This window comes from Erpetoichthys calabaricus, chromosome 12 (genome assembly GCF_900747795.2).
Source record: "Erpetoichthys calabaricus chromosome 12, fErpCal1.3, whole genome shotgun sequence".
Taxonomy (NCBI): domain Eukaryota; kingdom Metazoa; phylum Chordata; class Cladistia; order Polypteriformes; family Polypteridae; genus Erpetoichthys; species Erpetoichthys calabaricus.
In genome coordinates, this window is record NC_041405.2 from 75,941,447 (window position 1) to 76,013,535 (window position 72,089).

Consider the following 72,089-nt stretch of genomic DNA (forward strand, 5'->3'; position numbering starts at 1 on the left):
CACATTGTCCTTCCACTCATCCATTTTATGAACCCAACTTTCTATTTCAGGGTTACAGCGAGGCACAATTTAGGCTGGCAGCATTAGGCCGAAAGGAGTAAGCAGCCTCAGTCTATTACTTACTCACATCAAAGAAGAATAAATTTCTCTTATGCACACAACTACACTTTAAAGATGCCAGTTAATCTAATGCAAACATCTTTGTGATGTAGTATTAAACAAGTGTACCAGATACAGCTCATGTAGAAAGACAGGAACATGCAGTTCCACACAGAAACTTTCATTTCAAACCCAGGGTTTTGCACTTGTGAAACAGCTAGCTTGGTCAATGTACCACTGTCCCTCCCAGTTCTTATTTTAAATGGTGAAATAGTGTGGCAATACCTTCGAATATTCATCTTGTTACCTTTCCTGTACTTATATTTTGTTAAAGAAATGTACATACATGATATTGTATGTTTTTATTTGCATATAGAATGACTTATCAATTTTATTAATACGTCTTTTGATCTCCCTTTCAAAATGTGTTTGCTTTGTTTTTGATCTATGTTTGTAAACAGTAAAGAGCTCTGAGCTGAATATGGTTCCCGTTCTAATAAACTTTTTGCTCATTTCTCTTAAACATAACTATGTTGTGATAATAAAAATGATAAAGAGGCAAATTAAGAAAGATACATATACATTAGTGTCATTCAGCAGCTGGTTGTTGGAGAGATTTCATAGAATGCATGTAGAACGCAAAGCCAAGAGGGACACATAGCCAGCTGTAACTTGGCACCCAAAAAGTGGCAGATGCTTTTTAGAATGACCAAGAACACTTGCACATAATGCTGTAGTTTTGTGTCTAAATGGAGCTTTAATAATAGTGTATCTATGGTGTCAGGTTGTGCAGTAGTAAGACTGCAATGGAGGAATGAATTTATTATTGTGTTTAGAGAGAAGTAGCAGTCCATGAGCGAATGCATTATCTATATATATATATGTATGTATAATGCAAAGCTGACTGACTCATTCATTCACTCACCAAAAAAACGCTACTTCCCACTTACTTAAAGAGTTCAGATTTGGTAGAATGGTACATCTACAGCTATAGATATCCATTAAGAAAGGGCATTTCAATACATCATTATGTAGGAGTTAAATCCCTCCTACAGTAGAAGAATTAAATGCTCCAAAAGCTTGAAAACAATTTATTTGAAACTTGGTGAAATTATAGAAAAAAGAAAATTAGCCAACCTTGTGTTCTTTAATTTGTTGATATTTATTGGTAATAATGTTATAGCAAGTGAGTTATTCTTAGGCTCCACATCTTTTTTTCCATGATAGCCCAGAGGAATATGGCTTACAGTTCATGCAAATAAATGCCATAAGCACAATAGTGCCACTGACCAGGTTGAGGCTGTTATTGTGCAGCGGGACTGCCGCTTTACTCAAATGAATGCCTCTACCAGAAGCAAAGCGGAATGAAGAAAATATGGTCAAGCTCAAAGAAGAAATGCTTAGCAAGCTGCATCATTGGGTACACACAGTACTTCCTGTTCTGATGGCTTCTTCTTACTCCTCTTGCTGTGATATAAAATACAGGTACATATAAATTTGGAATTAGAGGGTTGTCCCACGTGGATTGTTTAGTGTGCTTATATATATTTACCTCAAATGGATGCCAGGCCCTTGGTGGTGAAATATATGCAATATTGAAAAGAACTGTGGTGTCCCATTGGAAATCAGACCATAATGTGCTGCTATGCTCCGGTTAACAAAGCAGAGTAACCCAGACAACCACTATATACAACAGTGGTGAACAGAAAAGTATCTTAGAATGCATCTAGAGGTGGATGGGCTACAATAGCAGAAAAACTCATCGGGTTCCACTCCTCTCAGCCAAGAACAGAAAGCTGAAGCTGCAGTAGGCACAGGCTTACCAAATATAGGACAATTGAAAACTGGAAAAATTTCCTGGTTTAATGATTCACAATTTCATTTTATGCACACAGAGGATAGGTTCAGAATTTGGTGCCAATGGCATGAATCCATGAACCAAACCCGCTTTGTGTCAATGGTCCAGGCTAATGGTGGTGGTGTAATGGTGTAGGGAATGTTTTCCTGGCACATTTTTGGTCCATTAACATCAATCAGTCATTTCTTGAATTTCATGGTCTGTTTGAATATTGTTGCCATCCCTTCATGGCCGCAGTTTACCCATTTTCTAATTGCTTCTTCAATTCCTTTGACTTCATGCTTGGTTTGTGCTCTGACATGAACTGTCAACTGTGGGACCTTATATAGACAGGTGTGTGCCTTTCCAAATCATGTCCAATCAACTGAATTTACCACAGGCGGACTCCAATTAAGCTGCAGACACATCTCAAGGATGATCAGGGGAAACAGGATGCACCTGAGCTCAATTCTGAGCTTCATGGCAAAGGCTGTGAATACTTATGTACATGTGCTTTCTCAATTTTTTTTATTTTTAATAAATTTGCAAAAATATCAAGTAAACTTTTTTAATGTTGTCATTATGGGGTGGTGTGTGTAGAATTCTGAGGAAAAGAATGAATTTGATCCATTTTGGAATAAGGCTGTAACATAACAAAATGTGGAAAAAGTGATGCGCTGTGAATACTTTCCGAATGCACTGTAAATGTGAAATCCATTGTGGAAAAGTGTTTTCTTTTTTTTACCGTGGTTGTCAATAATATAAGAAAACCAATCAATCAATCTTTGTCTCTCTATTTTATAAAAAAATCCTGCGACAAGAGGAGACATTTTGGAAGATTTTTTCAAGTTCTGTGAGTTGAGACCTTGGCCATTACATTTTTTCAAGTCACACCCTCCTCTCATACATTTTTAACCTCGCACAGGGTAAACTCACCTCTTATTCGTGTGAACGCTTTTGACAGACGCAGTTTCTGCCCTCTCAGCTTTTATAAATTTAAACATTTTCCTCTATGTAAGTTTCCAATTACAGAAGATGTATTATGTCCAAATCTTATTGAAGAATTTCATCATGAAGGTTTATCAACAGAAAAAATAGTACATGGGCAATCCTAGTCAAAAATGACAATCGTTTACACGGCATATTGGTTGAATGCATATCAGTAGACTATGCTGAAACAGTTGGTGGTGATTGTGCGGAAGATGACAAAATCAACTTATAATATCCGGAAGAATATCTACAACCGTTAACACCGTCCGGTCTTCCATCACACAAATTACTGTAGAAAGAAGGATGTATCCAAGAAAGGTAATGTAGTACAAATGAGATCTTGATATGTCATTCATATTAAAACGTTAACAGTTTCACGTTAGAATAGCTTTTGCAAAGACAATTAACAAATCACAGAGCCAAACATTTGAAAAAGTCGTTTTATTTAATAGAGAGAAAGAAATAAAATTCAATCACGGACAGTTATACGTTGCGTTGTCACAGTGAAAGTGCAAACACAGAATCAAAATTCTATGCGATATTAACGAAAATTTAATTCAAAAAATTGTTTTTACCTGAAGTTTTACAGTAAAAGTGTAAGTTTAAAAAGTATTTGCATGTTCATTTCAAAGCCAAATAGAACAAAATCGTATTATGCAATGAATAACTCTAATGCAACATGAAACATAATTTACTTTCAAACTATTACGTTTTACTCTTTTTTATATGGTTAGTTACTCTCTATAATGTAAAATAGTTCTATTATGCATATGTAACAATTCCCATGAAAATAAAAATCTGTTTAAATTGTACAACTGTATCCCCATACACAAGTGACAGAACCACAAATAGGCTAGCATGTAGTGCAGGCACGGGGGTTGGTGAGCGAAGCGAGCAGGGGGCAAAGCCCCCTAGTTTTATTAAGTATAATTCATAGAATACACTATCCTAAGGTGCTTTTAATTGCAGGCAAGATACATGTCAAAATAAACTCCAAATACAAGACCTTTTAATTACATTTTACAATTAAAGACTTAATGTACAGTATTTAAGAAAAACCAACAGAATAGTGCAGTTTGGTAGATCAATAACCAAAGACAACAATGAGGTCAAATCAGGAACAGTGAAGTTACAGAAGAATGGAAAAAGTAGTTAGTCAAGTATATTTGAATGTAGAAGTGAAAAGAGGTATTTAAACAAGATTTTACAGAGACCACCAATGGAGTTTTGTAAACAGACCCAGACAGAGAGAGTTCCATAGAGTAGTTTCCACAAGAGGTGCCAAATTGGTCTTTGGAATTGGTAGAAGTTTGGCATCAGAAGATCTCATTTATCTGATGGTGTGATAAATTGTTAGTTTCATTGAGATGTAATCTGGAGTCTTGAAATTAACAGCTATGTAAATTTGAAAGAAAACTTTGAACAGAATGCAATACCATGTAAGCAGCCATTGTAGCGGAATATTCATAGGTTGTGTGACATAAAGGTTTTGGATTTGTTATTTTGAAAACCCTGTTTAATTGGCACTGGCATGTCTTTGTACAAGGCAATCTTCAAGCTCATGATGACTTCCTGTTCTTGTTGAGTTTTACTTGCCAGCAATGGAAAAGAAGGAGTTGGAGATGATACAGAAATTATGTCACTTGCTGTCTTTGAGGGTAGTCTCTTCAAGGCTGAGATTAGAAGTGGAAAATAAATTAATTCTGATGTATCATCCAAATCCTTGCATGGTTTAACATAAAATCAACCCCTGTAAATGACTGTCCATGTAGGACAATTGCACAGTAGTTCTGGCATCAGTATCCCCTGTGCACATTTATTTGCAATTAAAAAATCTTATAAATTTTTTGAGCATGTGTTTTTTAACATGGGCCCAAGGAGTGCTGGAGCATATCACTGCACGAAGTGTATCAGTAATACTTAAATAGTGCAATAGTGATTTTAAAGCTTAATCACAAATTAATGTAATTAATACACTTTTATGTATTTGTTCAGTAAATAGAAATACAGTTTACTTTACAATACTATGGTGTTTAATTTTAAAATCCTCTCTTTCAAATATCCATCCATCCATCCATCCATTTTCCAACCCGCTGAATCCGAACACAGGGTCACGGGGTTCTGTCTTTCAAATATAAAATTGTTAATGGTTTAGACCCAAGTTATCTTACAGAATTTATTCATGACTATCTTCAGGATGTATATGACCATAAGACCCTTACAATTTCAAGGATATGTAAATCTAGTCTATGAGGCGGAGCACCATATGCTGTAAAGATAATATACGAGAAGTCCAATCTCTCTAAGCAGTTAAATTAAAGCTCAAGATGCCATATTTTAGGAAAGCATGTGCTTATTTGATTTGCTGTTGAGGATACTTTTTAGGATTTATAAGTTTTTGCTTTGCCATTACTATGTCTTTAGCATTTTCCTTCTCTTCTTGGTGTCCATAGTGGCACTTCCTCCACCTTGTAGTCGATGGGTTGTCACATACAGTATGATGGCTTTATTTTCAGAATACTTCTAAGAAAATTAAATAGTATTTTCCTAAGGAATTCCCTATTTTAAAATGTGGCTTCCCTAGAAAATCTGGAATTTGCACTTACAGAGAGAGGCTGAGAGCATGCACTGATTACAGCGCGTTGCTGCACTCACCACATGATGAACCACTTGGATTGGAACCTGAGAGCGGCGGGTGACACCTTAGCACCACACTGGAACAGTGTGTCTTTTTACAGTGGCTGGAGTGCAAATCCTGCCATCAACTCCCAAGTTTTCCCTGTAAGTTGGATGACCTGATTGTAGGGCTGGATACAGATTAATGTCATACCCTGGGTGAAGCAATTGCAGGTTAAGGGCTTTGCTCAAGGGCCCAATGGAGTAGTCACTTCTGGTGTTTACGAGATTCAAACCGGCAACCTTCCAATTGGCGGCGCAGATCCCTAGCCTCAGAGGCACCACTCCATCCCCATTGCACTTACAATCACACTGTAAATATATATAATTGTTTTTATTAATTTTATAATGTTTCTTTCTTTATTTTTTTTGTTATGTTTGTATAAGTTGAATTGTTCTTAATAAGAGCAAACTGATTTGAACTGTACTGAATTTGAGTACTTCCAGGTTTTAAAAAATATTTTCAACACTGTAAGAATTCTTTAAGTAATATAAATGCAAAGGACCAGTAAATTCTTCTTGCTGGAATAATTCTATGTAACACACTTACAGTTTGTGCTCAGTAGTATCTAATTTGTCTGTAAAATGTGTTTATTAAACTTTTATATTTTGTTCATTTGAATATGTAGATTAGTCTTAGAATATGCATTATTTTGAAATTGCGAAGCTTAGTTACCCATAGTGAGAATAATAATAATAAGTCTTCAATATGGCAAAGTCAGGGTCATTTGGCTGAGCTTCAGGAAGATATCCCTGGGGTGGCATGTTTGTGCAAATCTTTTTTTTTCCTTATTTCACATATGAACCATAATAATAAATGAATAGTATGTAGTGCTTGCCAGAAGCAAGTGGTTGGAGATAGTGCAGAGGTTACTGATAATTTCGCAACCTAAAAATCTGTGTAGTACCATACAAAGGCAAAAGAAAGACTGGGCTGGATCCAAACATCTGTTGGTATTTATTTTATACAGTTCTTGTATTTCAATTATGATATACTGATGGATTTTCACAAATTCACAGACCAAGAATTAGATTCTAGAAAGTAAAAGGTAAATGATTGCTGATGAATGTATAGAATAGTGAGAAGGTTGGTATCAGAAGGTTTCAGTTAAGTGGTATGTTTGTATAAGACAAGCAATGATGACACGTAATGTACGAATAAGTTAGATGTTATGGTATCATAGAAGAATGCCATGAATTAGAGCCCTTTAAGTGATCATATATTCATAATATTTGAGTAAGTTCTGTCTATTGCGCAGTCAAAATCTAGAGCATTACAGCATTACAAAATGTTTCATAAGAACAGGCCATTGAGTCCAACAAAGCTCAACAATGCTATCCACCTAATTTCTCCAAATTGACATCAAGTCGAGTTTTGAATGTCCTTAAATTTCTATTCTCTACCACACTATGTGGTAATTCATTTCATGTGTCTATGGTTCTTTGTGTGAAGAAAATATCTTTTGTGCAAAACATACCCTTAAAATGTTTCCTACTGTGTCTCCCCTGTTCTTGAACTCATTTTAAAGTAACAGCCTTGATCTACAGTACTAATTCCATTCATAATTTTAAAAACTTAAAATTATGTAACCTTTTTAATTTTAAAATTTTTTCTTCATAAGCAGGTAAGTCGCTCTTCTCTGGACTTTTTCTAGAGCTACTGTGTCTTTTTTTGTAGCACAAAGACTTTGTACGCAGTACTGCAGATGAGGCCTAACTAGTGCATTTTAAAGGCTGAGCATAACCTCCTTTGGACTTGTACACCACACATCGTGCTATATAACCTCTGTGGCAGGTGGCTGGGTGTGGTCATCAGCCGCCTGCCTATTTAAGGGGCCGCCTCCCTTCAATCACAGGCTGGAGTCGGGTGAGGAGGTAGACGAGGTCGGAGAGGAGGCGGCAAGGAGAGGCCTGGAGTGTGTGAGAAAAGAGAGAGAGAGACGGTTGTGGAAGAAGCCGGGACTGAGAGAGACGGCTGTTGGTGAAGCCGGGACTTTGGGAGACTGTGGGGGTTTGGTGGCGGTGCACTTAGGAACTGTATATAATAGAGTAAATAAATGTGTGGTGATGGCTGGAAATGTGTCTGCCTGTCTGTGTCCGGGTCGCCTATTTCACAGTGGCGTAGTCGGCAGGATGCTCCACCTGGGTCAAGGTGGGGACCTGTATTCTTAAATATGTCTGTGAATGGCCTGGCACAACAGGGAAGCTCACCCACGTGCCGCAGGTACGGAGTGTGTCGTGGACCATTAGCGGTCCACCGTTGGACTATGTGTTTCAGGGGCGGCTCAAGGACGCAGCAGGAGGAGCTGCTGAGAAGGAAGGGCTGCAGCTACGACAGCCGCAGCAGCCGCGGAGCTGCCCGGAGTCTCGTCTCCGTGTGAGGAAGGAGGACGAGATGGCCGCCGACCGGAAGTCCCTCCTCGTGACAGGCACGGGAATGGATAGTGTGTCCTGTGTGCCCGTCAGTGATTGGATGAAGGCGGGACCAGGGAATGTCCATCCCGTGCCAGCCAGAAACCCAAATGGGCCGGAGGGAAGGGCCCATAGAAAGCAGTCAGCGAGTGGCGCTACTTGTGAGGTAAGCACACCGTCGACTGACTTTCTCTCCCTGGCAGCGATTCTGCAGCAGTTGCAGGAATGCCTTCTGCTTGTCGGATTGCCGCCACCTGAGCGATGTGCCCTCCGGGCAGAGACGCAGGGATCAGAGGTGAAGGCCGCCGCGCCAGAACAAGCGCCGCTGGCGAGAGAGAAACGGCGCGGCACTGGAACTTCTGACTGGAGGAGTACAGTAGGGATGGTGAGTAGGACCGCCCCCGTAAAGCTACGGATGCCAGTGGGGCAGGATTTGTCCTTTTCCCATAGGCAGACCCGAACCGTCGCGGCGTCCCAAAGTAAGAGAAGGAGTCGGAGGAAGAAAGCGGACTCCTCCGATATGGGAGGACATGTTGCTGGGTGCACACGTCCCACGAAGGGCCGCCCTCTGCCAAGGCAGAGGGAAAACCCGCAGCTTGGGAGGAGAAGAGCGAGTGTGCTCCCGTTGGCGGTTCCGTGGCGGGGATCACGGAGGACTCGGATGGTGAGGACGAGTAAAAGAGTATTGGGGTGCCGGTCAGAGCAGAGAGCGTTGGCCCACAGACAGAGGACGGGCAGTGAGTGGCTACGTCAGGGCCCTAGGCTGGGACGTGTCGGCTTGCCGCCGAGGAAAACCTGCCCTCGCGGGACGGGCCGCTGGCCCCGTGGGGTTTCAGCGTGCGGGGGAGTATTGTGGCAGGTGGCCAGGTGTGGTCATCAGCCGCATGCCTATTTAAGGGGCCGCCTCCCTTCAATCAAGGCTGGAGTCGGGTGAGGAGGTAGACGAGGTCGGAGAGGAGGCGACGAGGAGAGGCCTGGAGTGTGTGAGAAAAGGGAGAGAGAGAGACGGCTGTGGAAGAAGCCGGGACTGAGAGAGACGGCTGTTGGTGAAGCCGGGGCTTTGGGAGACTGTGGGGGTTTGGTGGCGGTGCACTTAGGAACTGTATATAATAGAGTAAATAAACGTGTGGTGATGGCTGGAAATGTGTCTGCCTGTCTGTGTCCGGGTCGCCTATTTCACACCTCACATTCTGTTATGCTTCTCCAATGGCTTCTGAACACGATCAGGATGTTATAGTGATGAGTCCTTAGGTCTTTCTCAACTTTCAAGTTTTAGACCTAAAATTATATATTTACATCTAACATTTATACTTTCTGTTCGTAATACCTCACATTTATTTACTGTTTGTTACATTTCATCAGCCATAAATCGGCCCAAGTATGAATTTTTTCCAGGTCCCTTTGTAATGATTTGACTGATTCCAGATTATTTGCCATCCCTCATAGTTTGGCATCATCTGCAAATTTAACCAGCTTGTTGCTTATAGTTCTACAGAGATCTTTTATATATAATAAAAAGAATACTTGTATATGTGGGGTAAAAATAATCAGTGCTGGTAGGACACAGCATAATTAGTTTTTTAGTCAATATGTTTTTCCAAACCATACTTCCAGTCTCATATATATGTTCCTATAAGTAATTGATGTTTGCTTCCCCTTTAAACATGATTCTTGATGTGTCCAGGTTGCTAAATAGCGGATTTGAAAAGAAGGATTTTTTTCTACTACTGTGTTGGCCATTCAGCCAAACAAAGCTTGCCTATCCTATTCACCTAATTTCTTGAAAATACAGTAACTTGATGGTCATTAATTTCCTACTTTCTAGGACATTACTTGATAATTTATTCCATATGTCTATGTTCCTTTGTGTGAAACTGCTGCTTTCATCTACATTATCTTGAAAACCCTATATAAAGGAGAAAAAATGCTAACATAACATCTAACACTTGAATGTTGAGTACATATAAATGTACTAAGATAGCACTATACTACTACTCTGAATATTAACTCCTAATTCAGGATATTCTAAATAGCATGCTATGTACCATCTAAATGGCTAAGATATAGTATTCCATGGGAGATCCAGGGACACCATAGTACAGTTATATGCATGGTACTGTATTAGTTATAACCTGTTTAATTGTAAAGACATTTAATTGTCCCATATGGCTTAATAAGTTAAGCTGTGGTAAATAATAGATATTCTTCAAATACCTTTAACACTTATTAGACCAGTGTGCTATGTAATAATTAACAATACAGTATGACAAAAAAGAAGTGAAAATTATACACAAGTGGATATTGTTCCATGTACTGCAACTTTAAAAATGTACTTTTAACTAATTTGCATCACTAACCCTACGTCTTTGTGACATGAACCTTAATGTCTTAATGTTAAAGACTTCGGTCATCTCATCTCTGTGTACTATCAGCAAAGAAGTTTCCATTTCTACAATATTTGCTCAAATTTTTTTATTCCTGAAATTAGATTTATTTATCTTCTCTGGACTTCATTTAGCTTCTTACAATTGAGGAAAATACTGCACACAGTACTCTAATTGTGGTCTCACAAGTATGTTATACAACTTGAATATAACCCCATTAAACTTGTATTTTAGAATTCATCCTGCATAACATGGCATTCCAGTGTTTCTTCTAAAATTGAAATTTTTTGACAGGCTGCCCAATCTTTAAGTATACTGAATTAATAGCAATGAATTTTCAAAGAGGGTACACTGCAGCCAAGATGTCTATGGTGTTTGTTACTTTCACACAACATTCCTATTCATGTTCCAGCCTTTGAATGACTGGCAAAATCACCTTCAAATTACACTACATGTGTGATGCAGTGTATGTCCTGAAACTATTTTGAATACTTAGAAACGATATTCTAATTACTCAAACACTGCAATGTATTTGCAGTTACAGCTCCTGAGGATGATTGGAGAGATTTTAATAACTGTAGTCCTTATATGTTACGTTAACTTCCGTGCGAAACCTATTGCAAGTTGTTCTAAGACATAAATCAGATGCTGCTGTTAGGCAATAAAGTAATCCTGCCTCACCTCCCCAAAGTAAATGCATTTTTGCCCTCTGAAAAATGTAACTAATAATGCAAAGCAAATAACAGTGGTCTGACTGTATATTTATTATAAGTTAGAAAATGTGATTCAGTTAAATATTTGTATGCCTTTTTTGATGGCATGCCTTTTGTGAATGGGTTTTCATGTAAAATGTGGTTTTATTGGTACATACTTTTATTTTAATTAAGTTTATATTTGTAAATATTGTTTTTGTGGTAAAAAGTTCTTTGCATTATTTATTTATTTGTCGTTACAGTATTTAATTATTTATTGGTTGTACATCTCTAAGAGAGAACCCACCAATAAACAGTGCATGCTATCAGCTTCTCTTATTGCTCCAGCAGACTGTCTGGTTGCAAGGACTCTGTTAGCCTTTCTTATGAGCAGAGGTGTAGCTAGGGTTTTCAGCGCCCAGGGACAACTGAAGATTTTGCGCCCCCTCCTGTTTGCCAAAATGCAATGGGGAAGGGAAAGAAACATCAATTTGGCGCCCCCGGATGCTGCGCCTGGGGACAGATGTCCCCCCTTGCCCCCCCAGCTACGCCACTGCTTATGAGTGTCTAGTTACAGACACTTACAGTGTAAATGTTTATATTTATACACTATAAACTTCATTTGGTATATACCAACAGAGATTTGGCTGATTCTAAGGCACATAACAACTAGCCTAAATTAAAGTCATCTACACATTTATCCACCTTGTTTCTTATGCTTTTATCAAAATAATTTATTTAAATTAAAAAGAGCATTCCTTCCAGCCTTATTTCCTAAGGGTCTCCAAATTACCCATTAAATATTGATATAAACCATTTAGTAATTATTAAAGCCATGGTGCTTTGTTTTAAATTTTTATTTGGCTGAATATACATGTTTCATTCTTCCAAGATACTACCCAGCAAAAATGAAAAATTTCGGAGTATTCTCTTGAGGATTCATGTGAGAATCACGGCTGTCAAGAGAGGCCCTAACAAATTGGGGGTGAGATTCCCAAAAAAAATAATCTTAGTTATTTATGTTACACATATGAGCTGATTCTTCATGCTTTTCCCAAAACTCATCAACCACTTAATCAACCACTTACTAGCAAGTATAAATTACAACTTTGTTAACTCTGCTACTGAAGTTGCCTACAGAAAAGCACCATAAGCTGAATGAAAAACAATTGATAATACTTTCATTATATGAAGCTGTTTTGATTTTTCAGTGGGGTGAAATAAAGTTGTGAAAAGTAGCAAGAAATAAACATGACATAATTTAATAACCAAATGACAATTGACAACACTGTGTTCTTATTTATTAGTGCAGTGGCAGCATTTACAAAAGCAATAAAAACAAAAGTGGGATTAAAGAGTGGCGAAAATAAGTGCCTGCGCATCATGACTTTATTATCTTTCAAACACAAAGACACCACCTAGACAACCTTTTTAAATTGTGTATACTTTCAAGTGAAAAGTCAAGCAAAATGACACCTTTTATTGTCTAACTTTGTAATCTTTTTAGTTAGCCAATAAAAAGTGTCATTTTGCTTGACTTTTCACTACATTCATAATGGCTAACACGGTACAACACCCTAGTACTGTATACTTTCAAGTTATACAGTTATACTGTATTTCACAGTCCTTAAATGAAGTAAATAAATATTATGTATTAAAATTCCCTCACTCTTTCAGCCAATGGGCAGTGCAGTTATGTCTCATAGTGAATAACGTAAGTACAATAAAATGAAAAACAAAGTCTTTTAACCTTCATGGCATTAACGCCAACCACTCTTTGCCTTGGAATTCTATGTTAAGATAGTTAAGCCCAAGGGTCTCTTAGGTCAGACTATTATAATCCACTTGAAAGTGTTAAGCCTAAATAATGCTCAGGACATTTGTCTGTTGCCATTGTCACACACGTGTGTTTAGGAGACAGCTAATTGTGAATTTCCCCTTGGGATTAATAAAGTATCTATCTATCTATCTATCTATCTATCTATCTATCTATCTATCTATCTATCTATCTATCTATCTATCTATCTATCTATCTATCTATCTATCTATCTATCTATCTATCTATCTATCTATCTAAAGGGCCTGGGGAATTGTAATACTACACCACACCAGGGGGTGGCAGAGTGTGCTGACTGTCTCTCTCAGTTTCTTGCATGACGATTCCCAGGAAATCTCACCAGTTTCTAGCGCCTCTGATAACGTCACTTCCGGCTCCGAACTAGATGACATCATTTCCTTCCCCAGCCCTTAAAACCACCATCTTACCTCCAAATATTCAGTTCTGTTTTGGACTCTGTCTTGTGAACATCGCTGATCAAATATTACTAACCTTTTGCAGCTGGGAAATAATATACAGGTGGCTGCCCCAAACCTCTATGATGTCTGAAGTCTCATTTCTATCACATCATCTAAGGGATTAAATAGCACCATGCTGCAAAAAAATCGTGAATATTACTATGCGTTTTGCCACTCTATGGTAACTCATCAATATTCAGGAGTGGGGCAGAGCCTTCAGCCAAAACTCACAATAGTGTGTAAATGAGAAGATGTAAAGCCCATTTTAGAACAAGCTGAAACTGAAGCTTTACTTGAATCAAGCGATAGTGATAAGAATGTGAATTGGTCATCAGACATTGAGTGGGATAGTGTAACTGATGCATACGGCACTATATGACAGAACCGCTGTGATATGTCTGGTGACATCCTTCGTGTAACACTGCAGCAGGGGTGCAGTAACTATGTGACAAAAAGACAAAATGATAGTGATTAAGTGCAAAGACAAACACTGTTCACAATGTAGCTGTCAATGTTTGTTTCGGGAAATGTGGAAGTCACTAAGCCTTGCTCTGTGACATCCTACAATAACACAATGGGCATGCTGATCTGCCACTGACATTCTATCATCTCATGTTCACGCAGTAGAAAAAAATATTTTAAGAAAAGTGCACAAAGAAACACACTTCTACTGTCCTGATTGTGATGCCAGGCTGTGCATTGGTGACTTTTTCACAACATATCATACAAAGGATGTGTCCTAAATCTGCCTCAGTACAACAGTGGACACTAGATATACTCTTCCTACTGTATTTATGCTGTCATTATGGTAGTTACATGTTTCTGTAACAGATAAAAATGCTAAGGAGCTTTATTGGAACATGATGAACACACTAAACAATTATGCAAAAGTGGTAAGAATGATGACCTTACTAGCATTCATACCAGCCACGTATACACCCACTGCCTTAATAACAGGAAATTTCCCATTTCTAACTTCCATCTCCCCTTCCTCTTCTTCTCTGGACAGGGGTATGCCTGCTCTAACACAATGTTGTGCATCATTGCATATACAGTACAGTGACTACAGGAAGCCAAGGCTGAGCTGAAAATCGTATACCACCTTTCAAGCAAGCCACCTGAGGGTTACTTAAAAATATCAACAAGTATGTACAATGGGGTTACTAGCTGTCACCCAAACTCAGATGAAGGCTTATTGGATACTTCCAGTCCAGTTAGCTACCATTTCAGCAAAAGTCCTGAGTGATTGAAAATCACATGAATGTTCAATTCACAGAACCTTCAGAGAAAATGCGCCCTAGGGTCCAAGATGCTGGGAATATGCAAAGGTTATCAACTACAACAAATGATTTAAATTAAATAATGTGTAAGTGCTGGGTTCATTAGATGGTCCTCACAGACACAGACACAGAATTCCTTGAATATATTATTCACAGCAAATTTTCTTTTTATTTTTTGTTTATTTATAATCATCTATTTCATCGATACTGTCGATGTTGATTATACCTAATTTCTGTAGTTCCACTTCTTTCTTTCTGCATTTCACTATAGCCAATTGCAATAGAGAAACAGTCTTCATCTAATTATCTAAAAACAAATTTGCAACCACAGATTATTTCAAACTTTTAAATAATATAGAAATATTAACAGCTTCTAACTGTTTAATTATTAATAGTAGGAACAGTGTCAATTAAAAATAATCATAAAATATAATGTAAGAAAATCACACACAGTCAAAGAGTTGGGGCACCCACAGGCAAATCTTGTATAATTGAAAACAAAATGTGATGTATAAATGCATTATGAAACAAAGAAACATCTTCAGAGATGCAAGTCTCAAGAGTGACTGCTCCAAGATGGCGACACTTCAGGTTATGTACAGGCCAGGCAAGAAGAGGCACACCAGATTAACAAACACCAGAAGTGACAGATAGACACCACTTAGGGAACATGTAGATTACAAAGTATTTAATTATAATGAGGTTCAGGAAACACTCATAAATTAATAACTGGTCTTAAATGGAGCTTATAAAGTTCTTAGTGCTGCAGTGCTTTTAGGAAACTCACCTCAGGTCTTAACAAACAAGTCACAAAATTATATTACTTGTTAAAAACATTAACAAAAAACATGTTATCAAATCTTAACTCTTGTTTCTTAAAAAGGGACTATGGAAAGACTATGAAAGAAGAAATAAACATTTGATGGCCTCAGCACTGCCTGCTATTTTTGGAGGAGATGTGTCCATGACACTTCATTCAAAGAACATGATTCCCCATTGTGAAGAAGAGGGTCTAAAGCTATAAGGATGTTTCTCTGTGTCAGAAGCTGAAGGACCTGTATAGATTGAAGGAAACACAGACAAAGCGATGAAATCATGAATTTACAGCCACCTGCTGTGTAACAGAGATGGCAGTTTGATAAAAGAATTCATGTTCTGCTCCAACAATGATTTACAGTACAAGACATATAGCTAAAGCTACAATGGAGATACTTAAAATTGAAAAGTCAATTTTCGGAAGTAGTTTAGTGAAAGCACAAGTCCTGGTTCAATAGATCATAAATAAACCAAAGAAATATTAAAAAAGACTGTGCCACTTGTAGACAATATTATTTTTTATTAAATTGCTGTAGTGAGAAGTCAAGCAAAATGACACCTTTTATTGGCTAGCTAAAAAGATTATTAAATTGCTCTAATTAGTAGCAAAAAGGGGCACATGCCAAATATAAGAGATGAATATCTGTTAAACCTGTCATTTTTCTGTTCATTTTTTTAATTAATTAGAAAATGGTGACATTGTAGTTAGCACTACAGCCTCACAGCTCTACAGTCCAGGGTTTAAATCTTGATGTTGACTGTGTGGCTATGTGGCGTTTGTATGTTCTCCATATGATAGATGGAATTTCCTTCTGCATACTTCAGACATCCTTCCACATCCCAAGGATGGGCATGTTAGGTTTATTTGACCCTGTATGAGAGGGTTCTGGCAAATGGGTGCATCATCTCACACAAAAGACAGAATTACATAAGGAAGACCAAGGTGGCAGCAAAGCATATGTATATATATATATATATATATATATATATATATATATATATATATATATATATATATATACAGTATATATATGTATATATATGTATATGTATATATGTATATATATATGTATATATATGTATATATATTGTGATGGACAGCCAGGTTCCATGCCCGGCAGGGACGCCCCTGCTGGATCTGTTCCAGGGGAGCAGCCAGTGACAGTTCAATACCTCCCCCGGGATGCTTGGTGGCAGCCTCCCTGGCAGACGATGATTCCCCAACCTGGTGCATGGCTCCATGGGAGATGGAGTCCTCCACAGCCTGGTTAGGGGCTCGGATGGCCGCTAGGGGGAGCTGCATGGAGTCTGCAGTCCAGCTGGTCGAATCTTCAGCCCCCCCTGGAAGTGCAATTAGAACCAGGTGGTCAAGCACCTGGAATGCTTCCGGGTGGGTTATAAAAAGGGCCAGCCACCACCATTCGGGGAGCAAGAGTTGGGAGGAAGGAGACAAAGCTTGAGGAGGAGTGGTGGTAAAAGGGAGAAACTGTTGGTATTGTGTGGTGTGGAAAAGAGTGCCTTTGGGACTGTGTATTGCCTGTGGGTCACAGGGAAGACGTGCGCCCACGGGTGATGAGAAAAATAAAAGTCCTTGTGCTTTATACTTGCCTCTGTGTCCTTCTGTGCCAGGTTGGACGCCTATATAGCACCTTTTCTACACTGGCGTAGTCTGCAGGATCCCAGTCCGTCCATTTGGACCCGTATACCACAGCACGGAGAGCGCACACCGCACCGCCGAGCGCACTCCCGAGGCAGAGAGTGTGCTCTATTAGAGTACAGTGCTGAAAGTGCCCTTTGGACTGTAGAGCGCGGCACGCTCCCGAGGAAAGTGCACCACCGAGGCCGCAGCATGAGGTACGTGCCTGCAGGACTTGCCGACGGACATGGGAGAGCGCGCTCGCGGCGGCAAACAGGCCCACGCAACACAGCGCAACTGAGGCTGCCAAGGGACTCCTACAGACACCGCACAATGGGAAAGAAGAAAGCCAGGCAGACACAGAAGCCAGCCGCCAGACACCGCCATGCCAACCAGCACCATGGGTTGCAGCCGGAGGTAGGTGACGGGCCCAAAGGGGAAGGGCTGCAGGAAGGGTTTTCCGCGTTTGCATCAGCCTACCTCCTAGATGCCGAGAGGCCAACCACCCGTTGCTGGCCAGATGGAGTCTGTCTGTGGCGTGACGGCGGAGAGAGCGAGGCTGGGCTGTGTCTCCCCTTTGGCTCGAGTGAACAGCTGAAGGAGGACAGCCCGGACAAGTTTTCTGACGTGGTGTCGCCGCTCAAGGAGCAGGAGCTCCTTCCTGAAACAGGTGAAGGGTGGGAGGGCATGTGTCGGTTGCCCGCCGCTGATAGGTCGAAAGCGGGACCGATATACGTCAATCCCAAGCCCGAGGAAGACCCGACTGAGTCTGCGCAAGCAGCGCAGTGGCTCTGTGAGACGTAGCCGGCAGGTGGGTGTGAGAACTGCATGAATCCACCGCCAGCTGGCATAAGTGACTTGTTGTTGGCTGTACAGGAGTTGGAGAAAGTCTTTCGTCCTGTACAGCCTCTTTTACAGGTTATGCAAGACCTGAAGGGTGTAATCAAGACGCTGGAGGAGACTGCAGACGCGCCCCTGAGAGCCGTATTGGGGTGGTTGAGCCGGCGCGACGTAGGATCCTCCATCCAGTCCAATGCAGTGGTACAGGTGAGTATTACCGGTACCGTAGAGGAAAGGGGGCGGAGCACAACGACTGCAGTTATGATCAGTACTGCTTGCCAGGCCGCTCCGCCCACTACACAAGACGTTGCCGTGATGACAGACGGCGTGGCAGAAGAGTGTGCGGAGAGGCAGCTGGTGAACGTCGGCTGCCAAACAACTCCGCCCCGACTGCCTGCGCCTGTCTTACGGTCATCTAAAGGGGTGCAGACAGCACAGGGTCTCCCTTCTTCCCACAAGGGGACCCAGACCGTCAGTACACCCCAGAGAAAGAGGGGGACCCGGACAAAGAGGTCAGGATCTCCTAACAAGGTGCAGCGTAAGCCCGTCGGTTTGACGGTGCAGGAGGGCTATGCTGCAGGGGGGCGGAACCATCATGAGCCCTCCTCGGAACGGGCGAAGAGGCAGGAGTTTCCTGCTTGCTTCCGCTCCCGCAAGGGTTGAACTGGAGGGGTTCGGGTGTGCTATAACTGCGGCTGCGGTGGCCACGTCTGGAGGTGTTGTCCAGAGAGGACGTCTGAGTGGCAGGGACGTCAGGGCAGCACCCCCAGACCTGTTAATTATATTTTCACAGGGCGCAGCCGCGGAGCCAAGGATGTCGACTCCTTGTCCTGGAGAGGACCGGCCCTCGCGGGGCAGGCCGATGAGCCCCACAAGCCTCATCTGAGGGAGGGGCAATGTAATGGACAGCCGGGTCCCATGCCCGGCAGGGACGCCCCTGCTGCATCTGTTCCAGGGGAGCAGCCATGGACAGTTCAATACTTCCCCCGGGACGCTTGGTGGCAGCCTCCCTGGCAGACGATGATTCCCCAACCTGGCGCATGGCTCCATGGGAGATGGAGTCCTCCACAGCCTGGTTAGGGGCTCGGATGGCCGCTAGGGGGAGCTGCATGGAGTCTGCAGCCCGGCTGGTTGAACCTTCAGCCCCACCCAGAAGTGCAATTAGAACCAGGTGGTCAAGCACCTGGAATGCTTCCGGGTGGGTTATAAAAAGGGCCAGCCACCACCATTCGGGGAGCGAGAGTTGGGAGGAAGGAGACGAAGCTTGAGGAGGAGTGGTGGTAAAAGGGAGAAACTGTTGGTATTGTGTGGTGTGGAAAAGAGTGCTTTTGGGACTGTGTATTGCCTGTGGGTCACGGGGAAGACGTTCGCCCACGGGTGAAGAGAAAAATAAAAGTCCTTGTGCTTTATATGTGCCTCTGTGTCCTTCTGTGCCGGGTCGGGTGCCTATATAGCGCCTTTTCTACAATATATATGTATATCTGTATTTACAGCATGTTGACATGTTAACAGGATTATACTAGTCTCCAGAGGACGGGAGCAGAGTGATGTGTCATTTCCCCCAGTTAAAGAGAAAAACATCTCTCCAAAATCTAAAAGAGACAGGAAAGAGATTTATAGCCACAAAAGAGTGAAAGAAAAAAACAGGAGAAGATCAAATGTGTCTGCTTTTAATTGCCTCGATGGCATCTCCTATGGTCCTAGCAACAACAGTGATAGGAAGTGTAGCAAGACCACAACAACAATTTATTTCTATAGCACATTTTCATACAAAGGATGCATTTCAAAGTGCTTTACAACATGTCAAAGAAGTAGCTACATGCAAAAGAAAAACATTAAATTTACATACAAATAATAATAAACAAATGAAATACAAAAGATAAATGAATAATAGGAAAGAAATATATTTAAGAGCAATAGAGTGATTAAAATACAGAAAGGAATAAAATTGCTTACTAGTTAAATTCACATCTTTTGTAGAAACCGTCAGAATTTTGGACTTAGCCACTTATGATTTTATATATGAACTAGCTGGCACTGCAGGAAAAAAATAAGTGTCTGACAAGACCTTTTACGATCAGGTTAACAATTTTGAATAAACTCTGAAACATATATTCTGCATACGATATATATCCTGCATACAATGCTTTTCTCTTTCATTCCACCCTCTGAATGATTACATTATTAATTTACAATACCACTACTACCAGCATCCAGGTACTGTTCACTTGTACCACAGCTGTAGCTTATATTTGAAAAAAAAATCAGACTGAAAAATAAACATAAATACAATATATTTGTATTCCAAAATAATTGGATTCATCTGAATAAAATCTTAATTTATTCTGTTTTATCACAGATTATAGGCATTTTAGACTTCTCCATGTACTGTACCTTGTGAAAGGAATACAGCTGTTTTGAAAGTAATGCTACCAAATCAATAAGTACATTAAGAAACATTTTCATGTGCTTCTTCATGAAATTAGTATCCAGAGATGCAACAAATAAGTGTTTTACCATGCTGTAAGCTATTATACTACCTTTCAGGAATTTTTTTATTCATCTTTCTACAATATTTCTTAATATCAAACTGCACTGCTGCATGTAGAAAAAAGAAAGAAAAAGGCTTAGCTGATTTTGTTTTCACTGTGTCCTAGGAGGACTTCATAAAATGCTGATTGTTAGCCAAGGGAAATCTGCAGTCAGTTTTGAAGTGCTCCGCCAGATTCTCAGTCTTATTAACCTTATCAATCATTATTTTCTATATGGTTAACCATTTATTTTTCTCCACATTAAATTCAATAATCTACCCTTTCATTTAGCGGTAGACTGAATAACATTTTTTTCAGTTTCTCCAGAAAGTTACAATTAATGAAAAATTTAAAAATGCTTACTGTCAGAAATGAAAAGTTGTTGAAAATTACAAGATTATTTTTAATCGTTGCACAAAGTGAAATGTATTTAGTCATGTGTATAAGCATTTATGTTTAACGAAAAATAAGATCTTTATGGCGATTGCATTACATTTGTGATACAGGATATTAGATTAGATTAGATAAACAATTAATCTCATGGGGAAATTCAGAAGCATACAGCACCAGAAGCATAAAAAACAAGGATACAGACTCACAGGACAATTAATACAGCTGATCAGTCAATTGATAAATAAAAATTAATAAATGTGTATTGTGCAAATATTTCAAAAAGAAATTAATGAGTACATCAGGAGGAAGCACTGAATTTCCTGATAGCAGGGGCAGAAAAGACCCCCAGAAGCACTTCTCAGCACACTGTAGTGGAATGAGCCTGTGGCTAACGGTGCTCCAAGAGATTGCCTCCTGGAGGGGATAGAGGGGATTTTTCATGATTGCATTCAGTACTGCTGCCATCCTCTTTTCCTCAACAGCTTCCAGTGGATCCATTGTTTGCCCAGTGATGGAATAGACTCTGCTGATAAGCTTTTTCAGGCATTGTGCTTGGTTCTCAAGGAGACTGTAGTGTAGAACAGCACACTGGCTACTAAGGACTGATAGAACATTTCCAGCAGTTTGCTGCAGACATTAAAAGATCTGAGTCTCCATAAAAAGCACAGTGTGCTCTGGTCCTTCTTGTACAGCACCACTGTGTTGTGAGACCAGTCCAGTTTGTTATTTATATGAACCCCCAGGTTCTTGTAGCTCTGTACCACTTCCACATCCTCCCCCTGAATGGTAAACGGTCTCAAAGGCTAATTGGCATGCTGGAAGTCTACCACCAGCGCTTTTGTTTTGCTGATGTTGAGTTGCAGGTTGTTGTGCCTGCACCACAAGATGAAGTCCTCCACAACCTGCGCTCTGAATATTAATTCATTATTATTGCATCCTGTGATGAATGAGTCTTCTGATAATTTCTGTAGATAGCAAGCTGTGCTGGAAGTCTGCTGTGTAGAGGGTAAACATGAACAGAGACAGGACAGTTCCCTGAGGTGCTCCAGTATTACACACCACCATTTCTGACACACAGTCCCTCAGCCTCACAAGCTATTGTCTGTTGGTCAGGTAGTCCATGATCCAGGAGATTGTGGTGGCATTATGATGCAAAGCCTTTAGCTCTCCCACTGGAAAAATCAAAGAACATTATCTTAACTATAATGCCAGCTTTGTCCAAGATAGAGTAGGCACTGTGGAGTATGTAGATCAGAGCATCCTCCAAACCTATGTGTTTCTGATAGACAAACTGCAGAGGAACCAGATGTTCTGAAACCAGGGACTAAAGCATATTTTAAATAAATATGAGTCCTTATACACAAGGGACAAGAGAACCAAGGGCTCAACCTGTGTACATGGGAATATGTGAAACACATGCTAACTGGAACATGCCAACTAATAAACATAAGAAATGTTCAGCTGTCAATTATGATGACAGCAACATTTTAAAGTAAACACAGGTGCACTCTAATTTCTATTGCAATAAACAGATCTGTTTTACTTTTTTTATGACAATCATTCTAACTTGATCTGTCTCATAAATACTGCCCTGCTATCACTTACAAGTTCACACTCAACCAAAAGACTATGACTACACACTCCACACTTCTATTTAACAGCAACACAGTAATTCAAACTGCTTATAGGCTGTAAAACACAGACGTTACAGTTTATTAAAAGGATACTATTACTTATTATTCAACAGCGAGAGTTAAATATATTTTAACATTAAAGCACGGCTCCTTATAATCTAAAACTAAACTGAAAACGGTCTGTATCGCCAAACAGCAGTACACAGTGAAGAAGAAAGTTTAATCACAGATGACAATGTTTGCATAACAATCTGTTTTTTTACTGTCATCAGACTCTGTAGCATAACGTACGTTCAGATGTGATTTTATAATTCAGTGGTGATCTTAGATCAAATACAAGTGTGGAAACAGATGACAGAACCACTACAATCCCCCCACAAAAAAACACTAAACTACCAAGCCCACAAAATGTATTGGTAGATCACAAAGCTAACAGGCAAACTGCAGTGAAAGCTTGAATGAACATTTTCCTCAACAAGTCTCCCCTGAGCTTGTTTTATGTGGAGTCTCCTGAAACAGCAGCTACAGTATCAGGGGGGTAAACATTAACATTATTCGAAGTTATTGTCTGTTTTTACCTGCATTTTTATTACTCTTTAATTTAATATTGTTTTTGTATCAGTATGCTGCTGCTGGAGTATGTGAATTTCCCCTTGGGATTAATAAAGTATCTATCTATCTATCTATCTATCTATCTATCTATCTATCTATCTATCTATCTATCTATCTATCTATCTATCTATCTATCTATCTATCTATCTATCTATCAGAGCAGCATCTGGTAGAACTCAGGAAACACTTTTCATTTTTTACAGAATTTTTAATCACATGAATCAGCTTTCCTGCTTTAACCATATTTTGCAGACTCTCAAGACTTAATTTATAAAGCATTAATCTCAGAGCACAGCACTTTGTCAAGCATGCAAGAAAACAATTCAAAGTAACAAGATACAGTAATTTTAGAAACCAATGCCTTCAAATATAGAGAGAAATGTTTATTTGCATTAAAAATGAAAGTATAAATAAAAAATAAAACAAAATAGACACTATTACACAGAAAATGAGTGCACATATAGACCATCACATGTAAGTGTCATTGCTTATATAAACAATTTCTTTTTTTTTTTAATTTTATTGATTTTATTGTAATCATTCCATACAAATAGATCAATTTTTACAACAAATCAAACCATCCCCCACCAACCCCCCCCCCATTATACCCCCCCCCCCCCCGAGACAGAGAGCATGGCCAACGGAGTAAAACTTAAAGCCTGTAAAAATAAACAAATTGATGAGTTTAATAGGCGAATAAAGATAAATGGAGAAGAAAAAGAAATTGGAAAAGAATCTACTTCCTCAGTGCTTTAAGAGCTTATTCTAAAATATTATTGATTAGATCCTGCCAGGTTTTGAAAAAGTTCTGCACAGATCCTCTAACTGAGAATTTGATTTTTTCCAATTTCAAATAGTTTAAAACATCAGTTACCCACTGACTTAAAGAGGAGAGTTAGGATTCTTCCAGTTTAGCAAAATACAGTAAGTCTGCGTGCCAATAGTGTAGTGAAGGCAATCACAGTTTGTTTGTCCTTCTCCACTTTAAGCCCATCTGGAAGAACACCAAACACATCTGTTAATGGTTTAGGAGGAATTGTGACATCAAGGCTGTTTGAGAGGCACTTAAAAATTTTGGTCCAGAATGATGTTAATTTGGTGCAGGCCCAAAACATGTGACCCAGTGAGGCTGGAACTTGATTACAGCGTTCGCAGGTTGGATCTTGCCCTGGAAACATTTTGGACAGTTTTAAGCGAGACAGATGTGCTCAATATATAATTTTGAGTTGAATAATTGTATGCTTTGCGCATATGGAGCTCCAGTGAATTCTCTGCATTGCTACCTTCCACTCCTTTTCTGATATGTTTAGTGAGAGATCCTTTTCCCTTTGTCCTCTTGGATCTTTGAAAGGGAGGGACTGTAAAATAATTTTATATATTGCAAAAATGCTGTCTGAGTCCTCGAAACTGAGCAATATTTTTTCTAGCATAGAGGAAGGTGCAAGATGAGGAAAATTGGGCAGATTCTGTTTAACAAAGTGTCTAATTTGAAGATAGTGAAAGAAATGTGTTGCTGGAAAGTTACATTTGGAATGTAATTGTTCATAGGATGCAAAGATGTTGTCTATATAAAGATCTCTAAGCAATTTAATCCCAAATGTTTTCCAGATATTAAAAACTGTATATGTTTGTGAGGGTTTAAAAAGGTGGTTCTCATGCAGAGGTGCCACAGATAAAAGATTCTTTCTACATTGGTTCCATATTCTGAGTGAGTGAAGCACAATTGGGTTATTAGTATATTGGGGATAACTTGCATTTATTGGGGCACAAAGCAGGGAATATAAAGAAGTACTCAGGGTTTTATTTCTATTGTGGACCAAGCCTGTGTATGTTCATCTATTTGTGTCCAGGTTTTTATAGCTTGTATGTTTGCTGCCCAGTAATAAAACTGAAAGTTGGGTAGAGCCATGCCACCTTTTGCCTTAGGTCTTTGTAGGGTCGCTCTTTGGATACGTGGATGTTTTGAGTTCTAAATAAATGAGGTTATGGTTGAATCTAATTGCTTAAAAATGATGTATTGATGTATATTAGAATATTTTGAAGTAAAAAGAATGCGGTGGGTTGGCACCCTGCCTGGGATTGGTTCCTGCCTTGTGCCCTGTGTTGGCTGGGATTGGCTCCAGCAGACCCCCGTGACCCTGTGTTTGGATTCAGCGGGTTGGAAAATGGATGGATGGATGAAATAAAAAGAGAAGCATAGGAAGGATATTCATCTTAACAATATTAATTCTTCCAGCTAGAGTGATATGAAGGGTTGTCCATCTATGCAAGTCTTGCTTAATTTTTTCCATACAGATGGTGAAATTTTGTTGATAAAGAGCTTTATGTTTACTTGTGATATTTACCCCTAGGTATTTAAACTGATCTGCAATAATTAAAGGGAAGGTGTCCAATATAATATTGTATGCTTGAGAATTCACTGGAAAGAGCACACTTTTATTCAAATTAATTCTGAGACCAGAGCTCTTTTGAAATTCTGTAAGTGCTGTTAAGACTGCAGGCACATTATTTTGTGGGTCTGATATATACAGTACCATATCATCTGCATATAGAGAAATGTTCTGTTCAAGTCCTTCTCTGATAATCCCCTTTATCGGATAAGCATTTCAACAGTGAACTGCCAGTGCTTCAATGGTGATTGCAAATACCAGTGGTGACAAGGGGCATCCTTGTCTGGTACCACATTCTAGTTTAAAGTAGTCTGAACAAATGTTGTTAATACAAACTGAAGCTTCTGGACTGGTATACAGTAGTTTGATCCATGCACAAATGTTCGGGCCAAACCCAAATTTCTCTAATGTAGTGAAAAGGTAGTTCCATTCAATCATATCAAATGCTTTTTCTGCATCCAACGATAATAATATCTCTGGGGTGTTTGAATTTGCAGGTGAATATATTACATTAAACAGGCATTGAAGATTGGAAGCTAAGTGTCAACCTTTAATAAATCCAGTTTGATCTTGTGATATTACCGAAGGCAGCACTTTCTCCATCCTTCTAGCTAGAACTTTGGAGAGTATCTTAACATCATTATTTAGAAGTGAAATTGGTCTGTATGATGCACATTGTAATAAGTCCTTATTTTGTTTAGGAAAGACGGTGATTAATGCTTGGCGAAAAGTTTGAGGTAGAATTTGATTGTCTCTAGCTTCTGTAAATGTTGCTAATAATAGGGGAGCTAGCTGAGTGGAGAATTTCTTATAAAATTTTACAGGGTAGCCATCAGGGCCAGCTGCTTTCCCGCTTTGAAGTGACTTTATAGCATCTAGTAATTCTGAAAGCGGCAGAGCTTTATCCAGTTCCTCTGCACTAAAAGTATCTATTTGTAGTATCTGTAATGTATCCAGAAATGCATTAGATTGTGTGTTGTCTTCTTTAAACTCAGTAGAATATAAGGATTTACAGTAGTCTCTAAATGTGAGCATTATATTTTTATGGTCAATGATTTTATCTCCATTCGTGTTGGTGATTGCTGGGATTGCATTGCGAACTTCTTGCTTGTGGATTTGTTGAGCTGAACGCTTATTAGCTTTCTTTCTGTGTTCATAGTAATGATGTCTTGATTTAAAAATTAGTTATTCAGTTTCTTTAGTTGTTAAGAGGTTGAGCTCTGAATGCAGAGCCTGCCTTTTCCTATGAAGAGCCTCACTTGGACACCTGGCATGTTCTTGATCTATTCTAGTACTTTCGCTGGTTAGCTCTAATATCTTCTTGGTTTCAAATTTATTTCTGTGGGAAAGATATGAAATAATCTGTCCTCTTAAGAAGGCCTTTAGAGTTTCCCAGAGTATTCCTGCAGAGACCTCTGAGGGTGTATTTGTCTCTAGGAAGAAACTGATTTGTTTTGATATAAATTCTGTACAGTTCTCGTCTGCTAATAGAAGTGGGTTAAGACGCCATCTGCGAGATGAGTGTGTGGGGCATAATGATTTTAGCTCCAAGATCAGAGGGGCATGGTCGGAAATAACAATAGCGTCGTACTTGCAAGATTTAATTGTAGGCAAGAAATTATTATCTATAGAGAAACAATAAATTTTGGAGTAGCAATACTACACTGGTGAGTAGAAGGAATATGTTCTTGAGTTTGGGTTTAGAAACCTCCAGGGGTCTGATAAGATGTGGTCAGTTACAAACTGTGTAATTGTCTTTGCAGTGTTAGATGTCACCCCCCCTGTGACAGGAGACCTATCTAAGAGTGGATTTAAAACACAATTAAAGTCCCCAGCTATTATAATTTTATGAGTGTTCACATTGGGAATAGATGCAAATACATTTTGCATGAATTCCCTATCATCGACATTGGGTGCATAAACATTTATCAAAATCACTTTACAGAGCCAAATCAATAGGGGAATAAAGACAATGTCCCCTTCAGCTGAACCTGTTATTACTTGAGCAATGATGAGGTTTCTTTTCAAGTCTTTAACAAAGAGGTGGGTTCCATTGCACAATCCTCTTTTAGTGTTTATATTCCTAAGGAGCATAAGTGTTGCTTCCTTTTTAAGGTTCAGTTTATGCCTTGGCATTCCTGACGGAGTTAGTTCATTAAGAAACTCAATAGGATAGTTCTGCATATCTTCCTCAGTTGAGTCATCAATTGAGTTTGAGCTGAGGAATGTCACAGTATCTCCTTCCAAAATGTTTAGGACCTCTTCATTTATGGTGTTAACATCAGAGTTCTTTGGTCAAAAATAGATTTTTTTGCTATCTTTGAGACTTCAGCAACAGGAATTCTTTCTCCAAATAAGTCTTTGACGATATCTCCTGTGCATAAAATTTTTGAAGGGATTTCAATTATGTCTTCAGGCAAACCGTCAATGTGTGGTGTATCACCATTGCCAACTTGGATCAACCAATTGCTGAATTCATTGTCGACTGAACGGATATTGTTTGTAAGGTTAAGTACTTGGAAGTTTTGCCACAGTTTATTATACTTTATACATGCTTCGACAATTTTTGTCCGGTCACCATGAGGAACCACGGGAAGTGTTTGCCGAAAATCTCCACCAAGTAAGAAAACTTTTCCTCCAAAGGGTTTGTGGTTATCCATTATTTATTTGAGCAGCGTGTCGACCACTGCAAGAGCTATAGAGGGGGCCATAGTACACTCATCCCAAATGAGTACTGTAGATGATCTCAAATTTTCAGCATCAGCAGAATTGAGGCACATATTTGATATTGAGTTCTCATGTATCGGAATAGGTATTTTGAACTGAGAGTGGTATGTTCTTCTACCTTCAAGAAGATTGGCTGCTCTACCTGTGGAGGCTACAGGGAGTGCAATGTTACCTTCTCCACGAACTGTACTGAGAAGGGTTTTGTAAAGATAGGTTTTACCACTACCTCGTGGACCATCCAAGAAAAAACAACAGTGGCAAAGGTTGTCATTTTTGCTTACAGACAATATTTTTTGTAAAGCTGATTTTTGTTCTCTGTTTAATGTTTTGTCCATTTGTTCAGCTGTGTGTTTTTGAAATTTCTTGTCATACATATTTGAAAGTAGATCAGTATTTGGCATTGTGTAAGGAAATCCAAAATCTTCACAGGTTTTGCCATGTAGTAGCAGAATGTTGGATATTTCTTTAAGTGCGATGTTACGACATATTGTGCAATCATTATTGTGTTGTTTATGTTTGTGAATGAGTTATTGCTCATATTTTAGGAAAAGGTCATTCATATTTTGTAATGATGCAAAAACCCAGATATATGCAAATAATTCCCTAACTTGTTTAGGCATTGTGAATTGGACAGCATCTACCATAGTGTTTTCCCACACTTGATCATCGTTAATAAGTTCTTTAGCTTTTGCGCCCTCTTGGAAAGTGGGATAGACATATCCATGTACTGTCCTCAGATCTTCAAAGGATACTGCACCCGGAACATGCAGCAATAGTAGACGCAGACAGTAGAGCTCTGTATCTGATGTAAAATTGACAGAATACATTCGTCCAATAACTTTTTCTGCTCCACGTTGACGTAATTTCCAACTACAATTTTCAGAGTCAAACACATAGTGCAAAGGAATGTCAGAATATAATATGTCCTTTGCTTCGTCATTTTGTTGATTTAATTTGAACCAAGCTGTCAATTGATTATCATGGTTTGAAGCTCTCTGTACCGCTGTGGTAATGTCATTTGGGTTGAAAAACACTAATTGTTCTTCAGGCAGATGCACTGGTAATCTATAGATGGTATGTGATTGATAATGCATTTCAAACCTATTCAAACGCTATGCTGCCTCTGGAGCGCTGACATACCTTGAATTAATAAAGGTCTTAATTTCATCGTGATTCAAAGTACCTTGTTCTTGAATGACAACATTAACACAATCATGACCTTTGTACACATATTTAAAAAGGTATTTGACGCTTTTCACTGATGCACAAACTTCAACATTAATGTGGCAATTGTACTTCAAGGCTAGGTAAGGATTATATGGTACAACCCAACAGTTATCAATTTTCTTTCCATTAAGAATTATACTTTGGCCTGTATTTCTTCTCTTGTACTTTGGATAGCCATTGCTGTTAGCAATAGTTTTTATTTGGAACTCCTTCGGGAAATCCTTAGAGCATTTGTCATTTGTCATACATGAAGAATTAGGATTGAGTGCTCCACATGGTCCATGAATCATATGTTTTGTTACAATTGCATGTAAGCGAGGAGTGATTTCAATATTAGGGATTTCAGCAGAGACAATTTTATCTATCAGTTCTTCATTTTTTGGTTTACAGCTTTCTTTAAGAATGAGAAGTATGTGAGTATGTGGTAAACCTCTCTTTTGAAATTCTATGAGGTAGACCATTGCTTTTAGGATTCCAAAAATATGTTTTTTACAGATATCATCGATTAGAGCTTTCAGTTTTAGGTGAAATACTCTTGCAACCAAATGTGGTTGTCCATCAACAGTTTGACTATGGTGTAGGTTATTTATAATCTCTTCCCATTTGGGATTGCATGTCATTGTAATAAAAAGATCAGGTTTTCTATATTTTCTGACAATTGCCATAGCATCTTGATAATTTTGTAGCATGTTTCTGGGGCTACCTTCAAATGAAAAAGGCAGAATATACATTTTTCCAGGACTCAGGCCTGCTTCATTGGCTTCATTAAGTAAATGATCCATTAATCCTGAGTATTTTTCAACGCGCAATTTAGGCTGATTTTGACGTATGTAATTGAGTCTGTTGGCTTCTGTTTTTACATATGCATCAACTATATATTGCTGTGTAAGGCGGCCAGCATTTAAGAAGGGGTTAAAATCCTCTCTGATGGAAAGACGGTAACCGTAGTATTGTATTTAAGTGACTCTAACTCTAGGATTGCGTGACTGGTTTGCTAAAGTTAATAAAGCTTGTGGGCTCTTTTGCAAAGGTATGTCAATTCCCCAGCTTTGATCCCCATAGGGGAATAACAATGGGTAAACCATGGGTTCCAAAATAGGATCAACAACAACAACAGCAACAACATTTATTTATATAGCACATTTTCATACAAAAAGTAGCTCAAAGTGCTTTACATAATGAAGAAAAGAAAAATAAAAGACAAAGTAAGAAATTAAAATAAGACAACATTAGTTAACATAGAAAAGGAGTAAGGTCCGATGGCCAGGGTGGACAGAAAAAACAAAAAAAACTCCAGAAGGCTGGAGAAAAAAATAAAATCTGTAGGGGTTCCAGGCCACGAGACCGCCCAGTCCCCTCTGGGCATTCTACCTAATATAAATGAAATAGTCCTCTTTGTAGTTAGGGTTCTCATGGAGTTACTTGATGCTGATGGTCATACAGACTTCTGGCTTTTAATCCATCCATCATTGTTGGAACATCATGGTGCTTTCGGTAGATGGTGGTGGCACAAGCCACCACCAACAGGACACCGGAAAAGGAAACAGAAGAGAGAGTAGGGGTTAGTACAGATTTTGAATGAATAGTTATTATAATGAATTGGATATACAGAGTATCAGGATTAAATTACAGTGAAGTTATGAGAAGGCCATGTTAAAATAATGTGTTTTCAGCAGTTTTTTAAAGTGACACTAATTCTTTGTGTTGTTCTTTGGTTTGTATTATCTTCAGTTGGTTTGCAGTGTATAAGAAGATCTCTTTCAAGTGGTGGTTCTCCATCATCATTTTGAAAAATAAAAGCAACCTCATTATATTTAGGTGCGTTATAGCGCCTTTGGTCATTTTTGCAATCTTGTACTATTGTCATGGACACTTCCTTAATAACATTGCCGGTTTTGGCGGCATCCTCTTCATATTCTTTTTCAACTTGGTACAACATTTTGCAGGCCTCTGCAAAAGGATTGAATTGCGCTATATATGTACTTAATGTTTGCATAAGCTCTGAATTTATTCCTGAGTTGGCAGAAATTTGCATTCTTTGCTCTGCAGCTTCAGAGGGACCTAAAATGTATAATTGTGCAAACTGTCTGTTTTGGCCCTGTTGAGGATGCAGTGTTCCTGCTCTGTGACAAAGCGAACCGTGGATTCAGAAACAGTATGGCCCATAGCCAGGAGGCGAAGTAATGTTAGCTCCCATAGATTCAAATGCCAGAGCACTGTTTATTGACCTTATATTTTCCATGAAATGTTTGCTGTAATAATGCTGACCCGTCATGAGCTGTTGTATGAAAGGATTTGTTTGAAGTGGTTGAAGATTTATTTTTCCTTTTGAGCAAAACAGTGTAAATTTTTGATCAGATGGTCTTTCTGCTTCAAAATGTTTTGCTTGACAAAAGTTGCATATGTGATTTAAATCTCCACATGTGTGGGGTATGATGTTACCCTCATTAATATTCACCATATCATTTATAAGTGCCATTGTTTTTATTGTGGCCCTTGATTCTTTTGTTTCCACTCGTTTACTCCGGGCCAGTCTCTGTAATTGTGCATGTCGCAGACGTTGTAATTCTCGTTCTTCTGGAGTAAGACTTGCTCTCCTAGCTTTTTGTCTTTCGGTATCTCTCGTACGTTTTTGTCTTTCTTGTATGTCATTTATCGTCTCCTCTGTGGCTGTTGATTGATGTGTTGTGTGTGTTTGAAGATCTCTTATCGTGCCTCTCTTTATTTTAGCTTGTTGCTGACGCATTGATTTTCGTTCATCCGCAGTAAGACTTGCTCTCTTAGTTCTGTGTGTTTTTGCATTTTTGTGACACTCATTTTCCTTTTCTTCAATAGATCTATTTGCTCGTCTTAGTCTTTCTCTTTGTGAATTTTTTTTACGCTCATTTTCCTGTTCTTCTATAGGTCTATTTGCTCTTCTGAGTTTTTCAGTTTTAGCGTTTCTCTGACGCTCATTTTCTTTTTCTTCAATTGATCTATTTGCTCGTGTTTTTCTTTGTCTTTCAGCCTTTCTTTTGTTGATATTTACTTGCTGAGCTGACTGTTCTTCCAGGAGATGTTTCTTATGTAGGATTTGATTTTTTTTGGGTGGCATGTTAGTAGATAGTCACAGTTTAATAGGTCCGGCCCTCTCTGTCTTGTGTGACACGTCAGGTGTCCTTTGAAGCATCTGCTTTGCAGCATCGCACCGTGCCCCGCGCAATTTAATAGGTCCCGCCCTCTCTGTCTTGTGTGACGCGTCAGGTGGCCTTTGAAGCACCTGCTTTGCAGCATTGCACCGTGTCCCACGCTTTAGGTCTTACCTCATTTACCGAAATCCGATTGGATCGGCCGCACGATATTTAATAGGTCCCGTCCTCTTTGTCTTTCTGTCTTGTGTGACGCGTCAGGCGGCCTTTGAAGCATCTGCTCTGAAGCATCACACCGTGCCCCGCGCATGCGCACTTCACCAGAAGACACACACACACGGACACATGGACGCACACAGGGATTTTATTAAAGAGGATAATACAGTGCCTATGGGGTCCCAAACAGGCAATTACAATGATTTTCGGAATATATAAAGTCATTCCTGAATATATAAAGTCAGCATTGGAATATATAAAATCATTCCCGATTATAAAAAATTTCCGTGCTTGTCATTTCACTCATACTAGTGAAAGGTAAACTTCGACAGAAGCCACTCAGAGTCGATTGGACTTGTGAGGTTTGTCAAAAAATGTGCCCATACAAAAAGAATAAATAAATATAGTGTTCAAAATGCTGGCCACATACATCATTTCGAATAAATTAACTGAACAGTGGGTTTTTTTTTAATATTTTTCTGAAGATGTTTTTGTTAACTTAGTTCATTATGTTGTAGAACTCAGGAAACACTTTTTATTTTTTACAGAATTTTTAATCACAAGAATCAGCTTTCCTGCTTTAACCATATTTTGCAGACTCTCAAGACTTAATTTATAAAGCATTAATCTCAGAGCACAGCACTTTGTCAAGCATGCAGGAAAACAATTCAAAGTAACAAGATACAGTAATTTCAGAAACTAATGCCTTCAAATGTAGAGAGAAATGTTTAATTGCTTTAAAAATGAAAGTATAAATAAAAAATAAAAATAAAACAAAATAGACAGTATTACAAAGAAAATGAGTGCACATATAGACCATCACATGTAAGTGTTATTGCTTATATAAACATTTTTTTTTTTAATTTTATTGATATTGTAATCATTCCATACAAATAGATCAATTTTTATAACAAATCAACCCCCACCCCTGAGAAAGAGAGCATGGCCAACGGAGTAAAACTTAAAGCTTGTAAAAATAAATTGATAACTTTAATAGGCACTACTACTTTATATATTCAGGAATGACTTTATATATTCCAAAAAGCATTGTAATTGCCTGTTTGGAACCCCATAGGCACTGTATTATAGATATATAAAAAAACAGCTAAGGGGATAGATATATAGATAGATAGGAAGGAAAGGCACTATATGATAGGCAGACAGGGAAGCTGCTATATAATAATAAAATTACTGCTATTACTATATAGATAGACAGGGAGTTCAGGCAGGCAGAGTGGCGAAGGTTAAAAAGAAGAAAAAAAAAAAACATTTTCTCCCCAGGCAGGGGACTGAACTCAGAGGCACGGCAAGCCCGTTTTGCTCTGAGTCAGCAAATCTTAGCGTTACGCCACGGAATCTGTCATATTGTTTTTGAACCTTTTGTGAAAGTGTTTATTTGATCTTTGGGCTTCAGGCTTCACACATTTTATAGTTTATGCCAACATTTTGTAACATTTATTACTAAAATATGAAAAAGTTTCTGTTTTAACAATGTGTTTACACAGATTACTGTAGAAACGGAACACACATGAAATGCTGGTGTTCCAAATAACAATCTATTATTTCCACTCTAAAACTCCACTTCACTCCCAGATAATCAATCAAGGCATGAGCTGGGAGAAGTTTGTGCACGTTCTAAGTCAGTGGGGGGATGGAATAGCCGGCTGCTTGCAGCTTGTTTTTATCAGCACATGTAGATGACAAAAGACGCTGGCGGAGAGGTGCGAATGGATTTAAGAAGCGATTTAAGGTGGGACGGATCTACGAGTTTTTTTGTAGGCTCTGGTAATTCTAGTGTTAATCAGCTGAAATGCAATTAGCACTTTGGGATTGCTAAAATATAAAGTGCAATATAAATAAAATTTATTATTATTATCAATGACCTAAAATGCTGAAAAGAGAACCTTCTTTGCAAATTGAGCTGGGGTGGTGGGTGAGGGGATGGGATAGCAGGCTGCTTGTGTTGATCGACACATTTACAAGACAAAAGACGCTGACAGAGAGGTGCGAAGGGATTTAACGTGGGCTGGGACTACGAGTTTTTTCATAAGCTTTGGTAATTCTAGTGTTAACATTCCAGCTCACGAAGTTAACTGTCCCATCATGGAGACATTGATTCTGAATTTTTGATATCATTTTGTAGTCTTAACTGGAAGTGAGACAGCTTTAACCTTAATTTCCAATGTTCCCACGAGTTATTGCCATGCCGCCTATTGTTTCGTTGGTAGTTATAGTTATAAGGATAAAAAGGATAGATTAGATATAGCTTGCTCTTTTTCTCTCCCCCCTTATCCCCCCAGCCCCCCATTTTGCCTCCCCACGTGAGGCTGAACCACACTTCACAAAGTCCCAGTCCTCTGACATACCTAGAGACAGAGCACGTCCAAAACAAAACAAGCCCCCCAGCAGCGGCGTTTGAGGATTAAAAAGTACAGATATCTATTGCCAATAAGGTCTAAATACTAAAGGCATATAATGTAATCTTCAACAGTATTGAAATATTAAGACAGTAAACCCAGGGAATGGTGTTAAAAAGTGTCCCTGGATAAGCATAGTAAACCCTAATGCAATAATAACAATACTGTATGCCTATAATTGTAATTAAAACATAAACAAAAAGTTTCAGAGAAGAGAAAAGGATGTATAATAATGGTACCCGTATCGTTGCAAGCGGATCAGACACAAGGTAATATCTTCTTGCCATGCCATGACAGGATGCGACTCACTGTCGTATTTCAGAAAAGTGTTGGGATCAGCTTTCTTAACTCCTTTTTTGCTTCCTCCTTGGTGGAGAAGTTGTAATATTTTTCTTGAATATCCACTTTCAGTTTGGCAGGATACAAGAGGCTGTATCTGATATCGGCTTTCTGTAACCGCTGTTTAATGTTGTAAAAAGCTGCACCTTTAGCAGCTATTGAGGATGATAAATCAGGAAAAATACGAATGTGGTTATTTTCAAATATAATCTCTTGTTTGTGTCTGAGAAGTGCCATTACATTAAGCTTAAATTGTAATCTCTCAAAGCGGACAATTAGAGTCCTAGGTTTAGAGGTATTTGATCCATGTATGTGATAAGCTGCTGCTATCTCGGTATCTGATTTAAAGTCCTCTCCAATTATTTTTGAGAATAGTTCGGCTACGAGTTTCACTGGGTTTGAACTTTCACGATTCTCAGGTAGACCTTTGATTCTAATATTATTCCTTCCAGATCCGTAAGTCTGTCTCCAAGTTTTTTGCATTCAGAATTCGGCGGTAGATACTGAATGTACTGCTGTTTAAATTCGAGTCATGAATGTCTGCTGAATGCCTTCCAGCTGATCAGCAAGTTCTCTTAGTTTAGATGCATTTTCCTCAATGTATTCCTCAATTTTCCCAGCATACCTTTAAAGGCTACATCAAAACAATTATATATATGTTTTTCCAAGTCTTTATTATCCTACCGCAGCTCTTGCAGCTCCAGCCGCAGCTTCTCATTTGTCTCGTTTTGCAGCTTCTCATTTGTCTTGAGCAAGCCATTTATTTCTTTCTTCATATTTTTCTGAATGTCCTTCTTGAGCTCATTTATGGCCATGGCCGTGGCCGCGGCCAATGTTGCGATCATTTCCTTCAGTTTGGACAAATCGTTTCGGTTTTCATGCTCCATGGGTGAAGTGGCAACCCCAGTTACAGTCGATGCTTCTGGCTCGTGAGGAGTAGATGAAAGTGCGGACTGCAAGGCCATTTCTAGTTTCAAGTGATTTTCTAGAATCAATGAGCTATCGTGCCCTGCATCACTTGCACCTTCGCTCCCATTTTCGCTCTCGACTGGAGATGATGCATTGGAGCGAGGTCTTGGGAAGTCTGTGCTTTCGCCTGCCTGTTCCAGGTCAGACTCTGAAAGGCCGTACCTTGCACTTGGGCTTGATGCCTGTCTAGACTTGGGTGTAACTTTAAGTTTCTTTTCCGTTTCTTTTCCGTTTCTTTCTGACCCCCTTTCTTGTTGCTTAGGTTTATATACTGTTGTAGAAACTCCTCGGGTTGGGTAAATACAGGATACCTCAGGATAATAAGAAATAACAGAAAAAATAAAGCCGCTGCTACGGAGCTCTGCTTCAGACATCCATCTCCCGTAACGGACAAGACCGACAATTTCTAAAATCTGATTTAATGCAACCAAGATTTTGTTTAATATATTGCCATTTTAAAAAATTGATTAAAGTTTCAGTTCTGTACTAAGTTATAATCTTTCTGTTTACAGCATGAAAGCTTTGCATAGAGCTGCATTTCAGAAGACTGAAATAAACTATTACCATAGAATTTCCTATTTCTGTGTTTGTAGATAGATAGATAGATAGATAGATAGATAGATAGATAGATAGATAGATAGATAGATAGATAGATAGATAGATAGATAGATAGATAGATAGATAGATACTTTATTAATCCCAAGGGGAAATTCACATACTCCAGCAGCAGCATAATGATAAAGACAATATTAAATTAAAGAGTGATAACAATGCAGGTATACAGACAGTCAATAACTTTGAATACAGTAATCCCTCGCTATGTCGCGCTTTGACTTTCGCGGCTTCACTCTATCGCGGATTTTATATGTAAGCATATTTAAATATATATCGCAGATTTTTTGCTGGTTCACGGATTTCTGCGGACAATGGGTCATTTAATTTCTGGCACATGCTTCCTCAGTTAGTTTGCCCAATTGATTTCATACAAGGGAAACTATTGGCAGATGGCTGAGAAGCTACCCAACCAGAGCGCGTATTATGTATTAAATAAAACTCCTCAAATATATTGTGAGCACGGGGGCTGTTCGCACCCCTAGAGGATACGGCTGCTCCTCAAAAAACGCTGAAAGATTACCTTCACATTGCTCTCTTTCTTGCTGGGCTTACATATGGCTGCTTTGTCAAGCGATATGCTTCCCACACTGTGCTTCGCATACTTAAAAGATCAAACAGCACATATTGATTTTTGATTGTTTGCTTTTCTCTCTCTCTCTCTCACTCTGACATTCTCTGCTCCTGATGGAGGGGGTGTGAGCAGGGGGGCTGTTCGCACCCCTAGACGATACGGATGCTCGTCTAAAAATGCTGAAAGATTACCTTCACGTTGCTCCATTCTGTGCAGCTGCTTTGTCAAGCGACATGCTTCCCGCACGGTGCTTCGCATACTTAAAAGCTCGAAGGGCACGTATTGATTTTTGATTGATTGTTTTTCTCTGTCTCTCTCTCTCTCTCTCTCTCTCTCTGACATTCTCTGTTCCTGACGGAGGGGGTGTGAGCAGAGGGGCTGTTCGCACACTGGCCTAGAGGATACGGACACTCCTCTAAAAAATGCTGAAAGAATACCTTTACATTGTACATCCTTGCAGCTGCTTTGTCCGGCGGTGCTTCGCATACTTAAAAGCCAAACAGCCCTATTGATTTTTGTTTGCTTTTTTCTCTCTCTCTCTCTCTGACATTCTCTGCTCCTGACGCACACTCCTTTGAAAAGGAAGATATGTTTGCATTCTTTTAATTGTGAGACGGAACTGTCATCTCTGTCTTGTCATGGAGCACAGTTTCAACTTTTGAAAAAGAGACAAATGTTTGTTTGCAGTGTTTGAATAACGTTCCTGTCTCTCTACAACCTCCTGTGTTTCTGTGCAAATCTGTGACCCAAGCATGACAATATAAAAATAACCATATAAACATATGGTTTCTACTTCGCAGATTTTCACCTTTCGCGGGGAGTTCTTGAACGCAACCCCCGTGATCGAGGAGGGATTACTGTAATGTTAACTTTTACCCCCCCGGGTGGAATTGAAGAGTCGCATAGTGTGGGGGAGGAACGATCTCCTCAGTCTGTCAGTGGAGCAGGAAAGTGACAGCAGTCTGTTGCTGAAGCTGCTCCTCTGTCTGGAGATAATACTGTTCAGTGGATGCAGAGGATTCTCCATGATTGACAGGAGCCTGCTCAGTGCTCGTGGCTCTGCCACGGATGTCAAACTGTCCAGCTCCGTGCCTACAATAAAGCCTGCCTTCTTCACCAGTTTGTCCAGGCGTGAGGCGTCTCTCTTCTTTGTGCTGCCTCCCCAGCACACCACCGCGTAAAAGAGGGCACTTGCCACAACTCTGTGATAGAACATCTGCAGCATCTTATTGCAGATGTTGAAGGATGCCAGCCTTCTAAGGAAGTATAATCGGCTCTGTCCTTTCTTACACAGAGCATCAGTATTGGCAGTCCAGTCCAATTTATCATCCAGCTGCACTCCCAGGCATTTATAGGTCTGCACCCTCTGCACACAGTCACCTCTGATAATCACAGGGTCCATGAGGGGCCTGGGCCTCCTAAAATGTGTAAAGTGTCAGTAAAACACACTGCAAACTTTTAATCTGTAAAAATTATATTACTTCTGACCAGCATTGCCATTTATCTGTCAAACTTTATTTGATCTTTTAAAGTATGAGCAGTTGAATTTCTTTTTTATTATTATTATAATTATTATTATTATTACACTTGTAGGAAACTATATACCATATACAGTATACTCACATTTAAGTTCTCCCGCGGATAAGTCGAGGCTTGATTTTACCATATAATTTCAGGTATTTTATAATGTTGGTTGTATAAGTCGAATGTGAAAAACTCACGCTATTGGTCCAAGAGATTATATGATAATGTCCACCTGAGAGAGTAACCACAGAGCACACTGCCTTTTTTTCTATGTATCGTGCCTACGTGACCACACGGTAATACCCAAACAATTCCGAAGCGACGCTTGCACTGTTTTGTGTTTTTTGTATCTCACACCCTCATACACCTTTATCATAAGAGCATCCCTTATCTACGATGGAGTGTTCGATCAGAAGAAAATATGAAGCTGGTTTTAAATTAAAAGTCATTGAAGTGGCAAAAGAAATTGGTAACTGCACTGCTGCAACAACATTCAATGTGTCTGAGAAATTGGTGTGAGATTGGAGGAAGGAAGAAGATGTAAAAAAAAATGTGTCACATTTTTGAACGGGCGTATAAATCTGGGTCTGATTTTATGATCGATATTTCGGGTTTCAAGACCCGACTTATACGCGAATATATACTGTAGTAAAAACATTGTCATTCCAGAGACTCACCACTGCAGAATCTCTTCATTCAAATGTAAATTCTCAAATTTAAGTAATTCATTTTCTTCTTTTAAATACAAGGAAATGAATGAATCACACCAGTTTGGTGCTACATCAGAATGGCTGCAAATACAGTATCTACCAATAAGGAGTCACTGTAGCATCTTCTTAAACCGTACATAGAAGTGAACATTTTGTCCAATAATTTTATATCACTGAAAGCTGCAATATCACACTCAGAAACTTGGAAACTGAACAGTAGCCATTTTTAAGAATTAAATGGTAAAATTAAAGTTTAGTGTTTTTCAACCTCTAAACTAGAAGCTAGTAAAATGTTTTTAAAAGTGCATAGTAAATATGATATCATTTGTGTTAACTCACTGTAAACAATATTTGATTGTTTTAAACAAAGTACTTGATTTTTTCTAATCAAATGTATTTATGAAAATGCATTAGCAAAGGCAAAAAGAAACTCAAAACCAAGGCTGATTTATACTTCGGTGTCGAGTCTATGCTGTAGGCAGTTGCCTGAACACAAGTTGCCGGTGTTTGTAGCATGTAGGAAAAGTGAGTGATCCATTGAAACACAGATAGTTTCCTTCTTGCTACACATTTTCATCTCCAAGTGAATGTACAGTAATTGTCTCTCTCCGCTTTTTAATACGTTTGCTGATTTCCAAATCAATCATAGCCGATATATCACGCCACAAATTCACTGCCATCTGATTGCATGTGTAGTGTTGTGATGAGATATCATACAAATGTGTATATTTTGTGATTTCTTGAACAACTGTTTCTTTGATCTGCTCTATGTTTACTTCAGAATAGAGTAAGACAAACAGTTCATGAAACACGTACAGTGGTGTGAAAAACTATTTGCCCCCTTCCTGATTTCTTATTCTTTTGCATGTTTGTCACACAAAATGTTTCTGATCATCAAACACATTTAACCATTAGTCAAATATAACACAAGTAAACACAAAATGCAGTTTATAAATGGTGGTTTTTATTATTTAGGGAGAAAAAAAAATCCAAACCTACATGGCCCTGTGTGAAAAAGTAATTGCCCCCTGAACCTAATAACTGGTTGGGCCACCCTTAGCAGCAATAACTGCAATCAAGCGTTTGCGATAACTTTCAATGAGTCTTTTACAGCACTCTGGAGGAATTTTGGCCCACTCATCTTTGCAAAATTGTTGTAATTCAGCTTTATTTGAGGGTTTTCTAGCATGAACCGCCTTTTTAAGGTCATGCCATAGCATCTCAATTGGATTCAGGTCAGGACTTTGACTAGGCCACTCCAAAGTCTTCAGTTTGTTTTTCTTCAGCCATTCAGAGGTGGATTTGCTGGTGTGTTTTGGGTCATTGTCCTGTTGCAGCACCCAAGATCGCTTCAGCTTGAGTTGACGAACAGATGGCCGGACATTCTCCTTCAGGATTTTTTGGTAGACAGTAGAATTCATGGTTCCGTCTATCACAGCAAGCCTTCCAGGTCCTGAAGCAGCAAAACAACCCCAGACCATCACACTACCACCACCATATTTTACTGTTGGTATGATGTTCTTTTTCTGAAATGCTGTGTTCCTTTTACGCCAGATGTAACGGGACATTTGCCTTCCAAAAAGTTCAACTTTTGTCTCATCAGTCCACAAGGTATTTTCCCAAAAGTCTTGGCAATCATTGAGATGTTTCTTAGCAAAATTGAGATGAGCCCTAATGTTCTTTTTGCTTAACAGTGGTTTGCGTCTTGGAAATCTGCCGTGCAGGCCGTTTTTGCCCAGTCTCTTTCTTATGGTGGAGTCGTGAACACTGACCTTAATTGAGGCAAGTGAGGCCTGCAGTTCTTTAGACGTTGTCCTGGGGTCTTTTGTGACCTCTCGGATGAGTTGTCTCTGCGCTCTTGGGGTAATTTTGGTCGGCCGGCCACTCCTGGGAAGGTTCACCACTGTTCCATGTTTTTGCCATTTGTGGATAATGGCTCTCACTGTGGTTCGCTGGAGTCCCAAAGCTTTAGAAATGGCTTTATAACCTTTACCAGACTGATAGATCTCAATTACTTCTGTTCTCATTTGTTCCTGAATTTCTTTGGATCTTGGCATGATGTCTAGCTTTTGAGGTGCTTTTGGTCTACTTCTCTGTGTCAGGCAGCTCCTATTTAAGTGATTTCTTGATTGAAACAGGTGTGGCAGTAATCAGGCCTGGGGGTGGCTACGGAAATTGAACTCAGGTGTGATACACCACAGTTAGGTTATTTTTTAACAAGGGGGCAATTACATTTTCACACAAGGCCATGTAGGTTTGGATTTTTTTTCTCCCTAAATAATAAAAACCATCATTTAAAAACTGCATTTTGTGTTTACTTGTGTTATATTTGACTAATGGTTAAATGTGTTTGATGATCAGAAACATTTTGTGTGACAAACATGCAAAAGAATAAGAAATCAGGAAGGGGGCAAATAGTTTTTCACACCACTGTAGTTTGCTAAACTGGCCAATCAGAGTCATAGGGGTTGCTGTCGATGCAATGGGTAGTCACATTTTTTAGTAGGTGCGTATCAGGCTATGGCATAGGCTCAACACAGAAGTATAAATCAGCCTTCACTCTCCCCTTATCTTACCACACATTAACTAGCAAAAAAAATAAAATCTGTACAGAATCCACTCAACACCTTGGACTACTCTACCCAACTTTGTGCCCTGGAATATTGCAAAAGTGGAAGCTAACCGGGCTTTGCATATAGACAAAATTGAATAAAGAATGGGAAAGACACCTATATAAATACCATTTATTTGATGACCTTAAAGGAACCATTCTAAATTGTTAAAAGGCTTTACTTACCGTGAGTCAGTATGCTGCATATTGGCCTGACATGCAAGTAGGAATTTCACTGTACTGTGTGCATGTCATAATACTGTGTGAAATAGGTTAGTTTTTCATTTATTTCTGATGTTACCTTTGTATTTTTGTGATCTTTTTTATATTAATCTGGGGTTTAGAACTATGCAAATTTCAATTTGAATATTAGTTTTCTTTTTCACTTGGGTGTTGTGATCTTGTCCACCATCACCATACATTGATAAGTATGATGACTGGGAGTGTGCAGCACTGTGATTTTACTTTCATGACAGTATAAAGGTCAACACTGTGCACTTTGTGTATCTTAGACTGTCGACCAACTTCCAAAAAAGATCGCACTTGATTGTTAATGGTTATTATCTTTTAAGATATTAGGTCTTAGAGCTTAAATTTTCAACTTTAATTTAGGATTTTGTTTTGAGGTTGTTGATTTCCCAAAATCTGAAGTTATTTTAAATATCATTTACGTTTTTTTCCTTTTATCCTATCATTAAAAAGATTACTGTAAGTAGCCATCTTAGTAGAATAAATACCACTACTATTCTTCCTACCATTTTCAGTTGAAGGGGAATATTAATGATTGGGGATTAACTGGGGGAACAGCAGTTTAGAAGAGGAGTTTTATATTCTAAATCTGAGAAATAAGCCCATCAGATTGTGAAGTAAAAATTTACAAAATCTGTGGGAAAGTTGTGTTGCATAAAAGGATATCCTAGACAATTTTATTGTTGGACATAGTTAAAAGTGAAAATAAAGTCAGGGCAATACACAAATGTATAAGTAGGCTTAGCAATTAGCACAGCCAAGAGCTATCAAGAAAATATGTTGCTCAGTGTATGAAAGCTTTGATTAGTCCAATGACGATAATAATATAAATTAATTATTATATAATAATATAGTAATTATTAATGTTGTGGAAAGCATACCCCCAGACACAGACAGAAAGACACCAGAATGTCCAAACACACTTCTTTTATTTTCTTTCAGCACCACAATGCCTTCCTTCACCAACTCTTTCTTCTTCTCTTTCTCTCTTCTTCTTCTCTTTCACCTTCGACCTCCTCTCACCCTCCTCACGTCTTCTTCCTCCCAACTCTGGCTCTCTTAGTGGAGGGAGGCAGCCCCTTTTATTATGACCTGGATGAGCCCCAGGTGCTCCCCCTGACATCCCTTCCTGGTGTGCCGGACGTGTCAGGATAGCACCTGGAAGCACACCGGGTGCCCTTGGGATTACTTCCGGCAGCACTTCCTGGTGTGGCGGAAGTGCTGCCATCCAGGACTCCCTAACTGTCTGGGCGCCCCCTGGCGGTGGCCACGTCTTCTCACAGTGGTGAGTGTCCTGGCTCCATTCCTGTGGCCCCCAATTAGGCCCGGGCGGCTGCCCTCTCGTGGCCGAGGAGAAGTATCGTCCAACTCGGGGACTGTCCAGGCGTCCCGGCCGGGCAGTGTCCCCGCTCATCCGTGACAATGTAAAAAGGTTACATTTGGGGATCAATTTATTCCAGACAATGTCTAATTCAGTTTAAAAAGGCTCATTGTATGCATGTTTTTGATCCATTGCACCAATGACTTACACAGAATTAAATCCTGCCTGTGAGAGACATACTAAGGGCCCATCTTCCTTTCCCACACCATTCAAACAGCCATAATCTTTGGCCATTTACTTATTAATATATTTTATTTTCCCTTTTTTCTCCTTAAGAATTTTGTTTGGTAGGTTAATTTTCAATTTCATCTGTGTTGCCCCTCTGAAATGTAATAAGCGCGCATATGAAGAAAAATGGAGATTATTTGAGTCATATCGGCCCATTTGACAATGATGTTTTCTACCAGCGATAAATGTATCATATAAGAAATTTTTGATCAAAAATGTACCATACCATCGTTATGATTAAAACATACATAATTTTCTTTAATGAGTGCCTGTGCAGAGCTTTTAGAAGGGTGCCAGGAAAGTATGAGGAGGCAAACCAATTTGGTGCTGGAATATATAAAATGTGATACAGTTGGAGGTGGAGAAATCTCAGCTTCATTGTTGGTTCAGATGTACATAGATATCTTCAGATGAAGCATCCTATTGTTCCAAATTAATTTGGAAAGTAGGAGTTTTACACAGGAACATGAGAAGAGAGTGGGTGAGAAGAGGAGAATAAAAATAATGCAATGAAAACTGGGTAAATAAGAAAAAAATTGCATTAGAAGAACATTTTTTTAGGCTTCGTTAAAATGCACAATACCTGTAAGGCTTAACTGGGTTCAAGCTGGCATGAATGACCACAATCTGGTTTTTCACTGGAATACAGTAAGAGATATTATGGGTTTGCGCAGTTGATTTAAAGGGAGCAAAACTAGCTATTAACAATTCATTTCATATTTTAAAAAGCTCATGTAAAAAAAATGTCATTAATGAAGGGTGAGATAGAGTGGGAGGGTATCCAGATTTAAGACAACTACTGTTAAATACTTAAACAAAAGAGTAAATGAAAATAAGGGAAGAGAGTCACCCTGACAACAACAAATAAGATGTACAGTGGACCATTGACTTACGAACTCAATTCGTTCACGAGGGCTGGTTGTAACTCAAGTTGGTTGTAAGTCAAGACTATTTTTCCCATAAGAAATAATGGAAATGCCCTTAATGTGTTCCGAACCGCCCACAGCAACACTTACTTACCTTTTTTTAATAGAAAAGGGTTGTATATTGTGCATAATTTACCAAAAACACCAATAATGTTTCTAATGTACTAACCAAAAAGTTATAAATAGTGCCTAGCCTACCAGAAACAACAATTTCATACTGTACTCACCATTTAAGTTGACATCTTTGGCTTGCAGGAAGGAGGAGGAGAATGAAATGGAACGTGGTTATTGTTTGGAAGGAGTTTCCTTATACAAATCTTTTCTTTGTAAAATTGTCGAGATGGTGGATTTCGACATGCTGTACATATTAGTGAGATTGGTCACACGAACGCCACTCTCATATTTCCACACAATTTCCTACTTCGTTTCGATTGAAATCTCTTTCTTTACCTTCGTTACCTTCGCTTCCTTCCTTAGCAATTATCGAAATAAATTATATAAATCACTCCACTGACCGAAATTACGTCCACAAACACATGTATCTGGGCTCCGACTGATGCTTACAAACGCTCTCGGCTGTTTGTTTACAATCGCACAAGCGGATACACGTGACCGCATTCGGGTTGTAACGCAAAAATTTTGGTCGTAAAGCAAGTTGTTCGCATGTCAGGCCGGTCGTATATCAAGGGTCAACTGTATTTATATAGCACATTTTCAGACATGAGCTTTACAATGATAATAGCTAAAGAGTTACAAAAAGAATGTAAAACACTAAAGAGCAGTTATTTATAAAAGGTTACCCTAGACATCAGAATGTGAAACAAAATACCCAGCTTAACAAATAAATGATATGGCCATATGACATGGGAGGAGAAGACGACCAAAAGACCACCTAGCTCCTTCTGGGCATTCTATAGTGCATCTAATTTTCACTATTATCAGGATAATCTTATGGAGTTTTCTTTATTTCCCAGCATTTCGGGTGGCTGAAATGGACTTTGGCAAGGCGTCAGTGGCACATAGCACCACCAAGTATCCGAAAAAATCTTCCATGTGTGCCTAAGAGACAATATCAAGGCTTGCCAACTTGTAATTCCACCCTGAGCCATAAGTTGGCATTGTGTTAAAACATTTCTCCTCCCCTTCCCTGTGCAGATCTGGGAACCAACAAATTCAACGCATATGACATCACTTCCAGTTCCCACCCCTTTCACCTCACTGCCTTCATAACTGGCAACACTGCAATCTTTCTCTAGTGTGATCAGAGACTCATATCTGAAAAGACATTACACTCACAACTTGTTAACTCGTGTTTACTCTTTTGGTTTTACAATATAAGGGGTTTGCCTGAGGGTGCCACAATTCTTTATCTGTGTTTTTGTTTTTTATTTACAATAGCCTAGTTGGCAGGAGTAGTATGGGAAAGATGAGCATACAAGTGGATCTCAATAGCATGGTTGCTGCATTATCAGAGGAGGTAGTGGCTTTGCGGGCTCAGGTCCTGGATATCCAAAGACAGCTCAATAATGGGCTCTTCAGGATGACCATGCCTTTGGATCTTCCCAGGTACTTATTCCACTTTGTTCTAAGGAAGATATTGAGGCATATCTCCTCATATTTAAACATACTGCAACCTACCACTGATGGGAGCATGCAAATGGGCACACATACTGGCCCAATTCCTGACAGGAAGACTCACAGGCCCTACTATGACCTCAACAATGAAATGGGCAGTGATTATAACTAGTTCAAGGCTGAGATCCTTGCCAGGTACAATGTGATAGCTGACCAGTGGGTGACCAGTGGAGTGGTGCTTTGACCCAGAGCAGCCAGTGTGCTCCAGGGTGTTCAAGATTAGGGGGAGGCCTGGACGCTGGTTAAGTCCCAAATCTAAAGACTCTTAAAAACTACATTCATGCTCTCCCTGAGACTCTCATCTGACAGGGCCACAGGCTATCTAGGGGCACAGTGGACAACCTTGTGGAGGCATCACCACCATCTTTCTCCAGTCTGATTGGAGACTTGCATCTGGAAAAACATTATACTTTTGACACCTTAACTTGCGTTTTTTATTTTGACTTTAGAATATACAGGGTTTGCCTGAGTGTACCCCAACTCTTTCTGAGTGTTTCTGTGCTTTATTTACACAACCTGGAAGAAAATAACTCCACAAAGACAATTGCCAGTCTAGAAATGTCACATAAAATAAAAAGGGGAATGTACAAAATCTACCAGGAGCAAAGGGAGATTTTAAACCCACGTGCAGCTTTGAGTCAGCAAAGATAACCAGGGATCTGCTGTGCCGCAAAATACTGAACAGTATTTAATTAATCTATTCCTTGAATGCCAAGAGATTACTGTTAAACTAGCATTTTACAAATTAAAAAATATAAGACTAAAAAATACTACCGATATTTTCTTTAGCAAAACCACAGTGTGATTGTGGTTCTGTCTTATTCCAAGAAATAAATAATAAAGAAAATTAAGTTGGTTACAGTCCTTTGTGTGCTGCAGCAAAAATGAATAAAGACAAATAAAGACTTAGGGACCTTCAAAGTAACTAAATTATTATTGGAAGGAAAAATAAAAGAACTGAGCAAAAGGTCTAAGGTCAATATCAAAATCTTGGTTTCTTAGCCAGTATAAGTGTCACAATGGAGAGACAGGTATGCCAGCTAGACAGGAAAACGACTTCTTGCCTGGCTGGAGGTATGTAAAGAATGGACAAACAGAAGCCAGAGGACTGGGTGATTCCATTCCCCCATACAAGAAGTGACAGTGGTCCTCCCGAGGTGTCACACTTTGGACACCCACAAGGTTACATAGGAGTTAAAGTGTGGAAATGCAACACTGTCAGGGTCCCTGGGTACCATTAGAGGGCGCTGTTGGGGGAAGACCTCCCTGGGTTTCATATGTCCTGGAAATGCTTCCAAGAGGACAACCATGGCACTGGAAGTATTCTTGGGTCCAGCTTAAAAGAAGTTCACCGCCTCTCTTGGATGAATCAGAGTCTGGAGGCAGTGAGTGACACTCAACAAGAGAAGTGGAAATAGAGACACTTGCTTTTACAGGTGTGGTGACTTATTTGTGCAAAAAAATCCTTTATTTAAACTGGGACTGTGTTGGGTAGCATTGTGCCTTAGGTTTGGGCCTCAGAGGTGCCCCCTTGTGGTCACACCAGCAAAAACAAAGCCCTGTCACACAATGGTTCATTCTTTGTCAATGTTGATACATGAATGAACCCCTAATTCCAATGGTGGGGTTTTTTAAGTGGCAGCTGGACTGGAAGAGGCAGGACATCTGGGAGTATGGCAAAAGTGATGTTATGGCGTATTGGTGATGTCACCCTCTACTCCAGAGGCAAGGAGGGGAGAAATGTTAAAAACACTGTGTTATCCCTTTTCCATTCCTATATAGTCTTACCTTCTCAGAGCTTATAAAAGCTCCCAAAGTCTGTCTAAAACTTGTCTAAAGCATCTCAGAATAAGAAGTATGTCCTTGAGCCTATCAGTTTAGAAAGGAATACCAGTTTAGACCTAAATTTAGGAATGAAAGTATGATTTCTTAGAAGCCTGCTTAAACTTGAGAAATATCCTGACTGCCTGATAATATAGAATTCTACTCTATCCCTCAGTAATGATTTGGAATATCAGCTAATGCTTGAGTAAAAGCAAGGATAGAAAAATCATTATGCCTGTACATTGCATCTAAGGGAAGAAAAATTCTCAAAAAACTTAAAACAATGGAGAGATTAAAAAAAAGACACCAAAGTAGAATTCCCTTGGTACAGATGTTATTAGAGATATTGTCACAGCATGATTCTTGTCCTGTCAGAATGAAACTTAAGTTATAGCAATTGTATTTCTTATTCCAGCTACAAGTCAAAAGTGAAACAAAGATGATTTTTGACCATCCCAGTCTGCAATCAATTAGATTTAGTTTCCAGCAAAATGAAAAAGTCTGTATTTTCTGTTTCATACCTGGAGAAAATACTTTTCCCTATAGAGAAAAGTCTGAGGCATGTCTGCCAAGGCGTGGATACACTTATTCCAAGGAAAACAAATTTATTTAGGCAAGGTTATTTTATGAATTTATATATACATTTATATTTAGTCAGAGAGATCTCTGTAATAGTGAATCAATACTATAGCTGTAGAGTTTGAATAGTTAATTTCAAATTATCTGTGGATTTGGTGAGGAAAAGATAGTTATTCTTTGCTAATGACATTTTCCAACAACCAACAAATTCAAATATTCACAAAATATCAATTTTCAACACACTTCAATGAAGTTAACTTTGTAGGTATCCATTCAACTAACTTTATTCTTATTAAGCACAATTCTACATGCAGTATAAGCCATGTTTTATTATAATAAATGACAAATATAATGCAAACAATGAAAAGAGACACATCAACCATTAAGCATTATGTTGAAATATAAACAACATTTTTTTCTGTAGCCTATTTTCATACAAAGTATGTTACTCAGAGTGCTTTACTACATATCAAAGAAGTAGTTACTATACATGTAAAGGAAAACAAATTAAATTGAGATAAGAATAATAATCCATCCATCCATCCATTATCCAACCTGCTATATCCTAACTACAGGGTCTTGGGGGTCTACTGGAGCCAATCCCAGCCAACACAGGCCGCAAGGTAGGAAACAAACCCCGGGCAGGATGCCAGCCCACCGCAGAAGAATAATAATGCATAAGTAATATACAAAAGATAAATAAATACTGCACACTTGCATAAGGAAGATATATATATAGAATTGTTTTTAAAGTTTCAGTTGGCCAGGGTGGATCAAAAAAACACTCCAGTTAACCTGGAGAAAAAACAAAATCCACCATGGAAGAACTGCAAAAGAAAACAGAGAAAAGTAAAAATTAAAAATGATCGCAGATTAACTGAAGAGAATGATATTTCTCTGCATATCTAGGTTATTAAGAGTAGAACTAAATCAGAGCTCTGAAAAAACAAAATTAAAAGAGTGTGAGTTTCCTAAAATGTTCCACAGTATTAGTCTTGTGTAACTCAATTGGTAAAGTATTCCACATTTTTAATGCCTAATAGCAAAAGGCTGAGGTGGGTAGTAACGAGTTACATTTACTCCGTTACATTTACTTGAGTAACTTTTTAAAAAAATTGTACTTCTAAGAGTAGTTTTACTGCACCATACTTTTTACGTTTACTTGAGTACATTTGTGAAGAAGAAACACTACTCTTACTCCACTACATTGGGCAACACTCGACTCGTTACTTTTTTCCATTTACACATTAGATACGCTATATTTTTGCCAGAGAGAAGTCGCCAGTGGATCTACTGCATGACTGTTTCACCAATCAGACTTAGCAGCAATAATCACATGACTCTGTTTCACCAATCAGATGTAGCCATGCAGTCACATGACCACACACAAACTTCCTGCGTCTGCAGCTTGTGAGAGACTTTTTAGTTATGGGGGCTCCTGTTTACTGCTAAACGGTCACAGCTTCACTGCAAGAAGCTTGAGAGCCAACACCTGCTGAAGCTGCTTAACTATCACTTCACTGTGTGAAAAACAAGCATGTTTTAACCAAACATGCACAGACACAGACAGTCATGGTAAAGAGAGACTTCTTGTACGTGCACAAGCTGCCTTGTTCTAATGTTATTTTCTATCAGCTGTGCTATTTCGAGGGCAAGTGTGTGACGATGTCGGTCCCCTACAGACACCCTCTTCCCACATGGAAGTCTGCTGAACCCACCCCGTCGAAAGATATGACCGAGATGAGCTGACATATGAGGATAATTCACTGATGAGGCCAGAGGATGATGGAAAAAGTGCTCAAGTGCTTTTATTAAAAACCAGTCAAAACAAAAGTAAAATCAACAAAAGGGTCAATAGTGCAGTGTTCTAAAAAAACAGTACATATATAAATACATAAAAATCATTGTTAAAAGTGGGGATAAGAAAATCAATAAATAAATCCGTTAAAACTCTGAGGTTAAAATGCAGACTAACTCTTCCTGATCTCAGCCCACCTCCTTCTCATTCTCCCCGGCTCACCCATTGCTCGCGTAGCTGGCGGAGACTCAGCAGCCACGAGCTCCTTTCGGCTGACCTCCGTCTTGGCTGCCTCCAGGCATCATGGCCAGACCCTCTGAGGTCGGCTCTCCTCCCTTCTTCCTTCGTGCTCATGTGGTCGCACCTCAAAAGCCTAGGGAGGGCACCTGCCTTGCTTGCCACACTCGAACTAGCCCCTAGAGCGCCACAGCTAACGCACGCTTTCATGGGGCCCTAGCTCGCACTGCTTCCTCCCTCCAGGTGGCCAGATCGTCGTTCCCAAGCATGCCTTTCATGTCTTTTAACTTCTTTTCTTTTCTCCTTTTCTTTGACTCCCCCTTCTTTTTTTGTGCCGACCCGTATATATACACTCCCGTCTCCGTGGGCCTTAATCACACACCGCAGGAAGCCAATGAAGCAATTGATGTGATTCGCTCCAACTACCTCATTAACTCCCTGCGGTTGTGCAATTGCGCCTACAGAGAGTGACACGGCTTTATGGATTTTTTTTTTGATGCTGCAGACCCGCTACGCCATAAAATGAATATACAGTATTATACTGTCAGTGTACAGTATATCTTGTCACTGTAAGTAGTTTGCACTGTTCAAACATACATGTTACCTACCGTAGTTATTGGCTTCAAAAGCTGTGTTGTGAAAAACTGAGATTTGGAACTTTGTGTTATTTGTGCATCTTTATTTTGTAAAGATGTTATTTATTTTTACTTATACTATTTTATTATTTGGAAATAACAGAATTTGCACATTATTTTATATTTTTGTCTGTCTTATTACAACATTTCTAAAAAATAAATAATTTATTATGTTCAAACGGTTACTCAGTACTTGAGTAGTCTTTTCACCAAAGACTCTTACTTGAGTAATTTTTTGGATGACTACTTTTTACTTCTACTTGAGTAATATTAATTTGAAGTAATGCTGCTCTTACTTGAGTACAATTTTTGGCTACTCAATCCACCTCTGGCAAAAGGCCACCTCACCACTTTCTTTTAAGCTTGGCTCTTGGAATTTTAGCAGGCCACTATTAGAAGATCTAAGGTTATGATTTTTGAATGTAGGGGGTCAGACACTCCAAGATATACAAAGGAGTAAGAGTATTTAAGGCATTTTATACCATTAGTAGTATTTTAAAGTCAATTCTAAAGGACACAGGTAGCCATTGTAACAATACTAAAACAGGTGAGATGTGTTTAGATGTTCTTTTTCTGGTTAAGATACTTGCTGCTGCATTCTGGAATAACTGCAAATGATTGATGTCTTTTTAGGTAGACCAGTTAGGAGTGCATTATAGTTATCTAACCAATTTTATTTCTCATCATCTTGCAGTGTTATAGAGGTCTAACTTTTGCAATGTTACTTAAATGGAAAAATGCTGTCCTAATAATATGCGATTTAAAGTTCAGGTCAGAGTCCAAGATAACACCTAAATTCTTTATTCTATCTTGACTTTTATTGCTAGGGGGTCATGTTTATTTCTAATACTCTCACTATTTCCATTTATATTAATGACTAAGATTTTTTTTTTTTACTTATTTAGCTTGTGTGAAATTACTACTCATCCATTCCAAAATACAAGACAAATATTGGATTAGAGATTTCAGGGTCATCAGGTGCTATAGATAAATAAAATTGTATGTCGTTGTGTTAACTCAGCTTGTGCTTTGAGATAATCTGGCCTAATGGAAGCATGTAGATTGAAAATAACAGCAGACCCAGAATAGATCCTTGTAGTACTCCATATACAATTTCATGGATTCCTGAACTACAATCACCACAACAAACAAAGGATTTTCTTCCTCTTAAATAAGACTGAATCCAGTTTAAGACAGTGCCAGAGAGGCCTACCCATTGGCTATAGACGACTTTTAAGAATACTGTGGTCTATGGTGTAAATTGCTGCACTTGGGTCTAATAGAACAAAAACAGATAAATGGTCTCTGTCTGCATTAACCCACAAATCATTTACTACTTTAACCAGTGCAGTTTCTGTACTGTGATTTGTTCTAAAACCTGACTGAAACTTATCAAGAACAGAAAACATGTTTAAATAATCATTTAACTACTGAAAAACTGCCTTTTCTAGACATTGACACAAAAAAGGCAGGCTAGAAACAGGTGTAAAGTTCTCAAGTACAATTATTTTTCTTGATCAGGGGTTTAACTACTGCATTCTTTTGACAATCTTGGAAGACCCCCCATATTTAATGATGAGTTAACTATGTCAATGAGCACATCGGAGACTTCTTTACAAAATCCTGTTGTAAAAAGGGTTTAAGTTGAGAAATTATTCCACAGAGTTCAGGTACATTTATTTCAGTAAATTAATTTAATTTTCTAAAAAGAGCATGCTGGAGTTCAAAAGGATTCATTTAATAAACAGAGAAATACCTTGCAATACATAGACAGACACACACACACTCACGGTATATGTGTATAGTGTGAATTTCAATTGCTGTAGATTAGGTGCCTTCTGTAAAGGTTTATTTTGTAGGCAAATGACAACAATTTACAGTTTTTCACAATTGCTAACACACAAAAATGACATGCATAGCACAATTATTCAAACTGACACACAGAGAGCAAAACCTCTTCTCAAGTCTCTAAAACTCTAAACACATTTCCTGCTTTACACACATTTTGCAATTCAAAATGGCACTTTCTAAATGCACTGAACACGGTTCTCTGCATAAGACACAACAATCTGACATAAAGTCACATGTTTGCCATTACAACACACTGCCATTCAAAAGGACAGAACATGAGCTAATTGGCCAATATATGTGCCACCTGGCCAAACACCTCAATGGTTAATTGTTACCACTTCAATCAGGAAGTAAGCACTATAAAAAGACCACAGGTGAGCACCTTTTTTTCAAGAACAATGGAAGACATTGCAGAGAGAGGAAGAGGAAGAGGGAGGGTGAGGATGAGAGGGGGAGGAAGAGTGAGAGGTAGGGGTAGAACTGGTATAGGAGGTCATGGGCGAAGAAGACAGCAACTGTCAAATGAAATCAGAGCAACCTTAGTTGATCATGTCATCAACCATGGGCTGACAATGCAAGAGGCTGGACGTAGAGTGCAGCCCAACTTGAGCCATTTTACTGTCACCTCTGTCATCCAGACATTTAGACTGGAGCACAGGTATGCAACCAAAATGTCTTTCACACTGTGTAGTACACCCCATGTCATAGTGTATCAGTTGGGTGACACCTGTGTACTTCATGAATGGCTAATGTCATACACTAACTGTACAAGTTTCCTGTCCAATTTACTCTATTGTGGGGGAATCTTTAGGCTGCATTGTCCAAGCCCTATATTTTTGTTTTTTGTTTTTGTAAAGGACTGAGAGACGCAACCATGATGGAGGAAGGGGCGAAATGTTCACAGGGGTACAGGAAGCTGCCATTGTAAACTTGGTCTTGGAGAATAATAAAGCGCTATATAAATAAAATGTATTATTATTATTTATTAAATCAGATTAAGAGAAATTCAAAGCAACATCATCCAAGACAACACCATATTCACCAACATTCAACGAGTCAGTCTGTCCACATTGGCTCGCATTCTCAAGCGAAACCAAATCAGCCTGAAACAATTGTATAAGGTGCCTTTTGAGAGAAACTCTCAAAGAAACAAAGAGATCAGATGAGTATATGTGGATGTAAGTACAATATTGACTGCAGCACATTACACGCAACATTGTTTCCCAGTGTACTGGATAACACCATATTGACTGATTTTAGTTCATTGTTTTCAGGGAGTACTGGAAATGGATGCTCATGCAATCCCACATGAGTTCATCTTCATAGATGAGGCTGGTTTCAACCTAGCAAAGACCAGAAGAAGGGGAAGAAACGTCATTGGCCACAGAGCCATTATAGATGTTCCTGGCCAACGTGGTGGGAACATCACAATGTGCGCTGCCATCTCCAAAATGCATGGTGTCCTCCATCGTCATGCCAACCTTGGACCATACAACACAGGCCATATTCTAACATTTCTGGACAGACTCCATAACATTCTCATTCCACCAGAGCGTATGAATGATGCAGACCATGCAAGAACCCGGTATGTTGTAGTATGGGACAACGTGAGCTTTCATCATGCAGCCCCAGTCCAAAATTGGTTTGCTGACCACCCACTGTTTCTCATGCAATACCTTCCACCATTCTCACCATTTCTGAACCCCATAGAAGAGTTCTTTTCGGCATGGCGGTGGAAGGTATACGACCGGCAGCCCTATGTGCGTATGCCTCTTGTGCAGGCTATGGAAGAGGCATGTGATGAAATTGATGTGGGTGCGATTCAGGGATGGATAAGGCACTCAAGGCGCTTCTTCCCTCGATGTCTGGCAAGGGAAGATATTGCCTGTGATGTGGACGAGGCATTGTGGCCAGACCCAGCTGAGAGGCAAGATGCTGCCTAATTATTTTTCTTGCCTCTTTTTCTTCTATATTTCTTCTGCACATTTTCTTTTTCAGTTTACTGTTTTTTCTGAGCATATTTTTGTTCGCTCCAATGTAAATATATCTGCTGTGCATATGTTGCACTGACTTGTTTGGTGAAAAATAAAAAAATAAATGCATGTGTGTGTATCTGCAAATATTTCTGTGCATGTGAACACTCTAATTTTCAACAATTTGGACTATTTTAGTATTGTGGCAGAGCATACTAAAGATGAGAGTGCTTTTCATTTTGCCCAACAGTGTGTAGTTGGTTAGACAAAAATCTGGTGATATAACTGACATGTGTGCCATTTAGTGCAGTAGTTTGATTATGATCATTATATATGTAGTTTTGGTTGCAGTGTTTCATTTTGCAGGATATGTGAGGTGTTTTGCTCTTTGGGTGAGGTGTTTTGTGAATTGTGCTAAATGATTTGCAACAATGAGCCTTGTTGTCAAAATTGTGCTTTAGCAATTGTAAAAAACTGTAATTCAAACTGACAACATCTAAAAGTTGATTAATTGTACGTAACAATGCACCTTCTCCAAAGCAGTCCAAGACGAAAGAAAGAAAATGGAACTGACTTACAGTTGAAATGGGAAATCAGACATAACTCTTACAATTAGTTAAAAAGCAATATAAGAGAGCAATAGGAAATAATAGGAAACAACCTCAGAAGAAGCACTAACAAGAATATGCTATGTTCAAATAAAAAGCTCTCCACCTTGATATAAATGTTGAGACCAATAGGGTATTTTTAATTTTGGCAGATCTCAGGTGCTCTATAGCTATAGGCTTTGCCTCCTACAATAGTTACAATAATCCTCTGAATATTAAGGAAGTCTGCATCCTGAGATTGCAATGTTATCCCTGGAGTATTGGCACTAATATATTCTGTAATTAAAAGCAGTTCAGTTCTGTTTTGGGTAGAGGAGATATTTTTATACAAAAATATGGTGTTATCCATGAAAATATTTTGCTCTCTGCACATATAGAATTTCTTCTAAGTCTTGTCCTTAGTGCTGTTCTCATGTTGTCACTCCTGCATTCTGACTATTTAGAAATATATTTTTTTACTCTTATACCTGATTCATTTTGATACCTAGTATTTTTTAAATATAAGCCTAAATTATTTAATTGTCAACTTTTGCAGAGTCACACTAAACAAACAGCTGAATACTACTTGCAACATTATACTGTTCACTAAATTGCATGTCTGTTGTTATTGCAAGTGCTGGGTACATTAAAAGTGTTGTCATTTTCTGACAATCTCCACTTGAGTAATTCATCAACAATGTTTTCTTTTTTTCTTTGGTCTTTATCTGGCCTGGCCAGTAGTACAACACAGCATGAAAATCAGCAGTAAACCTTCTATCTGATTTTTTTTTTTCAGAGTTATCCAAAATCCAATTTCTCAGATGACTCAAAATAAATACATTGCATTCAATCTGAAAGAAAAATTGTTTCTGGATTCAGATGCTGTTAAGGGAAAGTTTTAATTGGATTTTCACGCAGCAGCACACAATGTAGGAGATACAGTGGTTGGTGTTGTTAGCTCAAGGCTGTAGCAGACTGGGTTCAAATCCTGGCGTGTGCAATGTCTCCTTGGTATCTGTCTGTTTTCCACGTCTGTGTGGACGTTTTTTACATTAGCTGAAGCAAGTTAGATTTCTCACTTCAACATGTGGTGACTGATTGTTTTTCAAAGCCTCTGATAAGGATAATTCTACAAAAAAGTACCATTTTGTAGACGTACATGTTCGAAGTACATGTAACGACGGTAGTTTTCTTGAGCAAGATGCCTATGGTTGCTGAGATATTTTATTTATATCATCCCCTAGGCCACTAACATTTTTTAAAGAGCAATATTTTCTTCTGTTTCTCTTCACAGTGGCTACAGAATTTGTGAAGTAAATTTAGAAATTTGAGGCTTTGTTCTTAATATTGATTTGCTTTTGAAGTTTTTCTCTTTCATAGGTATGCTTGAAGCAATTCAAATAGGTATTCAGATACATATGGCTAGGTATTTCTTGCTTCCCAGGTGATACAAAAGGAGAAAAAACATTTAAAAAGTGTGTTTACATACACAGAATAAAAATGAATAAATAAAACCTTATGTAAAACTACATTCTGCACATTTTACTTGACTAAATATTTACAGTATAGCCATATGAGATTTGTGTTTAATATCCAGACACAAGGAGAGTAAAATAAGAGTTGGAAAAAGGCAAATGTAAGTAGAGAAATATAATGGACCATTTCTTAATGTTACATTAATTTCAGAGTGAAAAAAATACTGTTTCTCTATTAAAATAGCACTACAAAATGTCATCTGCATTAGCGTAGCACAAGGTAGAGGAATAGCAAATGGGAGAACATCCTTTTTACTAAGCAGTTACAGTAGATGCCCCAGAAGCACTTTACCTGAAAGCACCAGGCACAAACAGGTAATCTAAAAAGAGCTGGCATGTTGAGCAGCACATGCTTCTGAGTCAAGAGAACTGGGACAAGATGGGCCCAAAGAGGATATGAGTTAAACAGGAAAGATGTGTCAAAGACCTTATAAGTGTCAATTAAACCAACACTGTTAATCAATGACAATGACAGCAGCAAAATGTGGCTTCTCAGATTAATAATAATAATAATAACAATAATAATTAATTGTATTATAGCTCATTTTCCATGCTAAAGATGTTTCACAGAGTCTTATAAAGAAATAGCAGGTATATGTAACATTGGATACAGATGTTTCCTGATCAGAACATTAAAACAGATAGATACAGAATATACAAAGGCATTAAATAGAATAAAAGACAATAAACCAGAGTAAAATGCTAAATTCAAAACTAAAAGAAAAGCCTAGCAAATAACATCATTTGTGATATAACATACACACAAATTATACTGAGCATCTGGACAGAGATGAAGAGGAAGACTAAAAGAGGAGGCAGAATGTCAGGTTAAGTTAAAAGCCTTCCTGATCAGATGAGTTTTACATTCTTTTTTAAAAGAATGAATGGACTCAGCTGATCTAATTAATTTAGGGAGGTCATTCCAAAATCTGGGTGCTATACAGCTAAAGGCCCTGTCACCGATAGAGTGCAAGTTAGTTTAAGGTACAACAGGAATTGCCAGAATCAGAGGACCTTAGTGGGCGAACAGGAGCTTAGTGATGGAGGAGGTCACAGATGTATTCCGGTGCGAGGTCATTTAAATCTTTGTAGGCTAATTATAGAATTTTATATTTAATTCTTTAAGACATAGGGAGCCAGTGGAGGCGAAGCATGATGGATGTTATGTGCATGCTGTTGCTGGTCCATGTTAGGTGAGCAGAAAAATCAACATGTTGCACCTAGTCAAAACAGTCCAGTAAGGATAGGAATTTATTTCTCAGCTTACAGTAGTAATGTCAATATGGACAATATGTCAATATGTTGAAATCGCCAAGAAGAATGACTCTCTGCAAAAGCGAACTTAAGTGGGTTAATAATTCAGTCAGATCAGATAAAAAAGACAAATTGTACTTTGAGGGACGATAGAGAACAATGAGTAAGACGGGACCTGATTTCATAATTAGCTTAAGAGCCAGACAGTCAAACAGCAATGGGCAGTCAATTGGGATTCTTTTGATGTTTAGTTCAGTTCCAACAATTACTGTGACTCCCCCTCCTTGTCTTGAGCTGCAAGGCTCTGCGAAGAAAGCTCAAGACAAGGTAAGTAAGCTGACTCAACATTTAGTTTCACATAACAGAGGATGAAATGACATACAAGGCTTTCTTTAACATGAGACAACCAGCTGATTCAACATCAGCAGCTGACCTGCAGCGACACAATGCCTTTGAATGAAATTTAATCAGAATGGAAGCTCTGGAATGCGTAAGACTTAGAAAATATTCCACAGAAATTTATGGATGTTATCTGGCACCTGCAAATATATAAGATTATATGGATATTCCTCAGGGCTATGTGGGACAGCAGGTGACAATGGTGTAGGACCAGGAAGCGATGTTGTACAGGTGTAGTCTTGCAAGTAAGAAGTAAAATAATTTGGGCTTGAAAAGAGCATAGTGTTAGAGGCGGTGTTGAATCAGTGCTTAAGTGCCTGCTCAGAACTATTTGTTGTACCGGCAATCAAAGATACAATGTCCCATGACCACTATTGGACTGGACAAAGGCAGAACTATAGCAACAGACAGCTTCTTCACAGCGCTTTCGCTGGCTAATAGACTGCTTCAATGCAACCCCAGGCACCTCACTTACAGATAAGAAGCCTTCAGCTGGTGGGGGGGAATGGGAAAGTAGACTGGTTACTGCTTGTGCTTTTTGACAGATTTATAAAACAAAAGACGCTGATGGAGAGTTGCGAAGGAATTTAAGGTGGCCCGGGATGGCGAGTTTTTTCGTAGGCTTCAGGGATTCTAGTGTTAAATGTTCATACCCTGCTTATTACCATAAGTTATATCACCCTAACTCTGGCCAGAAATAATTAATCTTTATTATTACTGTTGTAAGTCTCTTTTTTGCATTGGCATTGGTGTATTTTTACATTTATTTTCTACTGTGTATACATTTTTAAGAAGAATGTTAGATGGTACAGAAGAGCATTGTGTATTGGTTCTGTTTCACATAACTGAGATTTGATTAATTGCTTTGCTATTTGCTGTATCATCTTTCATTCACACCTCTGAAATAAGCTTTTTAGAGTGATCAGAGTTTCATTACCTTGATGTGAATGTCTGCGTATGTGCCTCTATTTTTGTGTGCTCTATAGAGGATTGACATCCCATCTAGCAAACATTGTGCACTGACTCTGACATCTTCCAGATTAGAATAAATGAAAGAACACTACAAAAATATAATAATACCTGTTTAATCTATTGTTGAATGACTTCCTGCTTTGTTTAGCACTGGGATATGTCACAAAAAAGTTACAGAAAATCAGTTATTTTATCGGGCATGTTCACAGATTCATAGGTTTGTCCTGGGTATGACATTAAACTGCATCCATCCCTGCAAGCAGTCCTCCAACTTGCAGGGAAAACTTGGGGGTTGGTGGCAGAACTGGCACTCCAGCTATTGTAAAAACTTCAAGCAGCCTTGAAATGACAGACTGGAATGCTTTTTGCTCCCCACAGGAGTAGTTCTGCTGCAGCTGCCCTTAGGAAGGCTGCTCACATTATTAAGGGGATGAGGGGAAGCCACCAGGAGCCTCATCCCCGGAAGAGTCAGAACTGTTGGAGAGCCAATGGGGTCAGACCTGTTAGGGATCAGAACTGGTGTGGTGCTTAGGTGTCGTCCGATACACGGCAGCACTTGGGTTCCAATTTGAGGTAGCCCATCCGGGTAGGCACGTGGAATGTCTTGTCTCTCCAGCATGAGGATCATCTTCCTCTGCTGTCGGAGGAGCTTCATAATCTCTGAATTTCAGTGGCGGCACTTTCTGAGGTACGCAGACCTGGGACCAGCCAGATCTGTGTAGGTGGGTACACCTTTTAATGGTCTGGACACTCTGATGGATGTCATACTCAGGGAGTAGATGTTGCTGTGGCAGATGGGCTCCTCCCTATGGTGTCCAATGTCACTCCTTTCAATGAGCATATTATGAGACTCAGGTTAAAGCACTCTCTAGGTGCCTTGTCTGTTGTCTCAGTGTATGCTCTGACCGTGGTGAGTGATGTCTCTGTGAGGAAGACATTTTATTCACAATTTCAGTCAGTGGCTGATGAATGCCCACGAAGTGACACTCCTGTGGTCATAGGTGACTTCAATGCGACCACTGGCACTGACCGGGATGGCTATGAGGATGGTGAAAGTGGCTTCATGTTCCTTGACTTTGCAAAAGGTCAGCAGCTGCAGATCACTGGATCCTGGTTCCAGCGCCCTGAGCCGCATCGTTGGACATGGTACTCCAATACTGGTGGTGTGGTGAAGGAGACTGATTACATCCTCGTTGTGAGACGATATAGGCTCCTACAAAACTGCAGGGTCTACAGAAGTGCCTAGTTTGTGAATTCTGACCACAGACTTGTTGTTGCTACTCTTAAGATCCAACTTAGGTCCAGTAGGCTACCACCTACTAAAAGAATGAGGCGGGACCTTGCCAAACCCCAAGATCAGGCTGTTTCTAATGAGTTTGCACATAGTCTGTGTGAGGACCTTGCAGACTTGGGTGTGACTGGTGATCCTAATGTGATGTGTGAGACCTTTCATGACAAGACCCTAAGGTTGCTGAGGGTTGTGTTGGTGTTGCTAGTGTTCCATGTTGCAGGGCACCCTGGGTATCATTGAGAGGAGTCACAGTGTACAGCTTGATGGCAACTCCGGTCTGTACCAGGAACTGAGAAGGACGGCTGTGATGGCTCTGAGGGCAGATAAGGAGGCATTTGTTAAAGGAATCTGTGAGCAAGTGAAATACCATCTATGGTCTAGTGACCCATGCCGTGCTTAAAGAGAAATCGAAGCATTATGCACATCCAAATCTTTTCCTCTGACAGTTGCAGTCATGGTGGGTGACTTTGAGCAGCTGTTTAAAGTTGATCCTCTGCCTAGGACGTTGGACATCTCTAGGTCCATGGTTCTTGAGGCTGATCCTCCAATTAGCTATGAACCACCCAATCTCACTGAAATTGTGTAGGTGGTGAACCAGTTGAGGTCAGGGAAGGCTGCAAGGATCTATGGTATCCAGGATGAAATTCTCCAGGCTGGTGGTAAGGCTGTCCTCCTTCCATTGCAAGCAATCTTTGCTTCCATTTTGGAACTGTCTCAAAAATGGGACTTGTTGTCCCTATCTGGAAAGGGAAAGGTGATTGCCTGGATTGTGGCAACTGCCGGGGTAAGGTTCTTGCTCTTGTCATCCTCAGTAGGATCCGTGATCACTTGCTCAGTGACTGGAGCAGTTCTAGTTTTATGCCTAAGAAGTCTACCATCAACTGCATCCTGGCACTGGGGGTTCTCATGGAGCAAACACAAATATTGGCTGAGTTTCTTTGCAGCCTTTGTTGATTTTCATAAAACGTTCAACTCAGTTGATCGAGTTGCCCTGTGGGGCATCCTAGACTTTGCTCCCAAAGTTACTGGATATCATGGCTGACCTGTACACTGGTACTGTGAGTGCTGTGCAGTGTGGAGGCAGGACCTCTGCCTTCTTCCCAGTTCATTCTAGGGTTAGTCAGGGGTGTGTTCTTGCTCCTATTCTCTTCAGTGCTTGATGAACTAGGTGTTGGGTGGCTGTGGGGCATCTATTGGTGAAGAAAGATTCACTGATCTCGATTTTGTCGACAAAGCTGTGATGTTTACAGTGTCAATAGAGTCTCTGATCTGGCCTCTCGGGAGACTGAGCGAGGCATGTGAGTGTCTGGGCTTACAAGTGTCCTGGAAAAAAAGACAACATCCAGGCCTTTAATGACCTCTTGGGTACAGCCATCAGCAGTGAAGCATTTTCTCTGTGAAGAGAATGTTGACCTTGTTGAGAGGTTTACTTACATCTGCAGCAACATTCATGTCTCTGCCGACTCTTCAGCAGACAGTTTGAAAGAGAATGGGGGGTCATGAGGTCACTGGAAAGGGGTGTGTGGCACTCCCACTATCTTTGTTAAAGGACAAAAGGCCAAGTCTTTAGAGTCCTGGTGCTTCTTGTTTTGCTATATAGTTGTAAGACATGACACTATCCAGTGACCTAAGATGAAGACTGGACTCCTTCAGTACTGTGTCTTTTTGGAGAATTCTTGAGTACCATTGGTTTGACTTTGTGTTAAACAAGCGGTTACTCATGAAGTCCCAAATGACTATGTTACCTGCATTGTGAGGAAGTGTCAGTTATGACACCACGGCCATTTGGCATAATTCCCAGAGGGTGATCTGGCTCACAGGATACTCATTGCTGAGGACCCAAGTGGCTGGACCAGGCCAATACTTGGCTGTGGCAGATAGATGGTCATTTTGGAGGGGGTGGGACTGGACTGTGGGTCTGCCTTGGGGGTTGCCAACCAGGATTCCAAGCTGTTTCTTTATGTGGTGGGTGCAACAACACGCTGTACCAGTGCATGCTCCCCGACCTGACCTGTTCACAGTAGAAGATGTGAGGACTATAGCATTCATATTCTGTTTTAACCAGAAAATTAGGCTTGGCACTTCAGTTTAGAATGTGGGTTTTATTTATAACCTGGGGGATCATATTACTGTGCATAATTGTTCACTGTAATACTTGGGGACTCCATTCAGAGAAAGCACATGGCATGGGTTTGAAGTTGGGATAACCCTAAAATACATTAAGAGTTAAAAAATGGACAGATGGATTTTTGATGTTTAATAATAACCAGTAGATCTGTTACTTTATGTTACATTACTGTTACACATACCTTCCCATTGTAGCATCTACTGAGACAAAATTTGAGAGGTTTGCTGTTTTTCTTTTTCTTCTTTGATTGACTGAATATATTATGAAAAATATATTTATGATGCAAAATGTCTTTTTTGTAATCAGTCTTATCACACGTCAGATTCTTCTGCCTTTTCTTCACTGTTCTGTTCATTGTTGATGTACATATACTGTAACAAAGGCGCTATATAGGCACCCGACCTGACACAGATGGACACAGAGGCACGTATAAACACACAAGACTTTTATTTTTCTTCACCCGTGGGCGCACGTCTTCCCCGTGACCCACAGGCAATACACAGTTCATAAAGCACTTGTCACACACAATACAACACTCTTTTTCTTCATTTTACCACCACTCCTCCTCAAGCTTCGTCTCCTTCCTCCCAACTCTCACTCCTCGAGTGGTGGTGGCTGGCCCTTTTTATATCCCACCCGGAAGCGCTCCAGGTGCTTAACCACCTGACCCTAATTGCCCTTCCGGGTGGGGCTGAAGATACGTCCAGCTGGGCTGCTGACTCCATGAAGCTCTCCCTAGCGGCCATCCGAGCCCCCAACCAGGCTGTGGAGGACTCCATCTCCCATGGAGCCATGCACTAGGTTGGGGAGTCATCGTCCGCCAGGGAGGCTGCCACCAAGCGTCCCAGGGGAGGTATTGAACTGTCCATGGCTGCTCCCCCAGAACAGATACAGCAGGGGCATCCCTTACATTACAATACTTATCTATCTATCTATCTATCTATCTATCTATCTATCTATCTATCTATCTATCTATCTATCTATCTATCTATCTATCTATCTATCTATCTATCTATCTATCTATCTATCTATCTATCTATCAGCAAAGAAATTCAATTGTTTTAAATTCCAGTGTAGTTCCTTGTATTTTATCAATGAATGACAGAAATTCTTCCATAAGTAAAAAGTTACTATGAAACTTTAGTAGAAACCTTTGCAATAATTAAATAATTATGAAATCCTACAGTTTCTGCATAACTAAATATAGTACATATTTCTCATCAGTATTTTATTTCTAACTGTGTATTTATTTATACCAATACTTCTGGCACACAGGAGGTATATGGTAAAAATGCATAATTAAACTGTATTTGTACAGGTAGTTACAAAATTGGCAGAAAGGGATTCTCTAGGCATTTTTTCACAGAACATAAATTTGTTAAAAGGACTGGTGAGGATACTCAGTCCAATTTAGGTTATGCAAGAAGAGCAGCCTGCCTAATGAGATTGGCTATTGGCAATATGCATAAGCAGCTCATGTGGGGCAAAACCTCTTCTTGCTTCCTGTAAACACTCCTGTGTATATTTATATATGCATAAGTATATACACTTAAACAAGTTAAACCAATGGTAAATGTGGTACATGAATAATATAAACTTTTTCTGGCTTCAGTTATGGATAGTAGTGCAAGAAGTTCAGAATAATGTTTTTTAACAGTTAAATATATTCATTTTCATAATGCCAGTCTCCAGTTAAGGAGACACTTTCCAAAAAATGAAATCATTTCTTCAATTATAGTAGCTGCCCAAAATGAGTACACTGGCTCAAGACCGTGGAATATTATAATTAATTTGAGATGAGAGTTGCTTACTTTGGACAGTCATTCAGTACAAGCATTTTATGGCACATACACATACACAAACCCCACTTAAAATGTGAGGGATATTTTTGGTTATTTTTAATATAGCATTTGTCTCGTATAGAATCATGAGCTTGTGTTCAATTCCTAGCTGGGTCTGTGTGATTTTAGTAGGTTCCCCCGAGGAACCATGCATATGAGGTAACTTGGAAAACTACAACAGCACATACTGTATGCTTGCTTTGGTAATGGTGTCTGCCAAAACTGGTCCCTTCTTTATAAACTGTAACATGCATACAACTTGTGACTACAGGTACATCTCTCTCTCTCTCTCTCTCTCTCTCTCTCTCTCTCTCTCTCTCTCTCTCTCTATATATATATATATATATATATATATATATATAAAATCAATGTCTATCTGTATGTCTGTCATCTTTTCCATGGTAAAACTACGTAATGGATTTAGATCAAAGTTTTTTTCTATAATTTGCTTGAACATTCTGGATGATTTTGCAACTTCTGTCATCGCACTAAGTATCACAGTTCACTTGCGATATCGATTTATTTGTGTGAATCCAACAGGGGAAGGGGAAGTGGGCGGGGCCCTGGTGATTGATAGAGATATCACAGCCACATGCTTTTCTTCCCATGTGGAGGACACTCTCCTGTCAGAGCTGAACACGATCAGATACAGTGCCAATGTTTGACATTGGAGCATACCTACCTTCTGCTTGCCCAAAATTACATTTTTTTTTTACATTTTTTATGATTTTTAAAGTTTGTCCTGTCTCACTACTATATGAGCAGAGCTGCGGGGGACAGCTAGTACTGTATAAAGAATTCATAACACTTTATGCTTTGCGTACTGCAGAAATGCATCTATTACTTAATTACTCTGATGTAACAAGACTTTAAGAAAGGCTTTATTGGTGTTAATGACACTTACAAAGCATCAATAAAGTGATTATTCATCAGTGCAATGTGGCCTACAAAAATATTATTACCATACCAAAATACCATATTTTGGCATGGTCAGAGTTGGCTTAAGTGAGACATACAGTATTTCTCTTGATATTGTAAACTTATATGGTCTGAGAATCCTTCATATTAACAAGTTATTTTACCAGCATATCAAATACCACACTGCACAGAGAGGAATAACCTATTTACTGATGTTTTGTAAGTGTCATTAACAGAAGAAGAAACCTTTCTTTAGGTCTAGTTATATAAGAGTGAATAAGGAATAGAATAATCTTTTCCTTTTTTGTAGTTACTCATCCATGGTTCCAGGCAACAAGATTTGGACAAATATTTTAGGAGAATTTAAAAGTCAAGCCACAACCTGGAAGTACAGAGGGATTTTTCAGCTCTTATAATATTTTTTGAAATTGTCAGATTTTACATGAAGGATTTTTTTTTATCTTTTTCAATTCATTTACTTGTTTGATTACCTTAGAGGTGTTGAGCATATTTTGTTGTTTTCTCCTCCTGTTTGCTGTATTTGTTTAAAGCTGTTTCTTTTTAATTTTCGTCTCTGTACAATGGAGATTTATTGGTAATTTAGGAGCTATCTAAAGTAGGCAGCTGACTGTGCATGATCAGGAAAAAGAAACAAACTGAGTGACGGCTATGTACTTCCTCCATTTAGCTTTCCCATACAAAACTAGTGCAAATCCTAGTAGAGCTTTTACACCATGAATACAGCTTTTCAAATTTTGGCTTATTGTCACTGTCAAAAATGTAATGATTCTGCAGTAGACTTTGTGAGGTTTGCTTGGTGGCTTTAGCAGGAGTTTTTTTAAGGCACATGCAGCATAAGTGCTTGTATTTCACTTGTTGCTCTGTACTGATTTTAGTAGAAACTAATGAAGATGCAACTAGTTATGTAGAGTATACCGTACATACATATAGCAGCCTCTCCTAGCTGTTTACAAAGCCTTGGCAGGTATTTCTCTTTTGGTTTAGTAGGAGTCAAAGTCATATGAGTAAATGCCCTAGCAAGAGGTACGTGGTTACCTACACGTTTTGCAGCCACCTACTAATGGAGATTGGGGAAGGCATTATTTATTATTTTGTAATGTTAGTTTTATGTTTTCTGTCTCATTGCGAAGTCTTCTTTTTTCATATGGAATAACACCCCTATAGCGCTGCTGCCTCGCAGTTGGGAGACCTGGGGACCCGGGTTCGCTTCCCGGGTCCTCCCTGCGTGGAGTTTGCATGTTCTCCCCGTGTCTGCGTGGGTTTCCTCCGGGTGCTCCAGTTTCCTCCCACAGTCCAAAGACATGCAGGTTAGGTGGATTGGCGATTCTAAATTGGCCCTAGTGTGTGCTTGGTGTGTTTGTGTGTGTCCTGCGGTGGGTTGGCACCCTGCCCAGGATTGGTCCCCTGCCTTGTGCCCTGTGTTGGCTGGGATTGGCTCCAGCAGACCCCCGTGACCCTGTGTTCGGATTCTGCGGGTTGGAAAATGGATGGCTGGATAACACCCCTATTTGTATGTGTGGTTGTCTTGACTGTGTGAAGTTTGGATGCTGTTATATTAATTATATGGGTTCTAATTAACAATGTTTAAACATAAATTGAATTTCAACTGATGAATTGTTTTGCTTTTATTTTGTCACTTAAAATATGCATATTAAATTGTTTGAACAAGAAAAAGCAACTTCTGTGATGTTTTTTGGCATAGCAGGGATGTAATTGTGATGCAATGAAAAAACAAAATAGGTCACGAAGTTATAAAATCGCAGGATACTGCAGAGGTTACTGATGCTAACTCACATCTGCAGGAGATTGCATTGAAATCGTAGCCCTGTCACGCTTCTATGAAATTTACAATTGCTTAATTTGTCTGTGTAAGTGCTTCTGACTGTTCGCTGTTACCTTAATTAATGTTTTTAAATTGACCTAATGTGAATACTGAAGATGCGGGACTTGCACGTTCTGCTGAACTAGTTCCTGCGATGTACAAAGTTGTGTCAACATGGACTCCATGACTGAACTGACTGAATATGAACAGATGTTCTTCCTGATGTGATACCAAATCTGAAAGAAAAATGAAACCTGCAAGATAATGTGACATTTATGGAAGGTAAAAAATTTATACATTAGGCATAAATAGCATATTAGCATAAATAGCCATAAAAGTAATTAATAGCTTCTGAAGCATTAGATTTAACATAAATTAAAATGTCAAGCAAATAAGATATGTCAAGCAAATGGTTAACTAAAAAATCAGTCATATTGCATTATTTTTTAAGCTTGAAGCAGAATTGCTAGTGTGGAAAAGGAAGAACAGAACAGGACAAGAATGACATACAGAAACTACCTGAGGATAGGATAAGGAGAAATGAGAGCACCTGTTCCTTGAAGGCCAGAAAACAAGGAACGATACCAGTAACAAAATGCAGGAAAAATGTTCAGGGTAGGCATGTGAGAAACCAGCTGGAATAGTGAGTCAGCAGAAACAGCAAAGGCATTGATACAAGGTCAAAATGATGTAATGTATGAAAACTAAAATTAGTGTATTCATGTACTAACATAAATAAATATAGAAAGATATATAAGCATTAGCCTTAGTGTAGATATTAATGCAGGTCAGGACTGCCAAACAATGATTAAATAAAAGCACATACCATATTTCTTTTTAATTAAAGCTTAGGTTTAAGATGCCTAGTATAAACTAGCATGCGAGCCAAGGAAGGGGAAGTGATAAGAAAAAGCCCAAACATGGAAGAAGGAACTTCTGCCCAGCCGAGAACCAATAAAAATGAGCAAAACAGAAAGTAAAATTAACAATAGACAGTGAAAATACCGGAGGGGGCAGCTGCAGGGAAAGTCAGGAGATAATAATGGCTCCCATGAGAACTCGAGGTATCAGCTGGACAGGTGCAGAGAGGAGTCAGAGAAAACAGCAAATGAGCTAATCTGAGCGAGGTCAGAGTGATAAGAAATGACTATATAAGTTTGGAGTCATCAACTGTTCGGGGCGCAGCTCAATTTAGCTGTATTGGGTTGAGTCCGTGTTATTATTATTATTATGGTTATTTTAGTGCAATAAAACTATAGACTCTGTTTGCCTATCCCGAGACTCCTAATAGCCTTCATTTCAGGTAAAAATTGGTGACAATTTTTCACCATGACACATTCACTTAAAGAAATGATAGTAGAAGGATAATTCACAAAAAATAAAATAGAAATGATTGCCTATAGTGTGATGTGTGCTTAGTTTAATGTTAAGGGAAACTATTATGGCTAAAACTATACCTAAGAACATCTACTGTATATATAGATTTAACACAAATTAAGTGAAATTTTGCTTAGTTGCACTTAAATATATAAATGAAAAAAAAAACAAACTTTTGACTGGATGGCATGACCCAGTGGCACATGGGTAACACTGCTGTGCTAGGACCCTGACTCAGTTTTCAGCTGGAGTGCCTTTTGAATAGGGATTGCATGTTTTTCCCATATTTGCATGGATTTCTTCATTCAAAAGAATGGTCTGAAGTCCTGAAATAACCATTTACTTAACAAGGCAGCATTCATGACTATAAGGGGGTTAATTTTACAGTCTTTGGTTGAGCATAAAAGTTGTGTGGGTATTTTTTAATCTTTTATAAGTATTCTTGCATTTTTTATTTAAGGGAGCAAGCAGAAATGTTTTCCACAGTTAAGCTGGGAGAATTCTCGCAGATGACAGCAACCAAAAGTTTAAGCTCTTTACGAGAAATTATAATATATTAACAAAATATATTAATACATAGTCATTCTAGATTTTTTCACACATCCATCATCCATTGTCCAACCTGCTATATGCTAACATAGGGTCACGCTGGAGCCAATCCCAGCCAGCACAAGGCAGGAACAAACCGTGGGCAGGGCGCCAGCCCACGACAGGGCGCACACACACACACACCCAGCACAATTTAGGATTGCCAATGCACCTAACCTGAATGTTTTTGGACTGTGGGAGAAAACCAGAGCACCCGGAAGAGACCCACGCAGACACAGGGAGAACATGCAAACTCCACGCAGGCAGGACCCGGGAAGCGAACCCAGGTCTCTTTACTGCAAGGCAGCAGCACTACCACTGCTCCACCGTGCCGCCCTTTTCACACATCTGTAATTCATTAAATTTACATAGGAAAATCAGAAATTAATTTTTTTATGTAAAAGCAAATTTTTTAACAAAAGTAAAACTACAGTTCATTAAAATTCACAGCAGAGTAAGGGAATAGAATGTAACATGCAGCCTTTTTGACGTTACACCACAAAGCGCTCAATCAGGACAATTCTTTGATCTTCCAATGTTGAAAAAAAAATAAAATAAAAAATCATAATTTACAAAGGCATTTAAAAAAAAACTGGCTGGAAGTCCCATATAGCTTTTGTAAGATATGGTCCTAGCTTTTACACATTATGTTTTTGAAATCTAAGTGCCCCTCAAGGTTCTCTATATCTCTTTTGTAACTGTATTTTCTGAAGGAAATTTTAATTAAAACACTCCCAACCGCTCAATTAATATAAATTAAATATAAATGAGTTCCCTGTGAGATTTGATATGGATGTAAATTGATTAATACTTAATTTTGCATATGAAGCCATTTGCAGTTGATCTTCACATTTAGCCATGTTAAAGCACAGAATGTTGTATTTTATTTTTAGCTGTTTCATTATATGCCTAATATTTCTGAACAGCTTAAAATGTCAGTTCTGATTTCACTGTTGAGGACTTATAAGGACACTGCATATATACATTGAAATGAAAAAGTAACACTTTTTTCAACTTATTAATTTTATTTATTAAAAGAACAAAGTCATTCAGCATCAACTGGCACTGTGTGAAAAAGTAATTGGCCCCTAATTCAATCAACCCAATTAATAGGATCATTAGTGTAAGCTGACAGTCTTGAATGTAGCCAATTCTGCTTAATATAACCTCATTAAGTTTGACTCTTACCATGACAGTTCAGGTTGCCAGCACAAAGATTCAACCAGCCCATAATGTCTTGATCAAAGGAAATTCCAGGAAATATCAGAAAAAAATTGTTGATATCTATCAGTCTAGAAAAGGCTACAATGCTGAACCACCACAACCTTCAAATAGGAAATATTTGAAAATGATCTAAATTTTCCTAGGAGTGGCCTGCCTTCCAAAATTACTCCAAAGGTGCAGTGTAAATTCCCCCAAGATTTCACAAAGGATCCCAAGAAAACACCTGAAGAACCACAGACTTCTTT

The 72,089-nt window shown here is 39.1% G+C and overlaps 1 pseudogene; it reads right to left on the minus strand.

Moving 5' to 3' along the window:
* Positions 1-28,771: 28,771 nt before the first annotated feature.
* Positions 28,772-30,421, minus strand: LOC114663101 (uncharacterized; annotated as a pseudogene).
* Between the last annotated feature and the right edge of the window lie 41,668 nt (positions 30,422-72,089).